Raw genomic sequence first — 72,089 nt, 5'->3', positions numbered from 1 at the left:
TATGATCATAGAACCCACCAAACATCCAAGAACGAGTGATAACGAGATTGGAGAATGATCCAATACCTTATGGTGTGCACCCCTTTTGCAAGTGAAAATATAACAAACTTATTATATATATATATATAAAGTTTTTTTTGTAAATTTCTGGATTTTTAGGGATTTTGGTTCAAAAACTTTATTTTAATTATTATTTGATTACTTCCCTGCTTGGATGCAACTTTGGCTTTTCGATAATTTCTTCTCTACTAAAGTATTTGAGCGTCTTTTCTCTTATAGCACTGATTTAGTTTCCTTGATGTCGATGAGAAAGTATTCGCTCTTCGTGATTAGGAAGGAGAACTAGTATCCTTATCTTCAGTCTGTTGATGAGAATATGATTAGATAGGTAGGCCCTTTCCAACATTCTGTTTAGTCTTCCCTATCTTTTAGTAACTGCCGCTTTTTAATTTTGATTGGATTATTGGGGTCTACTCATTATTTTTTATTTCGAGTCTTCCGTCAATATGGTCACATTCAGGGGGTCCATTGCCCTAAGGACTTTAGTAACTTGACCGAAAATTTTGACTCTTTAGACACCCATTTACGATATTGGCTATGTAAGTTTTAGCAGAATATGGAGATTCTCTATGCTCCTATCTTTGCTTCTCACAATTTTTTCTGGTACCAATCTTGGCTTAGAGACTTGATGATTGGTTTTCCTTCTCTTGTTTCTGGTCACTATCTTGGTCTACGTATTTCTTGCATCCATGACTACCATGATCAGATTTAGGAGCTTCGAGTAGATTATCGTCATATTGAGCATATTTGGGTACAATCTAAGCAGAAGCTACAATGTGATATTGATCGTTTGAGTGTCGCTTTGAGTAACAGCGATACTTTGAGACGTAGTGATGCCAAGAGGTATCAGGTTGAGATTGATGATCTCAGAATGAGGTTGAGCTCTAATACTCGCGTTGACGACATGGCATCATATCTAGTGAGCCGAGATCCTTTTGATGCATATAGAGTGATCATTGATTTGGTGGCTAGAGTCCGTGATTTAGAACTTTGCCTAGATATTTTTTATGCTTCACGTAATTTGACGTAATTTCTCTGTATTTCTTATACCTTTATTTTTTGTACACTTGAAGAAAATGATGTAAAATTATGCAATGAATAGGAAATAATTTTTTTGTAAATATTATTGACTTTAGATATATTGTAAAATCCCGAATTTTTTATTCGTATCTCGAGGAAAATAAATAATGAAAATTTGATAAAATCTTGAAAATGGGACTTAGGGGTAAAATTTTAGGATGTTTCTGATCATTTTTAATGGAATCTGACATGACCATTGGATTCAAAATGATTGAAAAGCATACTTTAACCTGTAAGCATGCTCAAATGTGAATCTGAACAGAAACGTTGCAAATCCTTAATTATCGAGTCAAATCAAGCTAAAAGAATGACTTTTTACTAGAGTAATAATTTTTAAAATTTGATCATACTATTGGATTCGTAATAAAAAATTATACAAATTTGAACTATTTATTTATCATTTTTGGATATCAAAAGGTCGAATTATCGTCAAAAATAAAAATGCTGTCAATTTTAGGGTCCATCGGGCAAAAACGTAAATTTTTGTTAGAGATATAATTTATAGAAATTGACCATTCCAATAGATCTGGAACAAAAAATTAGATGAAATAGAGTATTCATTCGTTACTTTTGGAGTCCGGACGGTCAAGTTATCGTCGATCGAAACAATAGGCGAAATACCGATTTTGTCGCAAGACTTTATATAAATAATTTTTTTAATTTTTTTCACTATTCATCTTCCAAAGTCGCCAAAAACCAACCAACGAGTTTTTTTTTAAAAAAAATTGGTTTTCTTCTGATTTTCCAACTTCGATTCGTCGCTAACGGTCCATCTTCGACCGTCGATGCAGAAAGGAGAAATGTCCGCAGCCTCGTTCTCTACAAAATCCACCCAAGTTTCTTCTATTTTCTCTCATTTTTCATCCCGTATGGTCAAAAATCAGCCGTATGTATATACGGAAATTTCGAAACTTTGACCTCAAATTACATCGGTTTCGAGGTCAAACTGTCATCCGTCGTAGAAGGGAGAAAGGACGACGGCGTCGAGATTTTTGAAACCACCAGGTTAGATTGGAGAATCAGCCGTCTTAAAATTTGAACCACCTCGATTTTTATGCATGTGTTTCAATTTTTTCGCCTAGAGATCGTAAGGAACTCTCAATTTCTATTAGTATCGTAGATTGTGAAAATTACATTTAGGATTGTATTAAAAATTTGTAATGTGTTTCCAAAAATATAGAATTCAATTGATTTTTTCAAATTCACGCCAGAACTTGCATATTTGATATATTTAATTGTAATTTATAACAAATTATACGTGGGTAGGATATTTCACCGGGTTATTTTCACCAATTGGGTCCTATGCACCGCTCAGACCTTATTTTGATATAAGTTTTGTAAATTTTCAATTTAAATGATAAAAATAAATTTCATAGTTGAAAAAAAAGATTTAATATTCAATGAACTTATATTGAGTTGATGAATATCAGAAAGTAGATATTTTGCTTGAGAGATTGAAAACTGTAATAATTGAAAAAATGAAAAAAGGGTATGAAACGGTAAAATGTCAGAGTCACACCCGAAGGGCAATGTCTGCATTTTACATTGTTGTGTTGTGTACAGGTTGGTGAACGGATATACAGGGATAATGTTACTGGTTGCATGTTTATTTACTTTCTGTTAGCGTGATGCGCTGTTTACTTTTCCATTCTGTTATTTATTTTAGGTCTAGTGGCCACAGTTGCATGGTAGGAAACTGGATATCTATTCTCAATGTTGTATTGTTAATTTCTCTTTTGTTTTCAAATGAAAATAATATATATATATATATGTATAGCTATTTTTTGAGCTGTTATAGAGTCTGTGAATGCCTGAAGGGATAGTGCGTCATATCATCTGGAGTGGTGTACTATCCTGGGATGTACGGTAGGGACCACCAAGTTTATACGTGGTATGGGATGCGTATAAGAGTGGAGTCACAAATAGAATCTAGGTTATTCCTCTCTATCTTTACCAGTGAACTTATAATGTAAAGGTGGTCGTATACGAATGGTTTGTATATTTGGGAATCACATACACGCTTGATAGGCATAGACGAATATGATTAGTCAGTGATCACTAAGAATCTATAGTAGTCGAACGTTCTGACACATCGAAAAGAAACCCATTGCTTACGGTCACGTCAAACAACCAGCCTGAGCTGGTGAATGCGCCATCGATCCGCGGGGTGTGCAAATCCGCTTTTGACCCTTGAGGTTTGGGAGTTGCCACCTAGTTATTATGGTCTAAAAACCAAACTGACTCTAAAATGGATAAAAAACTAATCTACTACAGAAAAACCTGAATCCGGGGATCACATTACGGGGTTGGAAGGTGTTAGGCACCAACCCCGCCTGGCCAATGCCGATCTTTACTTATTCCAAATATAACTACATCGTTAATGACAAAACCTAGATAAAAATAATAATAAAAATCTTACCTTCGATCTGCAAAGGTTCTATTCCCTCAGATCTGGTGAAAATACTCCTTGTACCGTACTCCTTACTTCGTTTTGTCTCCGGATTTGATTTCTGATCTCCGAGGCAAAGTATCGCCTTCTTTGATCTGAGTGCTTTGAATTTGTTGTAGATTTTGGATTGTTTTTGAAAGGTTTCTGGGTGTTTTCTAGGCCAAAATCGAAGCAGGGATGTTAGGTAAGGAGTTGGGGTTCCAAAATTAGAATTTTGGAGAGGTTGTGGAGGCTTTTTCACCTACTTTTCCTATGATTTTTTCTTTGATACGAAAATAGGGTGTGGAGGCTCCTATTTATAAAGTTTTTTAGGAGAATTAGGGTTTGATTAAGATTTCTTTTAGGGTTTCAATTAGGGTTTAGACTTTGGTCTCATGAGATGGACTTAGTCTTTAGGGTTTTGACTTTTAGTCTTATGAGATTGACTTGATTAGTGTTTTGATTTAGGGTTTTGACTTTAGTCTTATGAGATTGACTTTAATACTTTGACTTTAGTCTTTCTTGGTTGGCTTTTAATATCTTGACTTTAGCCTTACTTGACTTTAGTCTTACTTGATTGACTTTAATGTTTCACTTTACATTTTTTAATGATTTATTTATTAATTTCGAAATTTTTAATTATTAAAGTTCTAAAATTACTGTTTTGCCCTCGGAGATGATTTTTTACGTTTTAAATCGTTTTTCAATGTTCCAGGATGTTTTGGAATTAGTTTTTCGTAAGAAATTCAATGAGAATGTTGATTTTTGTCATTTATGAAATTTTTGTGTGAAATGGTTGTGAATTTTATAAGGGGTATTTTCGTAATTTTGTCAAATTTTGTGAAAATTGGCGAAGTGATTTATTTGGTTTCGATTTGTTGTTTTATGTGTTTGAATGGGTCTTCCTAAGCGTAACGTTGATTCTAGGGTTGTTTTGATATTAGGGGTATTTTGATAATTTGATCATTTTTAGTGATTTTTATCGTGAAGCTTCTTTTTGGTTTGCAAAATGATGATTTATATGTTTCTGGGGTCGTATTTTCCTGGCGTAGCGTGGTTTCTAAAGTTTTGTCAGTTCGAGATACCTCATCCGGATTTCTGAAACATATCTGGTAACAAAACAAAGTATTGGAATAAACATCCATAATTGGGAATCGTTGCGATCGGGTTGACGAGTTGATTAATCAGGCGAATGCAAAAATGGGATGTCTACAGATGCCCCTCTTTGGCAGAGGGTTGAAGCAAATTAGATAGCAAATCTATTTTGGTAGATAGTGTGATATCCGAATGCCAAAGCTAGTGACAGTTCATTTTGCAACCTGATTTAGCAATTCGTCGGGGTGTTCGGATCCTTGAGGGTAAAACTCTCCTCGAACTAGAAAAATGTCAAGTCCTTAAGCGCGAGCTCTCACTAGCAGTGTCAGATCCTTAAATTTTAGAAAATTCTCCTTCATTGATGTAACAACTGTGCAAGTGTGTGGACTCAAAATTTTAGATAGATTTCAAAGAGTTTGAGTTGGAAATGAGTCAAATCTGAGCACAGAATAAAAATGAATTAAGCATAAACTGAGCATAATTGGAGCGTAAACTGAGCATAATCTGAGCATAGATTGAGAATAAACTGAGCATAATTCCAAGAAAACCCTTGGCGGCATCTGAGCATAGTTTCGAGAAAACCCTCGGTGGCATCTGAGCATAATTCCAAGAAAACCCTTGGCGGCATCTGAGCATAATTCCGAGAAAACCCTCGGCGGTAACTGAGCATAGTTCCGAGAAAATTCTCGATGGCATCTAAGCATAATTCCGAGAAAGCCCTCGGCAACAACTGAGCATAGTTCCAAGAAAACCCTTGGCGGCATCTGAGCATAATTCCAAGAAAACCCTTGGCGACATCTGAGCATAATTTCAAGAAAATCCTCGGCGGTAACTGAGCATAGTTCCGAGAAAATCCTCGGCAGCATCTGAGTATAATTCCAAGAAAATCCTTGGCGGCATCTGAGCATAATTCCAAGAAAACCCTTGGCGGTATCTGAGCATAATTCCAAGAAAAATCCTTGGCAGCATCTGGCTGAGTAAAACTGAGAATGAAGGAATGAATCTGGAAAAGAGGGGTTGAATCTGGGAATGAATAAATCTGGGACAGAATGAATGCCCTATCTCCTATGTGAGATCCAAAATGCAATTGTTTGAACCTCAAGAGTTTATCCAAAAGTTTCATGAATTTAAAACCTGAATTTGAACCTCACGAGTTTTTCAAAAAACTGTTATCAAGATGGTAACCTTAAGTTTGGGGTTCTCATTATCTTTTAGGATTAACATTGCTCAAAAAAAATGTCCCTAGTTTGACAATAAACATGGCATTGAAGATAATTGAATACATCATGCAAAAATAAAAAAATGCCCCTAGTATAAGGGGAAACTACATATTAGAGGAAAAAGAAAAATGCCCCTTGTATGAAGGTTCAAAATATTTGATTACCACAAGCGCAATAAAGATCCAACTTTTAATTTTAATTAATTTTATTGAAGGTTTTGAGTCAGGCTCAAGAGAACAAAATTATTTCCTTTTGAGACTCATCATAGAATTCATTCTTCTCTCCTTTGGTTCACTTGGGGAAGTAAGAATTTTCAGATCAATCGTAGACAAGATACTTGTGGCTTCCGAGTCTATGCCTGGTTTAAGCTAAGTATTGACCCTGATTATTCAGACTTCTGATGTTTCAGCTTGGACCGCTCTCAGTTTAGGATTTTCTTCTATTTTTCTTTGTTGCTCTAACTTTTGCCTAGATCGCCTTTTCAGGTTTTCAATCTATCGAGCTTGCTCTAGCTTTTGCCTAGATCACCTTTTTAGATTTTCGATCTAGCGAGCTTTTTCTTCTTTTCCTCTCGGCTCTGATTGTTGCCAAAGTTATCTTTTCAGATTTTCAACCTTGCGAACTTGCCTTAATTTTTGCCTAAGTCGCCCTTTTTGAGTTTTCAACTTAGCAGGCTTCATCATTTTTTTTTATCTTTTTCTTCTCTTCTGGTCTTCTAGAGTTACTGTCTGATCATGCTTTGCTATTTTCCTTGACTTTTCGCACGGTACTTAGGAGGACTTTCATGGGTAAGCTTAGGACTGGGTATAAAAAGAAAGGGATTTTGAGGCTCAAAAACCCAAATGCCCCTTGTGTGGAATTTTTTTTATTATTTTACTTTGAATTTTCTTCTCCATTTTGAAGATATTTCTTTTTCTTTTCTTTTTAGATTTTTTCTTTATCGAGGAATCTATTTTTTTCATTTTGATGTGGTTGGGCCTGAAGTAACTTCTCAGGTTGCCTACGTACCCCAAATTTTTAGGATCAGACAAAAACGTAGTTCGGATTTTCCCTCCCCTGGGTTAGGTAATCAGGCTAAGAAGTAAAAGGCATATTTTTTTTCTCTTTTTTGAACAGGCTGCAAAGGGGTTGAGAAAGGAGACAATGAACTGGGTAGTAGAAAAATTGATTCGGCCAAAAATGGCATCCTTAAATGAGTACCGTTTGATTTGATCAAAGTTGGTTGGTTCTGGTAACTCGATTCCATCATGATCTTGAACCCTGACAGCTTTTCCTGGTAATATCTCATTGATGATGTACGGACCTCCCCAATTTGGTTTGAACTTCCCTCTAGGGTCAAAGATAGGTGCCCGATTATCTTTGAGTACTAAATCCCCAACTTGTAAGTGACAGGCCTTGATCTTTTTGTCAAATGCACGGGCGACTCTTCTTTGATAAGCTTGCACGTGATACAAAGCTTTCAGTCATTTTTCTTCGATCAAATTCAATTCTTCATACCGCTGGCGAACCCAATCTGTTTCTGACAGCTGACTTTCCAACAAGACCCTAAGAGATGGAATTTCCATTTCAACTGGCAAGACCGCTTCCATGCCATACACTAAGGAGTAGGGAGTAGCTCCAGCAGAGGATTGAATTGAAGTTCGATATGCCCACAGTGCAAATGATAGTTTTTCAGACCAATCTCGATGTGATTGACACATTTTCCTGATGATAGTCTTAAGATTCTTATTAGCTGCTTCGACTGCTCCATTTGTCTGAGGGCGGTAAGGAGATGATTTGTGGTGTGAGATTTTGAACTTTGAACACAGAGTAATAACCTCAGCCTTGAAATGTGATCCGTTATCAGAAATCAGTTCTGAAGGTACCCCGTACCGGTTGATGATGTTCGTTTGGATAAACTTTGCAACTCGAGACGCAGTGAGGACAGCATAAGAGGCAGCTCTGACCCATTTAGTAAAATAATCGATAGCAACTAAAATGTATTCATGCCCGTTTGATGCTTTAAGCGATATTTTACCAATAATGTCAATTCCCCAAACTAAGAACGACCATGGTGAAGTCAGACCAACTAACCGAGAAGGTGGTACATGTATGAGATTTGCATGTATTTGGCATTTGTGGCAGGTCTTGACCATGTGATGACAATCTGTTTCCATCGTAGGCCAGTAGTACCCTTGTCTCATAATTTTCTTAGCTAGCATTTTCCCACTTATGTGAGGGCCGCATTCTCCTGAATGTAGTTCAACCATTATCTGTTCAGCTTGATCTTCATCAATGCATGACAAATGAATACCATCATAAGACCTTTTGTATAAACTTCATGCGCGCAGGATGAATTGAGATGCTAATCTTAGTAAGGCTTGTCGTTCCTTCCTCGATGCTTCTTCTGGGAATTCTTGTTTTTCCAACACCTTTTTAATGTCTCTGTACCACGGCTTTCCATCAGGTAGTCGAGTAGTAATACTGATCTGACAGTAATATGCAGGTTTGTCTTTGACTTCAACAGTGATCGACCTCAATTCCATGCCAAGGGGCAAATGGATCATTGAAGATAGAGTGCCTAACGAGTTATTGAGGCACCGGGAAGACATTGGCAATCCACTCAGGGTATTCTACTACTTCCAAAAATTCAGCGTTAATCTACTTCGTAACTTCTTCTTTAATTTTTAGAGTCCATTCCAGTTTCATACGTCGAAGTTTCTGTTTAATGGGTCGAGCATCGGGATATAACGGAATCCGATGTTGAACAATGTCTCTGCTTATTCCTGGCATATCCTCGTAAGACCACGCGAACACGTCTTTGAACTTTCTGAGCAAGTCTACTATCCCTTTACATTCATCAGGGGATAACGTGATCCCAATCCGAATCTCTTGAGGACTTTCTTTTGTTCCGAGATTGATAAACTCTACTTCCACCATTGGAGGTTGAGCCCGACGTTCATTTTCTTTTTCAAGTAATTTAATTATTTCAGGGGGAGGTTCTTCATCAGAAGATTCTCCCCCCGAAATCAGATTATTAGTTGAATTATTATTGCGCTCGGGGTAATCGAAAATTTCTTTCATTTCATTAAAAGAAGATGGGGTAACAGAACTTATTGCCGACTTGACAGACCCACTAAACTTAGTAGAAATAATGGACTTACTTGACTCAGCAGAAACAAATGACTCATCAGGCATGTCAGACTGAACAGGACTAAGGGGACTGACAGACCCAGTCTTGACATGCAATACAGGACTAATTACATGATAGTGAAAGCACCCTCGATCCGCGGGGTGCGCGGATCCGCTTTTGACCCTTGAGGTTTGAGAGTCGCCACCTAGTTATTGTGGTCTAGGAACCAAACTGACTCTAAAATGGATAAAAACTAATCTACTATAGAAAATCCGAATCCGGGGATCATGTTACGGGGTTGGAAGGTGTTAGGCACCAACCCCGCCCGGCCATTGCCGGTCTCTACTTATCCCAAATAAAGTTACATCGCTAATGACAAACCTATATTAAAAAAATAAAAAAAAAAAACTTACTTTCGATCCGCAAAAGTGCTATTCCCTCAGATCTGGTGAGAATGGCTCCTTGTACCGTATTCCTTACTTCGTTCTATCTCTGGATCTGATTCCTGATCTCCAAGGTAAGGTATCTCCTTCTTGGATCTGGGTGCTTCGAATTTGTTGTGGATTTTTGGGATGTTTTTTAGAGGTTTTTGGGTGTTTTGAGGCTAAAATCGGAGTAGGGGTGTTAGGGAAGGAGTTGGGACTCCAAAATTAGGGTTTTGGGGAGGCTATGGAGGCTTCTTTACCTACTTTTCATAGGATTTTTTCTTTTATACGAAAATAGGGTGTGGAGGCTCCTATTTATAAAGTTTTTAGAAGCATTAGGGTTTGATTAGGGTTTCTTTTAGGGTTTCAATTAGGGTTTTGACTTAGTCTTTAGGGTTTTAGGGTTTTGACTTTAGTCTTATGAGATTGACTTGATTAGTTTAGATTAGGGTTTTGACCTTAGTCTTATGAGATTGACTTGATTAGTTTAGATTAGGATTTTGATTTAGGATTTTGACCTTAGTCTTATGGGATTGACTCGATTAGTTTAGATTAGGGTTTTGATTTAGGATTTTGACTTTAGTCTTATGAGATTGACTTTAATACTTGACTCTAGTCTTACTTAATTGACTTTAATTTTGACTTTAGTCTTATTTGATTGACTTTAATATCTTGACTTTAGTCTTGGTTGATTGACTTTAAATTTTTGGAGAACCCCCCTCTATTATATCTTTGATTCTTTGGACCCCCAAATGGAGGGGTCCTTAAAGAAATATCTTGCGAACCATCAACAATTTTTCTTGAAAGCCTGATTGATCAATTTTTTTGTTTAAATTTTATAATTAATTTTATTAATGTTTCACTTTACATTATTTAATGATTTATTTATTAATTTCGAAAATTTTAATTATTAAAATTGTGAAATTACCATTTTGCCCTCGGAAAGGATTTTTTACGTTTTAAGTTATTTTTCAATGTTCCAGGATGTTTTCGAATCAGTTTTTTGTAAGGAATTCAATGGGAATGTTGGTTTTTGTCATTTATGAAGTTTTTTGTATGAAATAGTCGTGAACTTTATGAGGGGTATTTTCATAATTTTGTTAAATTTTGTAAAAATTGGCGAAGTGGTTTACTTGGTTTCGATATGTTGTTTTATGTGTTTGAGTGGATTTTCCTAAGCGTAATGCAGGCTCTAGGGTTGTTTTGATGTCAGGGGTATTTTGGTAATTTGGTCATTTTTAGTGATTTTTATCGTGAAGCTTCTTTTTGATTTGCAAGATGATGATTTCTATGTTTCTGGGGTCGTATTTACCTAGCGTAGCGTGGTTTCTAAGTTTTGTCACTTCGAGATACCTCATCCGGATTTTTGAAACATTTCTGGTAACAAAATGAAGCATTGGAATAAACATCCATCATTGGGAACCTTTGCGATCGGGTTGACGACTTGATTAATCAGGCGGATGCAAAAATGGGGTGTCTATAGATGCCCCTCTTTGGCAGAGGGTTGAAGCAAATTAGATAGCAAATCTATTTTGGTAGATAGTGCGATATCCGAATGCCAAAGCTAGTGGCAGTTCATTTTGCAGCCTGATTTAACAATACGTCGGGGTATTCGGATAATTGAGCGTAAAACTCTCCCCGAACTAGAAAAATGTCAGGTCCTTGAGCGCGAGCTCTCACTGGCAGTGTCAGATCCTTGAATTTTAAAAAAATTCTCATTGACTGATGTAACAACTGTGCAAGTGTGTGGGCTCAAAATCTGAGATAAATTTCAAAGAGTTTGAATTGGAAATGAGTCAAAAATGAAGTAAATTTAAACTGAGTATAAACTTAGCATAAATCCAAGAAAACCCTTGGCGGCATCTGAGCATAATTTCAAGAAAACCCTCGGCGGTAACTGAGCATAGTTCCGAGAAAACCCTCGGCGGTAACTGAGCATAATTTCAAGAAAACCCTTGGCGGCATCTGAGCATAGTTCCGAGAAAACCCTCGGCGGCATCGGAGCATAATTCCAAGAAAACCCTTCGCGGCATCTGAGCATAGTTCCGAGAAAACCCTCGGCGGCATCTGAGCATAATTCCAAGAAAACCCTTGGCGGCATCTGAGCATAGTTCCGAGAAAACCCTCGGCGGCATCTGAGCATAATTCCAAGAAAACCCTTGGCGGCATCTGAGCATAGTTCCGAGAAAACCCTCGACGGCATCTAAGCATAATTCCAAGAAAACCCTTGGCGGCATCTGAGCATAGTTCCGAGAAAACCCTCGGCAGCATCTGAGCATAATTCCAAGAAAACCCTTGGCGACATCTGAGCATAGTTCCGAGAAAACCCTCGGCGGCATATGAGCATAATTCCAAGAAAACCCTTGGCGGCATTTGAGCATAGTTCCGAGAAAACCCTCGGCAGCATCTAAGCATAATTCCAAGAAAACCCTTAGCGGCATCTGAGCATAATTCCGAGAAAACCCTCGGCGGCATCTGAGCATAATTCCAAGAAGACCCTTGGCGGCATCTGAGCATAATCCAAGATAACCCTTGGCGGCATCTAAGCAAAATTGGCGAAGGAATGAAGGACTTTTGGGAAAGAATGAATGAATTTGGAAAAGACTGATCAGAGTGAATTGAATAAATCTTGATGATACTGAATCTGGAAGAGAAATGATCGAATCCAAGAATGATTGGATCTAGGAATGAAAAAAAATCATATTAGTTGATCTTTGGGCATAGTCAAATGTGAGATCCGAAGTACTTTTGTTTGAACCTCAAGGATTTATCCAAAAGTTTTATGAATTTAAAACCTGAGTTTGAATCTCAAGAGTTTTTTCGAAAAACTGCTATCAAGAGGGTAACCTTAAATTTGAAGTTCTCATTATTTTTTTTTAGGATTAACATTGCTCAAAAATAATTGAACACATCATTAAAAAATTCCCTTTGTATAAGGGGGGAAATTACATATTTAGAGGAAAAAGAAAAAATGCCCCTTGTATGAAGGTTTGAAATATTTGATTACCACAAGCGTAATAAAGATCCAACTTTTAATTTTGATTAATTTTATTAAAGATTTTGAGTCAGGCTCAAGAGAACAAAATATTTCCTGTTGAGACTCATCATAGAATTCACCATTCTCTCCATTGGTTCACTTGGGGAAGTAAGAATTTTCAGATCGATCGTAGACAAGATACTTGTGACTTCTGAATCTATGCCTGGTTTAAGCTGAGTATTGAACTTGATTATTCGGATTTCTGATGTTTCAGCTCGAATTGCTCTCAGCTTGGGATTTTCTTCTATTTTTTTTGTATTGCTCTAACTTTTGCCTAGATCGCCTTTCTAGGTTTTCAATCTATCGAGTTTGCTCTAACTTTTGCCTAGATCGTCTTTTCAGGTTTTCGATCTAGCGAGCTTTTTCTTTTTTCTTAGCTCTGATTGTTGCTAAAGTTTTCCTTTTAGATTTTCAACTTTGTGAGCTTGCCTTAATTTTTGCCTAAGTCGCCCTTTTTGGGTTTTCAACTTAGCAGGCTTCATCATTTTTTTTTTATCTTTTTCTTCTCTTCTGAAGTTCTAGAATTACTGTCTGATCATGCTTCGCTACCTTCCTTGACTTTTTCACATGGTACTTAGGAGGACTTTTATATGTAGGCTTGGGACTATGCATAAAAAGAAAGGAATTTTGAGGCTCAAAAACCCAAATGCTCCTTATGTGGCATTTCATTTAAAATTTTTTTCTTGAACTTTCTTCCCCATTTTGGATGATATTTCTTTTTCTTTTGAATTTTTTTCTTTTTAGATTTTCCTTTGTCGGGGAATCTATATATATTTTTATTTTGATGTGGTCGGGCCTGAAGTAACTTCTCAGGTTGCCTACGTACCCCAAATTTTTGGGATCAGACCAAAACGTAGTTCAGATATTCCCTCCCCTAGGTTAGGTGATCGGGCTAAGAAATAAAAGGCACAATTTTTCTCTTTTTGAATAGGCTGCAAAAGGGGTTGAGAAAGGAGAATAAAGAACTAGGTAATAGGAAAATTGATTCGGCCAAAAATGGCCTCCTTAAATGTAGTACCGTTTGATTTGGTCAAGGTTAGTTGGTTCTGGTAACTCGATTCCATCATGATCTTGAAGTCTGACAGTTTTTCCTGACAGTATTTCCTTAATGAATGAATTTCTCCAATTGGGTTCAGACTTTCTCCTATAGTCGAGGAGGAGTGTTCAATTTTCTTTGAAGTCTGATAGTTAAATCCTTGACTTGTAAATGATGAGCTTTGACCTTTTTGTCAAATGCACGGGTGACTCTTCTTAGATAAGCTTGCACATGGTACAGGGCTTTAACTCATTTTTTTCGATCAAGTTTAATTCTTCATACTGCTGTCGAACCCAATCTGTTTCTAACAAATGATTTTCCAACAAGACCCTGAGAGACGAAATTTACATTTCAACTGGCAAGACTACTTCCATGCCATACACTAAGGAGTAGGGAGTAGCTCCAGTAAAGGATCGAATTGAAGTTCGATATGTCCATAGCGTTAATGATAATTTTTCTAACCAATCTCGATGTGATTGACATATTTTCCTGATGATAGTCTTGAGACTCTTAATAACTGCTTCAACCGTTCCATTGATCTGAGGATGGTAGGGGGATGATTTGTGCTTCCGGATCTTCAACTTTAAACATAGAGTAATGATTTATGCTTTGAAGTACGACCCATTATCAGAGATCAGTTCAAAAGGTACCCCTATATCGACTGATAATATGTGATTTGAAACTCAAGATGTAGTAAGGATAGTGCTGATACATTTTATAACATCTTCTTTGATTCCATCGATATAGACGAGTATCTATTCCGTGTTGAACAACACCCAAGCTTGTACCTAACATACCCTCATATGATCACACGAACAAGTCTTTTGAAATTTCTGAGTAAATTCATTATCCCCTGGTGTTCCTTTAGGGATAAGATGGTTTCTATTTGAATCTCTTTAGGAATTATTTTTTATTTCGAGGTCAAAGACCTTCCTTTCTCGATTAAAGGTTGAGCCCGACTCTTATCTTCTTGTTCAGAAACGAAATCTATTAAATTATTAGTTAATTCGTTAATGCGCTCGAGGTATTCAAAAATTTCCTTTATCCGATCAATTTCAGATGGGGCAACAGACACCTATAGACTCGATGAACTAACCTGACTCAATAGGAAAGAGTAGACTCAATCTAAGAAAGACATGACCTTGCTGGAAAAAAAAAGACTCGAGCTAACCCAAATGACTCATGAAAACTCAAGACAAGTACCCACACGAGTTTGATTAGGACTGAGGACTGAGACTAAACCCTCATAACATGTATAATGGTGCGGCGATATCACAGTGCTAACAAAATAACGTGAGACCCATTCCTCCCTAGAGGCATTCATTGAACTTTTGAGAGGTCCATACAAAACAACTTTGTTTGAATCTTTATGTTTCAATAATTTAGCTCTTTACTTTTTCGTACACAACAAATCAGAAAGGACCTTTTGGCCGCCTGCATGAGTTCCTTCTTGCGGTCCCCTGGCCAATAATCACCACTTGTTTTAATGAATACTGATCAATCAATAGAAAAAAGAACCTCTCAAATAATGGACTCGTACTTACCAAAGCTCCACCTCCTCATGGACTTGTTGTCCAATGCAATTCTGGTCCCATTCTGCTCAAACACATGTACATGATAAGAATCACATATGATTTTATATATAAAAGAAAAAAAAAAAAGATACAACATTTATTCCTAATAAATATGTCTTAAACACATACAACAAATAAATGAAACAGTGCGTCAATGAGAAGAAGAGAAAATTGCCCCTTTACAAGAAGGAAAGCTGGTTAGAGCTATTAAGTGAAGAGCAACCCATTTCGAAACTCTGGACCATCCTTGATTAACTGCCGCATGTGCTGTGTGGGCCAGGTGCATGAGGCCATGGATTAGTCCTGTCGGGTATGACTGGGAAAAACTGAATCAGGCATGTCCAATGGACTGTCTGATGAACCGGGGCCGGTCCGCTACCAATGGGGATACCATGTCAAAAAAAAAACCCATTTCCAAAGGATTGAATTTAGCTTCTGCTATAAGAAAACCAACAAAGCAACAGCTTTCTTAGCCTCACATATGACTTCTTTAGATAGTATGGTTTTGAATCATTTAGATCTCCCTTGTGATCTAAGAAACATTATTTGTAAGGATGCCAGTGGACATGCCTATGATAGGGTATAATTTCTTTTTCTCTAGTTGGGGGTTTGCCTAGCCTCCCCTTAATCTTCAAAAAAGAGAAAGCAAAAAAAAGTGAAACAGTACTATATTCAATTGCCCAACCATCTCAACTTCAAAGAATATTTATACATTTTGGGTAATGTTACCAACAATAAGATCTAAACGATCCAATATTTTGGAGATTCAAGTACAAGAATCCAAGGAAGTGTCCAATGATTTAGAGAGAGGTTGATCTTTCTAGACTTTCGAGTTGCTGAGTTGACTCAATGAATTTGGTTACATAAGTTTCAAAGCCAAGTCAAATAGATTGAATAGTATGAGAGACGTGTTATGGGTTAAGTCCTAATGAGATTGAGTCCCTATTGTATTAGGAGACTGCAATCTCATTACCTATTAATCTTTATAAATAGACAATGATAAGGTACGTAAAATACAATAGAAAAAATTAGATATTCTCTCTATTTCCTCTCCTCTCTAAGTTCGACAGTTTTCTGGGTTTCTATAGAAGACCCTAGGCTTTAAGGTGTGGAAAGAACTGTGACTACTCTAGTAGCATCAACTCAACGTAGGTTTGGACCTTCCAATCTCTTGTGATCAACTCAGCGTGACATAGCTCTAGGTTTGGATCTTCGTTGCATTTAACAGGTACACTCTCTAAAAAACCTTACACTTATATTTAATTTTTTGATAACATGCCAATCTCCTTAAATGATATCAAAAAAAAAAAAGGATATAATGTTGAAGTTACATTAAAATGTACCTGGGCGAAGGTGGATGCGTGTCAGAACCATAGATGCTTTCATCGAGATCTCACTAGTTTCTTGATGAGAAGCATCTATAACACATCTATGTCAGAAATGTCCCTCACGATGTACATTTTAATGTTACTCCAGTATGAATCGAACAAAAAAAATGCTCAAACTATACGTCTAGAAATCATTAATCAACTAATTGGTGGATAAGTATTCCAAAGCGTGAATCACCAAACATTGACAAAGCAGTTAATTAGAAAGAATATGTAGAGTGATATTTTCCTTCCATGGGGATAGCATGGTTAGAAATCTACAACACAAATTTCTTACACAAATCTTATTTATAAAATTTTGAAACACCCATAAGCCTTGATTGAGTATTACCCACATTAAGTCTAGATTTATTAGGATATTTATGTTGTGTTTGGACTGAGGGAAATTGAGAGAAGAGAAAAGAAGAGATAATAAATGAGTTTCTCTCCATTTCTCTTATTTGGATTGTTAAGTGGAGAGAAAAAAAAAAAGAATTGGAGAGAAGAGGAGAGGAAAAAAAGATGAATTTTCTTTTTCTCAAAAAATAGAGAGGAGAGGGGAGAAATGGAGAGAAACCCTTTTAAAATATTTTAATAATTCCATATCTTTTAAGATATTTTAAAATTCCAAAGTAGTTGTAGCTAGTGCAGGTTCATCACATAGAGAACTTCAAAGAGTTATTTTTCATCGAATTTATTATCTTTCTGTAGACACCCCATTTTTGCATCCGCCTGATTTGACGATCCGTCACCCGGTTGCTGTGGATTCCTAATGATGAGCATAAAGAACTCGAAAGCTTGAGAGAAGCATCCTTCTAATTTCCTTTTTTCTTCTAATTTTATGCCTTTCTTTCTCTTTGCCACGCGACATAGAATTACGCACGCTTAGGATCGCTGCACCATACACTCAACTTAGCAAGCACGTACGCTTAGGCTCGCTACACATTTGGACAACTTAGAGACCTCGCTACGCTAGGAAAACATGACCTCGAAACTTAGAAATAATCACGTTGCGATTGAAAGAAACTTTACGATAAAATTCACCCAAATGGACAAAAAATTGAAAAATGGCCAAAATGCCCCTCGACCTCCAAACCCAACTTAGAGATCTCGATCCTTAGGAAAATATAATAAAAATAAAAATTAAACAATTAAAACTTAAATTTTAATTCAAAATTAAACAATTAAAATCTAATTCACAATTTAAACAATTAATTTGAAAACTTTAAACCGAAATTTAATCAACCCATTAACGTTTAAATAAAAATCCAAGCAATCGATAATACTTAAATCAAACTCTAATTGGCCAATCAACATGTAAATTAAAAGCGATCAACCAACCAAAGATAAAATTGACTAATCGACATTCAAATCAACTAATCAACTTGAAATTAAAATCCAAATCAACAATTCAAATTTGAACAATTAAAAAAGTAAAACTCAAATTAAAAATTAAACAATTAAGATTAAATATTTAAAATTAAACAATTAAAATTTAAATCAACATTCAATCCAGAAGTTAATTAACCCATCAAATTAATTAAAATCAAACCAAAATTAAAAATTAACCCAAACCATCAACCAAAATTAAAAATCGAAATTTAATCTACCAATGTGCCACGTGTTGTGAAGCGTGGGATCATGATCCCATTCCTTCTAAACTTTAAAAGAGAGATATTCTCTATTGGTTCGATCAAAGAAAGAAGCAAATAAAATAAAATAAAGAAAAGAAAAGAAAAGAAATTGGATACAAGCATAAAAAAGGAAAGAAAGAGAAAGTTGAAAAAAAAAGAAAAATAGAAAGTTAACTCTATAAAAAGAGAATCCAATGTTCTCTTAAAAAAGAGGAGAGGCTGATATTTTGAAAGGAAGAAGAGGGCTGACGTTTTTTGGACAGCAATCAAGGAAATAATAGAGAGAAAAAAGTAAAGAAAAAGGAGAAATAAAAAAGAGAGGAAAGGGATTCCACTGACTTCATCTTCTCCAATCACCATAGCCCATTGCTACCCTTTCTTCTTCCCAAAAAAATCTGCATACCATAGTCCATTGCTGCCCCCTTCTTCTTCCCAAAAAATCTGCAACACTACAGCCCCCAAAGTCCCTCCAACAGCACCCCCTTTGCTGTCCCATTCACGACCTTCCTTTCTTGGACTGTTGGCAGCCCCATTACAGCCCCCATCTCAAACCTTCTTCCACGTTTTCCATTAACCTTGCTGCCCCAAAAACCAGCAACCTCACCACCATTAAAAACGCCCCATCATCACCTTCTCCAGCAGCCCCATTCACCACTAAAACCGGCCCTTACCATCACATTCTATTCCTTGTTTAGACCTTCTTTACCCCCCATTGTAGCCCTGTTGCTGCCTTATCCTCTTCTCTATTAACAGACCACACCCACCATTGATTATCACCTCTCCAGTGGCAACGCTGCCATCACCATTCACGGTTTCTCTCTCACGTCCAGCACCCTATCACATCCTTCCTCTATCGTCTAGCCACCCTTCATAGACTCCCTTCCACGTTCAGCACACCATCTCGTCATGTTGGTTTCATAAATCCCTTCGTAACGTCCCAACGTAACAGCCCCTATCTCCTTCTCCATTATCGTCTTCTTCAATCTTCTCAAACCACACAGCAGCCTCAACCCATTGCCCGCATCGCCATCGCCTATTTCGTCACTTACATAACAGCATTGACACGCCCTCGACCGGATTGTCTCTCATCGAAATATTCTCTCTCGCTTTTGAAGCTGTGCCTGAAGGAATATTACGTAACTCTACCCTTGCAAGTGGTAAGTTCATTTGTTTTTGTCTCTTCTTACACCCTTTTAATCGTTATTTTATGTGTGGTTTTTTCTTTCTTCATGAGTGTTAATTTGATCATTTGCGTGCACCAACTCACGGATTTGTGCGCATTAGAAGCTTAAAATTGATTTTTTATATATGCACGTGAGTCGACTCACTGTTTTTGTGCACATAGGGATTTAAAATTGATTTTATATATGCACGTGAGTCGACTCACTGTTTTTGTGCACATAGATATTCAAAATTGATTTTTTTTTTAACAGTGGTGTGAGTCAACTCACTGAGTTTTGTGCATATAGGAGGTTTTAAAATCAGATTTTTTTATTCACTCGCCACGTGGGTCGATTCACTGACTTGTATGTGCGAAGGAACTCCAAAATCGTTTTTTAATAAAATTGGAATTGAGTCGACTCACTGTTTTTCTATGTGCCTAAAAGTTTCAAAATTGAATCTTTTATCAAAGTAATATGGGAGCCAACTCACTGGTTTTTGTATGCATAGGAGTGTCAAAATCGGATTTTGATAACATTGGTATATGAGTTAACTCACTGACTTGTGTGTATTAGAAGTTTAGGATTGATTTTTTTTATTATTTTGCCATGCGAGTAAACTCACTGATTTGTGTGCACATATGAGCTTAAAATCAATTTTCTTTTTAAAATGTGCGTGAGTCAACCCACTGATTTGTGTGTATGTTGGGATTTCGAAATTGAGTTTTGGTGAAGCTTCCATGTGAGTCAGCCCATTGATGTGCATGAACATTGGAATTTCAAAATCAATTTTTTTCTAATAAAACGAGTCAAGTTAACTCACTGATTTGAGGTGTACATTGGGTGTTTAAAGCCGAATTTTGTTTATACAAAAGGATTCGAGTTGACTCATTGATCTTGTGGACCATGGCTATGCAAATACGAAAAATTCATGTGGCAAAAATAGATTCTTGGAAATTCACAACTTGCTAATTTTTCGAAGATTTATGGGTTTTTCATTGATTTGGTGATTTTCCTAAAATCATGATTTTCTATTTTTGGAAAATTGATATTTGTAAATTGCTAATTTGAAAAATCTAATTTTGATAATTTTCTAATTTGGAAAACCCCTTTTTCAAATTTCAAATTTTGATATCTTAATTTGGGAAATTTCTAATTTCTAATTTAGAAGTTTCGTGAATTCCCAAATTAGAAGTTTCATATTCTTGGTTTTCCACTTTAGAAAGTTTTCACAAATTCCTAGTTTGGTTGATTTGGAAAATCTTCACATATTTGGATTTGTAATTGAAATGGTGCCACGTGGACTTTGGAACATAAGGAAGTTAAGACTTTCTCAAATATTTTTATTGGTGTGCGTAATTCGAGAAATCGCATGAGATTTGTGACAATATTTGCCTTGAGATTGTTTAGCACATTTGATATGATTTGATGATGATGGTGATGATGATTGGACCATAATCTTGACTTTAGTCTCTACCCGTTGACCGTAGGATAGTTTGGATTGTAGTAGAGACCGATCATCTCGATCGGGCGGGTTCGGTGCCTAACACCTTCCGAAACCCGTAATCTGACCCCTTACCCATTTATCTGATCCGTGGACCGACCCGATCCGTTTTGGAGTTATTTTCGGTTCCTAGACCTAAACTAGGTGGCGACTCCTTATTCCCTAAAAGTCCTCAATTTACCAATCGGACCCCTATCCCCAATTTGGTGGAAAACAGGTCGAGGCGATTTCACTTTCAAATGGCTTGGACACTCTTGTCCCTCTTGAAAAATTCTTTAGAATTTTGTGAGCATTTACTTTTTTATTGTTTGATTATCATCAAAGACACTTTGATTGAGGTTAATCAAAGTCATTTATTGAGGTTTTCTTGAGAATAAGTTGAATTTGAACCTTTATATCCCCAAGGGTCTTCCAAACACTTATAAATAGAGGACCCATCCAGGTAAAATGAGAGAAGAAGTCTATCTTCCCAAAATTATGCTCAATTCACTTCTTTCCTATTTCTACCATCCCGAAATCATGTCCAAGTACCCATTCATACTCTGGAAGGCCTAAAATAAGAAAAAGAAAAAGGAAGAAGACCAAGGTGGGGTAAAACATTTAAATTGTTTTCTTCATTAATTGTATCCCCCAAATTCCACTTTTATCTCTCTCATTTTATCTCTTTTAATTCTTGCTTTAAGTTATAGTTCATTATAGTACAGTTTAGTTTAAATTTCATTTGCAAGGTTAAGTTGAGAGTTAATCCCCTAATGGGAGGATCCTTACCACCTATAAGTCCAATCTTGTTTCAAGAAATCTTTAATGGTTGTAATAATGTAGTTCAATGAAAAGTTTGGTTGAGAGTTAATCCCTGGTGGGAGAATCCTTACCAACTATAAGCCCATTTGGAACTTAATTTCAATAGAAATTGTTCTTCATTTCTTTACTTCCAAGTACTTTTGATTCTAAGTAAGTAATATAGTTTCCTTTAATGGCCTAAGAAGAAAAGAGTAATCCCTCACAATGTGAGGTGATCTTCCATTTTCTAAGTGCATAAATAAGTTTCATGTGGAAAATTGCATGCATACACCCTTGCACATATCGCCATCTTTCTTTAATTATAAAATAGTTATGAATTGAAGAAGATAAATCTCCCAAATTTACACTTAACGTTTTAGGCCAACATAAAAATAGTCCTTTAAGGACATCTCAAACACTATTACACACACTACTCATGCATGTAGACACCCCATTTTCGCATCCGCCTGATTGATCAACTCGTCAACCCGATTGCAATGATTCCCAATGATGGATGTGTATTCCATTGCTTTATTTTGTTACCAGATTTGTTTCAGAAATCTGGATGAGGTATCTCGAACTGACAAAACCTTAGAAACTACGCTACGCTAGGAAAATACGACCCCAGAAACATAGAAATCATCATCTTGCAGACCAGAAAGAAACTTCACGATAAAAATCACTAAAAATTATCAAATTATCAAAATATCCCTAACCTCAAAACAACCCTAGAGCCTACGTTACCTTAGGAAAACTCTCTCGAACACATAAAATAACAAATCGGAACCTAATAAATCATTTCACCAATTTTAACAGAATTTGACAAAATTACGAAAATGCCCCTCGTAAAGTTCACAATCATTTCACACAAAAAACTTCATAAATGACACAAAATAATATTTCCATTGAATTCCTTACGAAAAATCGATTCTAAAACATCCTAGAACATTAAAAACCGACTTAAAACGTGAAAAGTCCTCTCCGGGGGCAAAACGATAATTTCACAATTTTTATAATTAAAAAATTCGAAATTAATAAATAAAACATTAAATAATTAAAGTGAAACATTGATGAAATTAATTTAAAAATTTGAACCTAAAAAATCGATCAATCGGACTTTCGGGTAAAATTGTTGAGGGTTCGTGGGATATTTCTTTAAGGACCCCTCCATTTGGGGGTCCAAAGAATTAAAGAAATAATGGAAGGGGGTTCTCCAAAATTAAAAGTAAATCAAGCAAGACTGAAGTCAAGGTATTAAAGTCAATCAAGTGAGACTGAAGTCAAAATTAAAGTCAATTAAGCAAGACTGAAGTCAAAATATTAAAAGTCAATCAATTAAGACTAAAGTCAAAACATTAAAAGTCAATCAAATAAGACTAAAAGTCATAATAGAATTATAATTGATTAATAACTCTATTTAATAGAGTTCTAACTTAAAAATAATTCTACCTAAAACAATTCTAATTAAAACACAATTCTACCTAAAACAAGTCAAATTAAAACACAACTCTAATTAAAAGATCTCTAATTAAACACTAACTCTATCCAAATCAACCCCTAAAAACATCTATAAATAGAGGTGCTCACACCCTATTTTCGTATCAAATCATAAACCCTAAGAGAAGTAGGTCTAGAAGCTCCCCTAGCCCCCCATAAACCCTAGTTTTGGAGTCCCAACTCCTTACCTAACATCCCTCATTCGATTTTAGCATAAGAAACGCCTAAAAGCCTTCCAAAAACACCCCCAAATCCGCAACAAACTTGAAGAGTTCAGATCCAAAAGCAAGGAGATACCTCGGTCTAGGAGATTCGAAGTCAAATCCGGAGACAGAACGAAGCAAGGGAGCACGGTACAAGGAGCTCTTTTTGTCAGATCTGAGGGAACAAAGTCCTTGCTATCGGAAAGGTAAATTTTTTTTTTTTTTTAATTTTTTTTTATCTAGGTTTTAGCAATGTAATTTACTTGGGAATTTAGTAGAGACCGATTTTAGCCGGGCGGGGTTGGTGCCTAACACCTTCCAATCCCGTAACATGATCCCCGAATTCAGTTTTTTTGGTTTTAGATTAGTTTTTATCCGTTTAGAGTCATTGATCGGTTCCTAGACCGTAATAACTAGGTGGCGACTCCCAAACCTCAAGGGTCAAAAGCGGATCCGCGCACCCCGCGGATCGAGGGCGCTTTCAATGCATAAGGTTGAAGTTCCAAAAGATTCATCGAACCCATAGATGCATTCTTAGATCTTCACCAACAAAAATAAACTCTTATGTGAGTATAATTCCATTTTACAAAATGCTTGAGTCTTCTAGATGAAATCTACTTAGATTCACACTCAAACTCAAAGCAAACAAAAAAACAAAAAAAATCCAACAAGTAGAACATTTCATTTTCACTTTGCTCATTACACCCATCTACCTGTTAGGAGCCATGCATATACATCCATGCATACCTATTAATCTCCCCACTAAAAAAATCCCCAAAATAAAAGTTTTTTAATTTCACTTTTGCCTAAATATGTTAACCACCAACTTGGTGGGTGAGACAAGTTGTCTAATACCTTCCCTTAACTTTTAGGTTAAGTCTAAATTTGAGTCACCAACTCCTTGAAAAATAAGTTTTCAAAATTTATTTTATGGTGGTCATTCATACTTTAAACTCATTGAATGATGGCAACTCCCAAACCAAAGTTTTGCTAAAAGAGGAAGAATTGTACAAATTCGTTATCTATTAACTAGTTTCACCTTTCATAGGCTTAGTGTTTTTGTGTTGCTACTCAAACAAACATGTGTATGAACTAGGGCTTAAAATGGGTCGGATTTTACCCAAAATCCAAGTGAGCTAAATCCGAATTTAATGTATTCGATTCCTTCAAGTATATCCAAATTAAAAAATTGGTCAAATATGGATTGATGTCTCTTGACCCCGAGTCAGATCCAGATCGAATATGGATAAATCCTTGTATCCACTTAGATCCAAATGATATATTACTTTGTAAGTTATATTTTATATTTTTCATGATATTTTTTCACAACCAGCAAGTGTTGGGCACAGTGGCTAAGGCCTCTATCTATAAAAGAAGATGTCTTGAGTTCAAGTCACACTTCAGGTTGGATCTAAATATAGGTTTGATAGAAATAAAATGGTTTGGATATGATTTTATTTAGTACTATTTGAATCGAATTCTAATCCAAATATGGATCCTAATAAAATATCTAGATATGAATATGAATATACTCATATCCGGCCCGAACCCAACCCGTTTTAAGCCTTTGTATGAATTTGAAAGGCCCAAGTTTCAAAGTGAGTTTTCTTAAGCTATGAAAAAGTAGTACTTAATTTTTATATTTCATTTGGTTAAGTTTAATTGTTAAAAATTAGGTTCTAAAGATTATGATCAAAAGTGGGCCACTTAACTAAATAAAAGATAATTCTAAGAGATAGGATATGTATGGGTCATCCCCTTTCTACTTTATTGATATTTTGTATTTAGTTTAAGGAACCTATCAATAGTAAAAGAAATTGATTAAATCATAAACTTACATTATTTATTTAATTTCTTAAAAATATTTCTAGTAATGCATAAATATTAATTTTTGTAATACATGTGCATTTGCACATGCCACTGTAGACACCCCATTTTTGTACTCGCCTGATTAATCAACTCGTCAACCTGATCGTAACGATTCCCAATGATGGATGATTATTCTAATGTTATATCTGTTACTAGATAAGTTCGGAAATTCAGATGAGGTATTTCAAGTAAACAAAATTCTAGAAACCACGCTACACTAGGAAAATACGATCCAAAACATAGAAATCATTATTTTTCAAATAAAAAGAAGCTTTACGATAAAAATTACTAAACATGAACAAATTACCAAAATACCCCTAACATAAAAACATCCCTAGAGCCTATATTACGCTTAGAAAAACCCATTTGAATACATAAAACAACAAAATGAAATCAAATAAATCATTCCGCCAATTTTTACCAAATTTGACAAAATTACGGAAATGCCCCTCATAAGGGTTCACAATCATTTCACACCAAAATTTCATAAGTGACACAAACCAATAATCCCATCGAATTCTTTAGGAAAAATCGATTCCAAAACATGCTGGAACATCGAAAAACAACTTGAAACTCAAAAGTTCTCTTCGGAGCAAAACGATAAATTTTCAATTTTAAAAGTTTTAAATTTTGAAATTAATAAATAAAAAATTAATTAACGTAAATTGAAATCTTAATAAAATTGATTTAAAAATCTGAACCAAGAAAATTAATCAATCAAGACCTCACGCAAAATTGTTGTTGATTGCCCACTTATTTAAGTGGAACCTCCTGATATTTATTAAAAGACCCTTCCATCTAGAGGTCCAAATAATTAGAGATATAATTAGGGGGTTCTCCACAAGACGTAAAAATATATTATTTCATTGTACGCAAAATTAAAAAATCTAATTTCAAAAAAATAAGTTAATCACATAAGACTTAAGTCAAAACCCTAATCTAAAGAAACCTAATCAATCAAATAAGACTTAAGTCAATATCCTAATTCACCTTATCTAAAAGGAGACCTAGTCAAACCCTAATTCTTCCAAAAAAATCTATAAATATAAAGCCTCCACAACCTAATTTCACAGGTCAAAATAAATCTTAGAAAAAGTAGGTCAAAAATTCTCTCTACCCTTCTCCAAACCTTGATTTTGAAGTCCCTACTCCCTACCTAATATCCAAGCCCCAACTTTTGCTCAAAAAACCCTTCAAAAATACCTAGAAATCCATCAAAAAATTAGGAAATACTCAGATCTAAGAAGAAGACACCTCAACTTGGAGATCTAAAGCAGATCCAGTAACGGAGGAAAAGCAAGGAATCTTATATGAAGAGTCTCTCCGCCAACTCTGAGGGAACAAATCGTTGCGATGATCTAGGTATACTTTTTTTATTTATTTTTTCTAAGCCTTTTTTGCAATGTAATCTTTTTTTGGGAAATAGTAAAGACCGGCGTTTACTGGACGGGATTGGTGCCTAACACCTTCCAACCCCGTAAAATGATCCCTGGACCATAGTTTCTTTTTATTCGTAGATTAATTGTTTTATCTGTTAAAGTCAATATTTGATTTTTAAACCGTAATAACTAAGTGGCGACTCTCAAACTTCAAAAATCAAAAGCGAATCCGCACACCCCGCGGATTAAGGGCGTTTTCAACCACGTACTAGAAATAATAATAATCCTTCACCTTCATCCTTCTTAATCTTAATAGAATGATAGAAATGTGAGTTTGATGGACTAGTTGTTTTCTTCAAACGTGAGTTATTCAAGAGTAGAGATACGAGAATATGTCTCTCTAAAATTATGTGCAATTGTGGTCTCTCCAAATTAGAGGAAAGTAATGTATTTTTAGTGTTTTTAGTTGAGATGGTTCTACAGGGTTTAATGGATGTATTGTAATGACAAAAATGCTAAGAAAATAAAAAAAAATTCTAAGTAAGATCCTTTTTAACTTAATTGAATGTGTTGAAAATGGATGACTAACGAACTCCAAAATTTAAAACTAAAATTCAACATTGAAAATTAAATTATTATTATTATTTTTTTATTGTTCTTTTGAAAGTTTTTAGAATTTTGTCCCTTATAACCTTGACCCTCTCTCTCTCTCTCTCTCTATATATATATATATATATATATATATATATATATATATATATATATTCATTTTCTTTTGAGTTTTGTAATAGGTTGAATTAATGGAGATTAGATTTTAAGAATTTTTATATTTTTCAAGTTATCTTATTTCTTTAAATTTTTTTATTTTTTATTTTTTTTACATTTAATCACGAAGGAAGATGAAAAAATCACTAGTAAAACCTTTAAAACGATAATTTTAGATCGAAGAACTAGGAGATTTTTGATAAGTTTGTTCGATATGATCAAACCGAACTTGCTTTAGAAATTTTGGTGAGATTTTTGAACTCTCCTTACCAACAATCACCATTTTTTTATGAATACTGATTAGTTTAATTTACGTATTAATATTACATTTTAGATGTTCCCATATGTGCATGATCCACAATGAAACAAATCTTAAAAAAAAAACACTAAAACATTGAACATCATCAGAATTTTCTAATCTGATCTTTCCTCATCCAGGATTCCTATTGATCCAATTTCAATTGTTAATAAGACTCTCTTAAAATCATTCTTTGGAGGGAAGCAAATAATCGTTTTGAAGCCTATGAAAATTATTTTCTTGTAAATGAGGACGTATCCCACATTTCTCATAAATTAATAAGAATTTTTTTATAGACAACATGACCCTAGAATATCAATCAATTATTAAGAAAGGGAAGGGTCAGCCCCAGCTTATGAATCAATGATAATTAAATAATAATAAAAAAGCCTCTTAAATAATGGACTGATACAACCGTACTTACTCTATACTCAAATCGGTAATTTTCTGATCCCATTCTGCTCAAACACATGATAAGATTCTTCGCATATGATTTTATATTTTTTTTTAAATGGATAGAACATTTATTCCTAATAAATATATGTCTTAAACACTTACAACATTTTAATTAAGTGACCAGTACTCGCTAGTCATGCTAAGGTGACACAAAAGGAGACATAAAGATAACAAAATGATGTGGTGGCACGCACATTACTGTAGATGTTTTTCCATGAGATTCGAGTAAAAAGCATCTACAATTATGTGCGCGCCACCACATCATTTGTGTCACCTTTGTGTTTCCATTTGTGTCACTCCAGCATTTTCCTTTCAATAATGAAAAAACATTATGATTCTTATTCACTTTCACACTAAAAAATGTGATATGATATGAGGTCACTCCAGCATCATTCAGTCAAATTTCCCAATTACCTCGACTTCAAAGAATCCTTTTGGATAGAGTCATGCTGGGGTCACACAAAGGGAGACACAAGAGTGGCAAAAACTCGTGATGTCGTGCATATTACTGTAGATACTTTTCCACGAGATATGAGTAAAAAGCATTTACGGTTATGTGCGCGCCACACATCATTTTTATCACCTTTGTGGGTCCATTTGTGTCATTCCAACATTTTTCTTTTGGATATTGTTGCTGACAGTAAGTTCTAAGGAAGAGGGAGAGGGAGAGGGAGAGAGAGAGACAGAGGTTGATCTTTCTAGACTTTCAAGTTGCAGAGTTGATTCAATGAATTTGGTTACATGAGTTTCGAAGTCAAGTCACTTCAAACTCCCAACTGGTCGAATTATCTCAGCTGTGTTTTGAATTGACTCGACTCGGCAAGTTTACAAATTTTGTTGTCACCATTAGAGTGAGATGTGGTCATGTGTGGTATACTAAGATACATGCATTTAAGTGTGGCATACTAAGATACATGCATGTAAGACCAATAAGAAAACTATATAAAAATATCTTTGACGTAATAGATGAGAAGAATTTTTTTGTCGTAAATATATTATTTATTTGTCTTTTATTAAAAAGTCAAGAACACGGTGTTCTATTAATTTATACAAAGACGTAATAGATGGGAAGAATTTTGTTTGTCCTAAAATATTATTTATTTATTTATTTGTTTTCTTTCTCAGATTCTAAAAACAAACACAAACGAATAGATCGAACAGTAAGACAGACGTGTTATTGGTTAAGGTCATGTGCATACTGTACTGCACATGAACAATGTGATGTGCTATTGAAAAGATTACAATGGGCCTGATATAATTATATTATGGGTTGGGATATGGTGACAATCCTTATTTGATCATTTGATTAGAAACTTTCTAACCCCTATCAAAAGTGATTTATAAGTTGAAGAATTATCTATTGTTAATTTTTATCATTAAATTGTAAATAACTTTTGATGGGATTAGAAATTTCAAAATAAGTTGATATTTTGTGAAGATGATCTCCTTACCATACTAGCAAAGTTGTATGTGTTGTATTCGATGGTTATTTCATGAAAACAACAAATAAATAATATGTTTCTAAATTATAAAATCTTTTAGGTATTAATACTGCTTGATTTTGAGTTTGATGTGCAATTCAAGGATAGTATATATATATATCTGCATCATCCTCAAATCAAGTCGGTCACTTTGTCAAGTTAACTCCAAAATATGTAGGATCAGATAGATACCCAACCTAATTATGTGGCTATCATTAAATGGATTCCTGAAAGCCAATTTGGGTGAGTCAAATAAATGTTTTTTAGTAAGACTTATATTTAATTTGTTCGATAACAGGCCAATCCCTTGAATGATATCAACAAAAAAAAAAACAAAAAACAAAAAAAAAACAGAGAGGATAATACTGAAATTGCATTGAAATGTACATCGTGGGTGGACGTGAATGTGGGTCAGAACCAAAGATGCTTTCATTGAGATCTCATTTTTTCTCGATGAAAAGCATCTATAACAGATCCACATCAGAAATGTCCCCCACAATGTATTTTTCAATGTTACTCTAGCACGACTCAAACAAAATTAAAAAAATGCTCAAACTATACGTCTAGATCCTCCAAAGCTTGGACCACCAAACATTGACAAATCAATTCATTAGAAAGAATATGTCGGGTGATATTTTCCTTCCATGGGGATGACATGGTTAGAAATCTACGACACACATTTCACATACGAATCCTATTTATAAAATTTTGAAACACCCATGAGTCTTAATTGAGTATTACTCACATTAAGTCCAGATTTATTAGGACATATATGTTGTGTTTAGATTGAGAGAAATTGAGATAAAAGAAGAGAAAATAAATGAGTTTCTCTCTATTTCTTTAAGTGGAGAGAGAAGAGAAAAGAATTGAAAAAAAAAAAGATGAGTTTTCTTTCTCTTCAAAAATGAAGAAAAGAAGGGAGGAACCCTTTTAAAATATTTTAATAATTAACTCTACCCTTAAATCTCTTTTAAGATATTTCAAAGTTTCAAAGTAGTCGTACTTAGTGTAGGTTCATCACTCAGAGAACTTCAAAGAGTTAATTAATTTACGCAGAAATAATAATTATTTAGTCACAAAGTAAATTGGTGGGGTTGAGTATTCCTTAGTGTGCCCCTCCTCTCATATCCACAACTTTCCCAATGACATATTCTTCAATTCCACTTGGTGTCAACTCAGCTAAATGAGTCAACTCGGGATCTAGACACCGAGTTGATTCTAAAAAACATGACATTATAAGCTAATTAAAACCATGTGTAAAGGGTAGTTATGTACTTGCATCATGCAAATCCTATCGCACACATGCAAACAAAGGTCCCATCGTCTTCACAACCAGAAGAAAGGCAAATGTCGAAGTCTTTATTATAGTGCTTGTGCTGCTCACAAGTGAGAACCAAATTATTGGACAGAAGTATTGCAAAGATGACTTTCTTGGAGAGATCCCAAGGTACCCATTTCTTAATTTTCCATATAATTCATTTTTGTTCATCTATCTTCATTTTCATTTTTGTTTTTATTTTTAATACGACCACCATTAGTCGCAGTTGTACTATGATGGTTTTGGTTATGTTTTCTTTGATTTTGTGAGGAGTTTCATTAGCTCTTGTTCTTTTCCTGCTATTATAGATACTTCTGTATTAGTTTTCTTTTATTTTTTGTTCTTAGATCTTTTGTGTGAAGTTATTGTAGTTTCAGTCCATTATTTTTTTTGTTTTAGAGAGAGAGAATCACACAAACAGATATCAACTTTTCAAAAATTATGGAAACAGTGGTGGACAGATTACAAAATGGGTATATTACCATTTTCGTAAATAACTTTTTATTTTTATTTTTTTATGAAAATATGTATAGTGGCAAATTCAATGCATAAAAAAGTGGTTAATTTGTTTTATATATATATATAATAAAAATGCAATGAATTCGTTTTTTTTTTTAAAAAGCAGTGAAATTCAAACCTTATTTTAAATCAAGACATAACGTTTGATCTAGGTATATATATATTATTAATAGTTTTTTTTTCACCATTTTCTATTTTAATTTCAAGTCCAAAAACACTTTTGCCACTTTACTCTTTTACATAAAAAAAAAAAGAATTATTTCCAAAAAGGGGTATATACCGTTTGAGTAATTATTTTTTTTCACATAAGTACAGTGTTTTTTTTTCTTAAAACCCTTCCTATTGATGATGTCGCATAGATTTAGTTCCTCATGAAATAGTTGAAGCTCTCTTTTTTAATGGTATTTGTGATGGACTATGGTGGTTCTAATTCTTATTCATTTTCTCTTATCTTTTGCATGTATATGTAGGGATATCTGGGATTTGTGAAGGAGTTTTCGATTTGCAATCTTCATGCACTCAAAGAATTATAATTGATGGTTTAAATCTTCTGTTCGTCGTCGTTTTCTTTCTATTTTTGCTCGTAGGTTCTGTTAGAAAACATTGTATTGGTGATAACAGAGGAAAGGATTGGGTTTTTATAGTTGTTTCAGTCTGTTGTGCTGCTACTGGCATTGCACATTTTATTATTTGTTTACTAGATTTATTCACGAAGAATGGATCGAGACAGTTGAGTTGGGTAGTTTACTTTGTTCGAGGATTGATTTGGATTTCTTTATCGGTTTCTCTGATTTTTCAAAGGACCAAATGGGTGAGAATTTTGATATTGGTCTGGTGGGTCTTCTTCTCTTTAGTGGCTTCTGCACTAAATGTGGAAACCTTAGTGAAACAACATACAATTGGAATTCTTGATGTGGTTTCATGGTTTTTAAACTTGTTGCTTCTCTTTTGTGCTTTCAAACTCTTCAGACACCTAAATTCTCAGAACCCCCGAGACCCAAATTTGTCTGAACCTCTGCTGACCGCGAAAGGTGCAAAAGGTCGATCAGAATTGGGCAAGTCCAATTTCATTAGCCGATTAATATTTTCTTGGCTGAATCCCTTACTATGTTTAGGTTACTCGAAGCCCTTAGACCTTGATGACATCCCTTCTCTAGTTCCCGAGGATGAAGCACTAAGTGCTTATCAGGCCTTTAATCATGCATGGGATCTTCTCAAGACTAAGAAGAGCTCAGATAATACTGAAAACTTAGTTATATGGGCATTAGCTAAAATTTACATGAAAGATATGATAGTAGTAGGAATCAATGCGTTTCTTAGGACTATCTCGGTTGTAGTTGCTCCATTGTTACTCTATGCATTCGTTCGATATTCAACTAGCGAGGAGAAAAAATTGTACGAGGGACTATTACTAGTTGGATTATTGGTTGTTGTAAAGGTCGTGGAGTCATTTTCTCAGAGGCATTGTTTTTTCAATGCACGAAGGTCGGGCATGAAAATGAGATCAGCTCTGATGGTGGCCGTCTATCAAAAACAGCTCAAGCTTTCTAGTCTTGGTAGAATAAGACACTCGACGGGGGAGATCGTGAATTACATTGCAGTTGATGCATATCGTATGGGAGAATTCCCATTTTGGTTTCATTTAGCGTGGAATTACGTAGTTCAGTTGTTCCTTGCCATTGCTGTACTCGTTGGGACTGTTGGTGTGGGGGCTCTTCCGGGTTTAGTCCCTCTGTTCATATGTGGGCTTTTAAATGTTCCTTTTGCAAAGATGCTTCAAAATTGTCAATCTGAATTCATGGGTGCCCAAGACAAAAGATTAAGAGCCACATCTGAGGTCTTAAACAACATGAAGATCATCAAATTACAGTCATGGGAAGAGAAATTTAAGAACTTGATTGATACGTTGCGGGATAACGAATTCAAATGGTTGGCCAAATCACAAATTATGAAGTCATATGGCACTGCATTATACTGGATGTCTCCTACATTGATCTCTTCAGTGGTCTTCTTAGGGTGCGTCCTTATGGGAAGTGCCCCTTTGGATGCTAGCACCATTTTTACGATCCTTGCAACCCTGCGGAGCATGGCAGAACCTGTGAGGATGATTCCCGAGGCTCTTTCAATCATGATTCAGGTTAAGGTCTCCTTGGACCGTCTCAATGGTTTTCTGTTGGACGATGAACTCAAGGATGAGAATGTGGGGAAGAGCCCATCACAGGATTCAGGAATCAGTATTAGAATAAATGCCGGTGCTTTCGGTTGGGGCGAGGTTGCAGCCGCCCCAACATTGAGAGAAATTGATTTGGAAGTAAAATGGGGACAAAAAATTGCAGTTTGCGGGCCTGTTGGTGCTGGGAAATCATCGCTCTTGTACTCAATACTTGGAGAAATTCCCAAAATCTTAGGATCTGTGAGTCACAAAAGCTATCTACATTATAAAGCTTATATGGTGTATTTGTAATCTAAGTGCACTTACATCTATTTCTTGTTGATTCAATCCAGGTTGATGTGTTTGGGTCCATTGCTTATGTTTCCCAAACATCTTGGATTCAAAGTGGGACAATTCGTGATAACATACTCTTTGGAAAGCCAATGGACAAGACAAAATACGAGAAGGCAATAAAAGCATGCGCACTCGATAAGGATATTGATAGCTTCAACCATGGTGACCTCACAGAAATCGGACAGAGAGGGCTCAACATGAGTGGAGGACAGAAACAAAGGCTTCAACTAGCTCGAGCCGTCTACAATGATGCGGACATCTACCTCCTTGATGATCCTTTTAGTGCAGTTGATGCACATACAGCTGCTACCCTTTTCAATGTGAGTAAAGAAGATTAAATCTCATTAGAATGTTGTTGCATGCATATGTGTACACCTGTTAGTAGGTATCGGATCAAAACTGGAAAGAACTATTTGTAAGAAACATGAACATCATTTATCAAGTAATCACTTCAAGGCACAATGAGAATCAGTGTCTATAAGACAATGAAGCCTGGTTGAACACTGCATATTCTCTGAATTAACATTTCTATAGAAGATTCGAAAAATGGACAAACAAATTGTCCCTAACTTGACACATCAAAATCTGGGTTCAATACATTAGTGCAATGTTGGAAAGCTTAGAAATTTTGTACTACTTAAGATTTCTTTTGTTTTTTATATCCATCCCAAAGCCCATAATTTATAAACTTCAATGCTTCATTTTTTGGGTTTAAGCAACCCAATCATCAGTTATCAAGGTACAATGGTTGTAATTTCCCTTTGACAACCCAATCATCATTATTCTTTTTTGTAGTTATTGAATATTGCATGAAATAATTGCAGGATTGTGTCATGGCTGCTCTAGAAAAGAAGACTGTCATTCTGGTGACTCATCAAGTCGAGTTTCTTGCTGCAGCTGATAGAATTCTGGTGATGAGTCTTACAAGGAAACATTTCAGATTTTTGTACTAGTGTGTTCTAATGTGGATTCTTGATGACACATATGAAGATCATAGGTTCTTGCTTTTCCAGGTTATGGAAGGTGGACAAGTTACACAATCAGGAAGTTATGAAGAACTCCTGACGTCCGGGATGGCATTTGAACAGCTAGTGAATGCTCATAAAAATGCAATGACAGTATTGGATCGCAAAAATAATGGACATTGGGGTGAGTCTCATGGAGTAGATGAAGATCGATCAAAGTCTAGGCATTCCTTCTCCACAAAACAGAACAGTGAGGGGGAGATTTCAATTAAGGATACTTCAGGGATCCAACTAACAGAAGACGAAGAGAAGGAGATTGGAGATGTCGGCTGGAAGCCATTCTACGATTATATCCTCGTCTCAAAGGGATCATTTTTTCTTGGATTGACTGCATTAACTCATTCTGCTTTTGTCGCTCTGCAGATTGCTTCAACCTATTGGTTAGCAATAGCTATACAATTTCCTCACATCAGCAGTGGCGTCTTAATTGGAGTTTATGCAGGAATTTCAACTGCTAGTGCAATTTTTGTATATCTAAGGTCCTATTTTGCAGCCCTTCTAGGTTTGAAGGCTTCAAAAGCCTTCTTTTCTGGTTTCACCAATTCAGTATTCAAAGCTTCCATGCTCTTCTTCGATTCAACCCCCATCGGAAGGATTTTAACTCGGGTAAGATTATCGTTCCTTTCTTCATGTTTATTTGTTTAGTTGCATCTTATACAATTCTCTATGGATGATAGATGGTGCATCGATGTTCCTCATCTCAATCTAGAACGTTTAGAAAATTCAGTCATACTTACCTTAAAAACTTGTACCCAATGTGTCCATATCTTTGAGATTTCTATGTTGTAGGCGTCGTCGGATTTGAGTGTGTTGGACTTCGATATACCTTACTCCATCGCCTTTGTAATAGCTGCTTCAATCGAGGTACTATCAACCATAGTTATCATGGCCTCAGTGACATGGGAGGTTCTCATTGTGGGCATTCTCGCTATCTTAGCTACAAAATATGTTCAGGTAAATCTCAACATTGAGCTTCCTTCCTAAACTCCGTTTTTCTTCTCTAAATCAATAGACGTATGACCTCATTATCTTATCGTCTTTTTTTATTGAAAAGGGCTACTATCTAGCTTCTGCAAGGGAGTTAATAAGGATTAACGGAACGACCAAAGCTCCTGTTATGAACTATGCAGCTGAGACATCACTTGGGGTTGTAACTATAAGAGCTTTTTCCATGATGGACCGGTTTTTCCATAACTACCTAAAACTTGTCGACACAGATGCTAAGCTTTTCTATCATTCTAATGCTGCCATCGAGTGGTTAGTTATAAGAGTAGAAGCACTTCAGAATTTGACATTATTCACAGCAGCCCTTCTCCTTGTTTTGCTTCCTCAGGGTACCATTGCTCCAGGTACTCAGGATCATATCAACCATTCATTTTTCTAAGACCTCAAATTTTCTAAAATCTTGAAGAGATGTTAATTGGGTTGCAGGATTTGTGGGGCTTTCCCTATCTTATGCTCTTTCACTGACTGCTAGCCAAGTTTTTTTTACTCGTTGGTTCTGCAACTTGGCCAACTACGTTATTTCTGTTGAACGTATAAAACAATTCATGCATATCCCGTCGGAGCCTCCAGCAATTATTGATGAGAAGAGGCCACCACCTTCATGGCCCTCCAAAGGGAGGATATATTTGCAGGATCTTAAGGTGAGGACACTATGACAATTCATCTTTCAAGTATACTTCGAGGCACCCATATCGATACTACATGATACAAGAAGGGTTCATGTCTATGAACATGTCTTGAGTCAATAATAAATCTTGAAGTTTCATTCTTTCTTAATCTCTGATGTTTTCAGATCAAATATCGCCCAAATGCTCCTCTAGTTCTTAAAGGAATCACTTGCACTTTCAAAGAAGGGACTAGAGTTGGAGTTGTCGGAAGAACGGGAAGTGGAAAGACTACACTGATAAGTGCTTTGTTCCGTCTTGTAGACCCCATGAGCGGGAGAATTCTTATCGATGAAATAGATATTTGCTCAATGGGTCTAAGAGATTTGAGATTGAAGCTTAGCATCATTCCTCAAGAACCAACTCTTTTCAAGGGTACGGTTCGAACTAATTTGGATCCTTTAGGCCTCTATTCTGACCAACAAATATGGGAGGTAAGACAAAACTGATTCTAATCTTCTAGTAATCATCACATCTTGTTCTTTAGAAATATTGAAGAGCCATTCAATTCAGATTAATTAAATAGAAAATTAGAAATCCAAATACTGAGAGCCAATCGATTGTTCATTGCAGGCTATAGAGAAATGCCAGCTAAAGACTACCATTAGTAAACTTCCAAACCTTCTTGACTCCTCAGGTGAATTGAATTTTATTAAGCTAGAAAGACAAGTATTTGATCAATCTAAGTATTGTAGGCAGTGTAGACCTCTCATTCTCATTTTGGTTTGTCCAACAGTAAGTGATGAAGGGGACAATTGGAGTGCTGGGCAGCGCCAATTATTTTGCCTTGGAAGAGTACTACTTAAAAGAAATAGAATTCTTGTTCTAGATGAAGCAACGGCATCAATTGACTCGGCAACAGATGCAATTCTACAGAGAGTTATCAGGCAGGAATTCTCAAACTGCACTGTGATAACTGTAGCTCACAGAGTTCCAACTGTTATAGATAGCGATATGGTCATGGTCCTCTCATATGGTATGATACCTCTCATGATTAATTTTCATTTAAGAATTAATGCAATATTATTACATAAGTATTGGTGTATCAATATACCTCTGTTAATCATAATTATGTCAGAAATGGATTCAGATTTTGTGAGGATGGTCTCCAAAGTATGAACAATTCATAAGAAAATCTAAGAGGATATTCGTGTGGACGTTATAAGCGGGAGTAGAATAAGCATATAGAGTAACCCACCGTGAGTTGGTCTAGATGTATTCCTCATCCTTACACTGTGCTAGTACACCTACCACAGCCACCTGTTCCAGAACAACATGCTGACAAAACAACCAATTTTAGCTATACAGACGGATTTCAGAACATATCCAATGGAGGTCACCATAAACAAAAATGTTTCATTTTAAACTTGTGCAGATAGAAAGGTTTTCAAATTAAGAACACTTTTGAAGGGTATTCTCAAAAGAAAAATAATTGTGGAGGATACTAACCTCCCAATGAAAGCATGGATCCTAGCATTCCCCTATTTATAGTGGATTTACATAGACTTCTATAATAATAATAAATAAATAAAAAAAGAACAAAAACAAAAAGAGAAACTCAAACATTGTTGTTAATGTCACGTTGACTCATGCAAGTTGGATAATGCTTTCTAGGGCAATCTGGAATACTCACTTATGAACAATTGTGTTTTGTATCCTATCATAGCATCCACCAAGCCATCTATAATCCAAGCAATCTTACAGGTTTACACCAACATTAAACCTATAAATTTTATAGTTTTGGGCTCAAACAGTGACGGTCCAGAGTCAGATCAGGCAACCCCTAAACCATGATTTTTTATATGCTGTATGTATTGCTGACTATTTATATGGGTGGTGATTTTGCAGGGAAGCTGGTGGAATATGATGAGCCTTCAAAACTTATGGAAACAAATTCCTTCTTCTCTAAACTTGTGGCTGAGTACTGGTCAAGCTGCAAGAAAAATTCCCTGCAAAATCTCAAAAGCTACCAATGAAAGAATAAGTGGAAGAATTAATATTTCCTACTTGTATATTTGCTTTGAGTATCGAAGACATGATTTTGGAGGTCAAATTAAAAAACCATGAATAATGAATAATAAGACATTTATTAGCGAATAAATTCACAGGAAAAAAGCTTAAAGAACTACTCGTCAATGAATTTACATCAGCACGGAAACCTTGAAGTGCATGACATTGAGGATTAGGAATACATATTATAATATTGTTAAGCTATGTTAGTGCAGTCAGTCTTGGATGAAGAATGAAAGCCTTCAAAACATAGTTATGAGTTTTAAAATATGGGTTGGGTTTACGATTAAGTGTTGAGATCCAAGGTTTCCATAGAATCAAGATAAAGAGTTGATATGCACATGGATGAGTGTGCATCTTAATATTGGGTGTTCTTCTGTTGTGCAACCTGGCGGCTTATGTGCTCAAAATGATCTTCAAGTTACAAGGATGTTGCACTTATACAGTTAGGATCGTGTATATTTCTTGAATCAACAGTAAACAACACTAAAACCATTACAGAAATATAGGATGCATTCGAATAAGATGTATTATGATATACTAAATTAATCAACTTCTATCAGAATAGAGTACAACTAGATTAGGTTTCCTTATATTCGATTTTGTTACCATTTAGAGTTGCACTCAATGTTCTATATAAACCCTATTAGGGTTCAGTGTAATTCAATCTAGAGAATCAATCCGATTCAATTCTATTTTTATGTAAATCTATTTAGGATTTCATGCACTCAATCTTCTATATAAACCCTATCAAGGTTTAGTGTAATTCCATCTAGCGAATCAATCCAATTCTATTTTTTTACATAAATATATGTATATATGTACATTTAAATATTATTATTTTTATGTTATAAACAGAATTAATAGATTCTCAATCACAAAACCACATTTGATATAGATAATAAAGATTTAAATTCTTAAAATGAATTATATATAGATGAAGAAAACACCAAAACCAAATGATTAAGCCATGTTTTTGAAAATCCAGCCAAGATGACTTATAATTTGGATGAATTAATAAGACCGACGATTCATAGTGCAAATTTTGCTTGGATGCCTCCATGATGGGAATGACTCGCCGTGTCATCTCGCTGTTGGCCTAGTTTTAAAATAGTGTTCTTCTCGACATATGTAGACTACATGATCATGAAAACATAGGATTATCATCTAGAGTCCAAAGCCGGGGAATGATGAGAATTCAATGATAATGGCTTTCTTACCTATTTCAAAGCTTGGAAAACAGTCTGGTTAACCAATCATATCCCATTTAGAGTTCTTCAAACCAAATCTCCTTTTGCGAAATTATTTAATAAACCACCTGACTATAGATCACTAAGGAGTACTTGCTTATAAGTGCTTCCTGTATCTACTGTGTAGATATGTGGTTTTCACTAATGAAAACCTCAACACTACGTGGTTTGGAGTTGCCACCATTCTTATTTAGAAATGGGCGTGAATGGTCACCCGATATGGTTTTGTGAAAAATCAGTTTTTATGGCACTTGTAGTAACTCTTGTTCATGGAAAAAGGGGCATGGTCTACCTAGATCTAGGTAAAGGGATTCAGTTAGAGAATGGGGAAGGTGTTGGGTACCCCATTCTCTCCACCCTAAGGTGGTTACCTTTTCACTTGGTCATTTTTTAAAGATAATGAAGAGAAAGAACAATAACGAATGAGATGCATGAGGGGGTAGATGTGTGCAATAAGTGAACAATGTACCTCTCTAGGATTAATATTGGTGAGAGACATAAAGGGTTGTCCTATGGATGAGGACACCGCTATTCAAGTCTTCCCTTCAAGAACTTGATGAAGTTGGAATGTTGTCTTTGGTGTTTTGGGAATGTTTCATGATTGAAACTCCCCTCATTCCTTGGCCTTAGATGCATGCTTGCCATGGTTAGAAACTTTGTATTTCAATCCCAGGATAGGGAGTTACATGTCTTCATCATTGCCATGCATGTGTGAGTGTGTGAGTTGTGTATATTATGATGCATGATAGTAGAGTTTATAGGGCTTTAACCCTCATCATTTTGATCAAACCACCTAAAGCATTTCATGTTCAAGGTTGAGGTTCAATCTACTCAGGATGAAGGAGAGTTCTCCAATACATCCTAAGATTTCCTAAAAGAAAAGCAAAGAGAGGGAGTAGAGGAAGAGGGATCATAGAAGAAATTAAAGATCTTCACTAGAATGACACATGGGATTTGATCCCTAGAACACCCAACATGAACGGTGTACGGGTGCAAGTTGGTATTTAAAACTAAGCTTGACTAAAAAGTATTTCTTGAAATACCTAAGGCCCGACTAGTTGCAAAAAGGTTTACTCAAGTCCTTGGAGTTGACTTCTATTAAACATTTTCTCTTGTAATAAAACCGGCCATCATACAGAATTTTCTTATGGTGGCTCTAGTGAAAAACTGAGACATTCGTCAATTAGATGTTAAAAACAATTTTCTGCATGGACATATTAATGAACTTGTATATATGGATCAACCACCCAACTTTAGGGATACAAACTGACCAATCATTTATGTAAGCTTAAGCGAGCCTCATATGGACTTAGAAAAAGCTCCACATGCTTGATTTGATAGATTAAGCTCATTCCTTCTTACTATGGATTTTTTGCAGTTTGGCTGATTCATCTTTTTTATCTGTCATCATTTTTAGGGAACCATTTTATTATTACTTTATGTTAATGTTGTTATGTTGATTGGTGATAATTGCTCATTTCTTCAATGATTCATTTATCATCACCATCAAGAATTCACTATTGGGTTCTTGCATTACTTTTTGTATATAGAAATTCATCAATTTTTTGAAGGTTTATTCTTAAGCCAAAGTAAATATGCTTTTATGATCTCTTTCAATTTTATAGAAGAATTGTTGAAGGTCTGTGTTGTTTAACATACACTCAACCCAATGTCTCACAGTGTGAATTATGTTTCCCTTTATGCAAAATCTAACCTATGGCTATTTTCAAATGGTCAAAAGAATCCTATGTTACATTCATGATATTATCCATCATGTTATTTGTCACTTACCACCTAATCTTTTGTTCAATATGGGTTTTCTTATGTAGACTTGGCTGGCTGCCCAATCACAAGGTGTTTCACCACGGGAATTTTTACATATCATGGTGGGAATATCTTGTGGAGTACCAAAAACAACAAACATTAGCCCAATCCACTATAGAGACCCAATATCACACTTTAGCCTCAACAATTGCTGAAATTATTTGAATGTCTTTCATATTGTGAAACATCGATATTTGCCCATCACAACCTCCCACCTTGTTTTGTGATAACATCTCAGCATTGCATATAGAGATTGGTAATCATTTTGAATGGGAAACACTAGCACTTGGTTCTTTTGTTACATATTATGTTTCTTCCACCAATCAACTTGTTGGCATACTTACAAATGATTGTCAGTAAGAACTTTTGAGGACTTATGAATAAAATTGGGTGCTTGGTAGAATTCCAACCCAACTTGAGGGATTGTGCAGAAGATTCAACTCAAGATCCCACCCATGATCTAAAAGATTCACAAGAGAGCCCACATGCAAGACAATTAAAAGTTGAGAGAGAGATTATCATTATAATTAGCCCTAATTAGACTTTAAAGTGTTTACATTATCTAAGTAGGTAAAAAGACCAAAAAGGACATCTAGACTTATTTTAACACTCCCCCTCAAGTTGGTATGTGGATATCAATACGCCCAACTTGGACAGGATGCCTTCAAAGGTGGTTTTGCTTACACCTTTAGTAAGAACATCAGCGAGTTGTTGAGATGTAGGAATAAAAGGAGTACAAATCTGTCCAGAAACAATTTTTTCTCTGATGAAATGACGATCAACTTCGATATGCTTCGTTCTGTCATGCTGAACCGGATTTGCTGCTATGTTAATAGCTGATTTATTATCACAATATAGTAAGAATGGGACTGGCACCAGAAGACACAAGTCAGCTAGTAAGATCTTGAGCCACAACAACTCACATACTCCAAGTGCCATAACTCTGTATTCTGACTCAGCCCTCGACCGAGAAACCACATCCTGCTTCTTACTGCGTCATGTTACTAAGTTGCCACCAACTTTAGTACACTACGCAGAAGTAGACCGTCTATCAGTCACTAAACCAGCATAATCTGCATCTGTCCATGCCTCAACACGAAGATGACCATGATTACTGAACAAAATACCTCAACCAGGACATCCCCTAAGATATCTAAGAATACTATAAACTACAGTAAGATGAGATGTTCGAGGCGAGTGCATAAACTGACTTATAACACTAACAGCATAGGCAATGTCAGGACGAGTCATAGACAAATTGATCAATTTTCCCACAAGACGTTGATACTGACCAATATCCGACACACACTCCCCCTCAGAATCAGCCAACCTATGATTCTGCTCAATAGGAGTATCAGCGGGATGAGAACCAAGCTGACCGGAGTCATTTAGTAAATCCAAAACATACTTGCGTTGAGAAATAAATATATCAAACCGGGATTGGGACAACCTCAATACCAAAAAAATAGCAAAGATTGCTAAGGTCCTTAATCTCAAATTGACGGCTTAAGTAAGTTTTTACCTCGATAATGCCATCATCATCATCTTCAGTAAGAACAATATCATCCACATAAACAATCAGAGCAACAGTTTTACCCTGGGAGTGACACAGAAATAGAGTGTGATCAGCAGAGCTCTGATGGAATCCAAACTGATGCATGACCATATTAAAGCGCTCAAACCATGCGCGAGAGAACTACTTTAGTCCATAAAGCGAATGACGAAGACGACAGACACGGGTAGGAGAAGCTGATAAAAGAAAACCAGGAGGTTGGACCATATACACTTCTTCCTGTAGATCACCATTTAGAAATGCATTATTGACATCTAACTGATAGAGAGGCCAGCCTTGAATAGCGACAAGAGAAAGGAGAACACGACTGGTGGTCATCCTGGCAACCGGAGCAAATGTCTCCTGATAATCAAAATCCCATAAGTCTGAGCATAACCCTTGGCCACCAGACGAGCCTTATAACGAGCAATAGAACCATCCAGATTATGCTTAAGAGTAAAAACCCAGCGATATCCCACAGCTTTCCTTTCAGGTGGGAGAGGAACAATTTTCCAAGTCTGAGTCTTGTCAAGAACAGTCAACTCATCAATCATAGCTGCTTGCCACTCAAGATGGATAAGAGCATCTGCAATAATAGTAGGAAGAGAAATAGCGAAAACAAAAGCAAGAAAACTCCGTTAGGAGGGTGAGAGTGCAGAATCAGAAACATAATTATAAATAAGATAAGTACAAGTGCGCTTACCCTTACGAGTGGCAATGTGACGATCATCACAGGGAACAGAAGGAGACGGAGTTGGAAGCGAGCTGATCTGGCATAGAAGTAATGGTAGTATCACGTAGACACCGAGAGTAAACCTGTAGGGGAGAATTGATAAACTAACAGAGGGTGGAGAGGGAAGAACAGGTAATGGAAGAGGAAAGGGAACAAGCATAGGATCATCAGGAGAGTCTAGGGGAAACCACTCAGATTGAATGCCAACGGACCCATTGTAGTATGGGGTATACTCAAAAAATGAAACATCCCGAGAAATGAAACGTCGTCGAAAAGGAGGATGGTAACAACGATAACCTTTCTGGGTAGAGGAATAACCCAAAAAAATACATTTTACAGCCTTAGGATCAAGTTTAGTACAAGTTTCGTCAAGAATTTGAATAAAACATACGCACCCAAACACACGCGGAGATAGGGAAAACATGGGACAATCCGGATAGGACTGAGAGAGAGGCGTGGCAAATTGAAGAGCTCGGCAGGGGGTTCGATTAATAAGATATACAACAGTAAGAACTGCATCGGCCCAATAGGATTGTGACACGTTCATACCAATAGAGATGGCACAGGCTAACTCTAGAATATGATGATTTTTTCGTTTTGAATGACCATTTTGTTGAGGTGTCTTAACATTAGACATTTGATGCTCAATGCCAGACTCTAAACAAAGTTTGAAGACCTCACTATAGGTGTACTCAGTTCCATGATCAAAACGGAAGGTTTTGACTGTACGACCGAACTGGATTTGGAACAAGCATAGGATCATCAGAAGAGTCTAGGGGAAACCACTCAGATTGAATGCCAACGGACCCATTGTAGTATGGGGTATACTCAAAAAATGAAACATCCCGAGAAATGAAACGTCGTCGAGAAGGAGGATGGTAACAACGACAACCTTTCTGGGTAGAGGAATAACCCAAAAAAATACATTTTACAGCCTTAGGGTCAAGTTTAGTACAAGTTTGGTCAAGAATTTAAACAAAACATACGCACCCAAACACACGCGGAGATAGGGAAAACATGGGACAATCCGGATAGGACTGAGAGAGAGGCGTGGCAAATTGAAGAGCTCGGCAGGGGGTTCGATTAATAAGATATACAACAGTAAGAACTGCATCGGCCCAATAGGATTGTGGCACGTTCATACCAATAGAGATGGCACAAGCTAACTCTAGAATATGATGATTTTTTCGTTTTGAACGACCATTTTGTTGAGGTGTCTTTACATTAGACATTTGATGCTCAATGCCAGACTCTAAACAAAGTTTGAATACCTCACTATAGGTGTACTCAGTTCCATGATCAAAACGGAAGGTTTTGACTGTACGACCGAACTGGATTTTGACCATAGCAAGAAATTACTTGAAGATCCCACAAACTTCACTCTTGTGTTTCATAAGATAAACCCAAGTAGTACGAATATGGTCATCGATAAATAAAATAAAATAGCGAAAACCAAGAGTGGATATGACTGGGGAAGGACCCCACACATCTGAATGAATTAAGTCAAACAAAGCAGGTGCAGTAGTATTCATACTAACGAGATAAGACGAACGTACATGTTTAGCTAATTGACAAGTTTCACAAGAAAAATCAAGCAACTTATTATTATTAAATAAAGTCGGGAAGATGTGTTTCAAATAACCAAAAGAAATATGGTCTAAGCGTAAGTGCCAACATATTACAAGAGCCTTATTAGACTGACTACTACTACTAAGTTGAAAAACAGAATGGGTATTAGGTGAACCGGGTACGTCTAAGAGATACAATCCATTCACTTCACGTCCAGTTCCAATCGTCCTCTTCGACCCTAGATCCTGAAAGACACAATGAGAGGGATAAAAGGTTACACTGCAGTTTAAATTTTTAGTAAGACTACTGACAGATATAATGTTAGTAGTAAGTTGAGGAACATGAAGTGTGTTATGTAGGGATAACGAAGATATAACAGGAAAATGACCTTGACCAGCTATAAAAGACAAAGAACCATCGGCCACGCGAACCTTGCGATGACCAGAACAAACACTATAAGTTTGAAAAAAATAAGACGTATTGGTCATGTTATCTGAAGCACCAGAATCAATGATCCATGGTGAAAAAATGGTGGAAACACTGTGAGCAGATACAAAGGTACCTGAGTGAGCAAAGGTAGAAACTGACTAAAATGAGGTCTCCATTTGATTGAAGAATTTTCTAAACTTGTCAAGCTCGACTTGGGATAGAGATACCGACTCCAATGAGGAAGTAGTAGTTAAAGGATGTGTTAAATCAATTGTCTGTTGAAAGATTACTTGAGCTGAAGATCGTTGAGACTGTTGACGGTTCTGATTAGGACGACCATGAAGTGCATAACACCCAGCCTTCACATGACCCAACTTTCCACAATGATCACACTTATGTCACTGATGAGTAAGCAAAGAGCCAATGGAGGGCTGTGGAAAAGGTAGGTGAGCAAGTATAGCGGAGTGATCTCCTGAAAAAAGATGAAAGACAGCGCCACGACGACTCTCATCAGCCAAGACATAAGAATATGCAGTTTGGAAGGACGGAAAAGGATCCATACCTAATAGATGAACTCTCGCATATTCAAACTCATCCCGGAGACCCGCTAGAAACTGAAAAACCCGATTATTGTTTAGAATTGACGCATACAATGTCTCATCAAAAGGGTCTTTCCAAGCGTAGTACGAAGAATAAAATGTTAACTCTTCAAATCGAGCACATAGTTGTAATATATAGGTAGTAACAAAAGAGTCACCCTACAAGAGACGAGAAATCTCACACTCTAGGTTAAAAATCTGGACATTGTTTTGTCGCTGCGAGTAAATACTCTTTGCGGAATCTCATATCTGTTTTGCTGTCGAGGAAAACATAAAACCAGCTGCAATGTGTGGTTGCATAGATGAAACCAGCCAAGAACGGACCATAGAATCATTAGCAAACCACTGAGAGTAAGAAATGTCGGTCTGTGTAGGTTGTTTGTCCGCCCTTGTGAGGTAACCGATCTTTCCTTTTCCACTAATGAACATTTCAACCGATCGTGCCCAAAGAAAATAGTTAGGACCATCTAATCTCACGGTAGTGATTTGAATGCCGGGAAAGTCGGTTGAATGAGACGAAAAACCACTCGATCCATTATTGATACCAGTGATCGAGGAAGAGGATGACTCAGAGGCCATCAAATAATCCGAGTACTTTGGTTTGAAGAGAGTTCAAGAAAATGAGGGCACAAATTAAGCACTGTTGTGGGTGATCCAAGTAATCATTACTGCAAGTATAGGTAATCAATGAGCAAGATAAGTAGGAGAACAGCCTCAAACAGCACCCTGATATGATCGAAAAACTTCGTAGGTGTTTAAAAACACTGCCGACACCCTCATATAACCACTACAAAAATCAAAAAATTAAAACACAGCCACCTACTGTGTCGCACAGGTCAGAACAACAACTTACTAGTGTCATTTACTGAAGATGCAACTACCTGCTACGGTTGTAGGGCTCAGACAGCCACCAACTGTGTCGCACGAAGCAGAACAACCACCTGTTGTGTTGAAAACACTTAAACAAATCACCTGCGGTGATTGTAAATGTCGCACTACTTCACTACAGCCACTAGGGGTGTCGCACGACTTCACTACAGCCACCAGGGGTGTTGCACGACTTCACTACAACCACCGTAGGTGTTGCACGACCTCACTACAGCCACTAGGGGTGTTGCACGACTTCACTACAGCCACCAGGGGTGTTGCACGACTTCACTACAGCCACCAGGGGCGTTGCACGACTTCACTACAGCCACCAGGGGCGTTGCACGACTTCACTACAGCCACCAGGGGTGTCACAAGGCTGAGATACAGCCACCATAGGTGTCGTAGTCCCTAAACAGCATTGTTGCTGTGGGTATCCCAAGTTAACTCCCTATCGCATGGGGTTTGCAACAAGAAAGAACCCCCGTAGGGGTGATATGGGTTGAAGACGAGTGATGTAGAGAAGAATGAGCCTATTGAGTTTGTAGTGGAAGAAGAAGGATTTCGATAGAGATTCAGATCGCACGCTCTGAAACCAAGTTAAAAGTTGAGAGAAAGAAATTATCATTATAATTAGCCCTAATTAGGTTTTAAAGTGTTTACATTATCTAAGTAGGTAAAAAGACCAAAAAGGACATCTAGACTTATTTTAACAAAGACATATATGGAAGGTCCCCATAACTAAATAAGAAACTACTCTCAATGAGTTTAATATAATAACACATTTATTTTTAATAAATAGAAAAGTCTGGACCTCTATTACCTTACCTTGGGAGAAAGAGACCTCAACATTCCTCACAAACTCTCAACAATTCTAAAAGTCGATAAAATCCAACAATCGTTTAACCTCAAGATGATGCATTTCCTCTTCTTTGATCTATATGATATTTGAGCCCTAATAATAAATTCTTACTATGATATATAAAAATATCAAATCAATCCAACATTCAGATCTTGAGTTATAAGTTTCTTATTGAACCCCAATCTCTTAATTGTGCTTGATTGAGAATTTAGTGAAGCCATCCTTTTCTTCTTGTTATCCCTCTTTTCAGATTGAAGACTATCCTTTTGCAATGTATTTGTATGAATCCTTTCTCCTTGGAAAGATCTTCCCATTGAGTTTATCCTGTTATACACCTCCAACGACTTTGGATACTTCATTGGCAACTCCTCATAATCAAACCATATCCTATCTTTTCCTCATCGTCATTACCAACAAATCAAGTATTCCAATGTAAAATGATTTCTAACATCAATCATCTGCTTGGTGAGAACTGAGAATTTTCATACTCATCAACACCTCAATGATAGTGATAAAGATTTGAAATGATTAAGGTAAATCAATCTCCATATGGTCTGGCAAGTCAATTTGTTGGCGTTATCATTAATCTTCTTTAAAATCTTGTGAAGTCCAACTTTCCTCTTGTTGAGCTTTGAGTAGGTACTACTTTAAAAAAATTGATGCAAATAAGCCATGATCATATCCCCTTCACTAAAAGATTGGAATCGTTTACTCATACCTCCATGACTGTATCCACGTGAACATTAGGTTTAATTGATTTAATCTTTCTCCACAATGTCTGGTCATCTATACTACTAGAAGCATTAAGTTCTACAATCTTTTCAATCTGGAACGCAAGTTTAAGATCTAGTACTTCGAGAGTAAACTAGATTTATTCATTCCAAAGCTGAAAAGTTTGCTCGATTGAAAATGAAACGCAAAATCAGTCACATATCCTAGATAAGGATATATACATATATAATTGTTGAAGTAAAAAATGGCTTTAGAGATCAAGTAATTTAGATAGTTGTCAAGCGTAAAATAAAAGTGAATATATAAATTTTTGAAATATAAAATCAGAAATCACATTAAGTACTTTTACAAGTACACCAATATCACCCAAGTTGGTAAGCCTCCGATACTCAAATGGTCATGTCTTGCTTGTCGTATTTAGGACAAGGTACAGATATAAAGGTATATGAGCTGCAACAATATAATGGAAAATTCTCAGTTACCAATTTCCTTACAATGATCAACCACATAAATAATACCAAATGCATTTTCATGGAAGAGATACTTACTCATAGAATTACTCGATGATCAATGTGCTTATAACAAGCTAAGAAAACAGATGAGGTTTTGGAAATAGAAGTCCATTATTTGTTGAACATCTCACAATCATACATGTGAAAAGAAGAAACACATTTCTACAGTAATTTCATAAATATACAACTATTTAGAATTTATAAATTCGGAAAGGTACAAATTATAAATTTGATCAACTAAAAACATCTAAAGACAACTCTTATCGATGGAAATAGAAGCAACACGTGATGAGTAAAAAATCATTTGAACTCATTGTAGGAGAATCAGGAAATCTGATCTCATAGAATCAGGAAAGTATGATATTCTTCTTGATTATTCTTGATCAATCTTGACCTTCTAGAATATTCCTGTAATCTTCTACAATAGGATAGTTGGTTGATTATTATAGATTATTCTTGATTTTCTAGATTATTCTTGTAATAGGATAGTTGGTCTATAAATACCACTATTAGGGTCTTTGTAATGACCATCCAAGAATTCTCAATAAATTCAGTTTTTCTACATGGTATCAGAACACTAGGTTCTGAACTAGGGATTACCTATGGCGGGCCAAAATCCGTAGAAGACAGCTTTAACTAGTGCGATCAGAAAGGACTCAGCGGCGTCAGGGGAAAACACCATAAGTTCGAACCTGAACTCCTCCATTTCATTCAGTGGTTTGGAAGAGTCTACAAATTCGTTCCAATTGAATATCCACCATCTAAATGAAAAAAACTACACGGAATGGTCGCAAATCGTTCGTTTGATTTTAGAAGGCAAGGGGAAGCTTGGATATCTGACAGGAGAAGTGAGAAAACCTGTAGATGTAGATTTGACTCTCAAGACCTGGATATCAGAAAATTCTTTGATTATTACATAGTTGGTGAACTCAATGGAACCCGCAATTGGCAAGCCATTCATGTTCCTGTCGATGGCCAAAAATGTTTGGGAAGCAGTCAGGGATACGTATTCCGATTTAAAAAATTCTTCGCAGAGTTTTGGTTTAAAATCCAAACGTTGGCACGCGAAACAGGGTGACCGAGATTTAACCTCCTACTACAACGAGTTGATGATATCGTGGCAGGAGTTAGACCTCTATTATGATGATGTCTGGGAGTGCGCGAATGATAGTATCTGATTCATGAAACGACAGGAGAATAATCGTGTATTTATGTTCTTGGCATGACTTAACAAAAAGTTAGACGAGGTGCGAGACCGAATTTTAGGGAAAACTCCTCTGCCAACAATTTGTGAGGACTTCTCAGATGTTCGGAGAGAAGAAACACGGCAGAGTGTGATGCTTAACAAATCTGTTCCTAGTACTACTAACTCGGAAGTAGAAAGTTCTGCCCTTATAACTCGGGATTTTCAGGAGGAAGTGAAGAAGGATGGTAAGCATTCTAAATGGTTGTGGTGCGATTACTGCAAACGTCCGTGGCACACATGAAAAACTTGCTGGAAAATTCATGGCAAGCCTCAAAACTAGAAAAAGAAGTCTGGTAGAGAGGGGCGTGCACTTCAGGCTAGTGTCCTAGATCAAGAGCAGCAGTCTTCTTCAAGTTCGTTTCCTTTCACCATGGAGCAGATAGACCAATTGTACAAATTTCTCGAGTCTCAGCAAAATCTTTCTTGTTCTTTGACTCAAAAAGGTAATTACCTGAAAGTAGCTCTCATTGGTGTCAACCCTGATCGTACCTGGATCATCGATTCAGGTGCAACCGATTATATGATAAGGTTGTCAAATCTTTTTTCTTCGTATAATCCTTGTGCAGGTAATCAGAAAATTAAGATTGTAGATAGCTTTCTTTCAGTCATTGCAGGAAAAGGTTCTATTATAGTATTTCCATCACTCACTCTTTATGATGTTCTTCACGTTCCCAAACTTTCCTGTAATCTTTTGTCTGTCAGTAAGCTAGCCCGTGATCAAAACTGTCAAACTAATTTTTTCCCAACTCATTGTATGTTCCAGGATTTGACCTCGGGGAGGATGATTGGCAGTGCTAAACAAAGTAAAGGATTCTACTTCCTTGATGATGGATCTGAATCAAGGCAACAATCTCAACAAATATGTTCCTGTTTTGAATCTATTTCTAATTCCAATAATAATATTATGTTATGGCATTTAAGATTAAATCATCCAAGTTTCAAATATTTAAAACATTTGTTTACTAATTTGTTTGGCAATAAAGATCCATCTATGTTTCATTGTGAAATATGTGAATTTGCAAAACACCACCGTACATCTTTTCCTTCACAACCATATAAACCATCAAAACCTTTCACTATTATTCACAGTGATGTTTGGGGTCCTAATAAGATAAGTACACCTTCTAACAAGAGATGGCTCGTCACATTGACGGATGATCATACTCGACTCTGCTGGGTGTATTTATTGAAAGAAAAATCAGAGGCCGAATGCGTTTTTAAAAAATTTTACAATATGGTGCAGACTCAATTTCAAACTAACATACAAGTTTTCAAGAGTGATAATGGGAAATAGTATTTTAACATAACCTTTGAAAAAAATTTCTTGAAAAAGGAATTATTCATCACAGTTCTTGCATCGATACACCCCAACAGAATGGTGTTACAGAAAGAAAAAATAAATATCTAGTGGAGGTGATTCATGCGTTACTTTTTGCAACTAAAGTTCCCAAGTATCTGTGAAGAGAGGCTGTTTTAACTGCTGCATACTTAATAAACAGAATGCCCTCCAAAGTTTTACAATTTCGAACTCCTTTCCAAGTTTTCACAAATTATTTTCCAACTGCTAGACTTTCTGCTGATCTACCTCTAAAAATATTTGGTTGTATGGTTTTTGTTCATGAACATCAAAAATTGGAAAACTTGATCCCAGAGCTATAAAATGTGTCTTCATTGGTTACTCCCCAATTCAGAAAGGCTATAAATGTTTTGACCCGATATCGAAAAAATGTTTTGTCACAATGGATGTTACATTTTTTGAAAAATAAATATATTTTAAGGATATTCATCTTCAGGGGGAGATTTTTAAGGAAGATTCATTTAACTCGGGCAATGTTTTTCTCTTAGATGATGTGTTTCTCTCGCAAGAGTCTGAGTCTAGTATCTCTGCACCTACAGTAAATGGCCAAAATTTGTTCCTTGAAACTCATCCTACTATGAATGACGTTTCCCCTGAGTCTAGGCTTACATTTGAAAAACAATCTAAAAATCAGAATTTTGAACAATAATTTTTGAAAATTGAAAATAAGGAACAGCCTACTATAATATCACAACATGATAATAGATTCAAGGAAGGTGACCGAACTTGGAAAGGGATTGTTTACTTGAAAAAGAATCATAAGAAAAGGAAAGACAAATTGACTCTACAGCACAGTCATGATACTGAACCAAGGAGGAATCAACAATCTGAGTCTGTTACAGGTAATTCTCTTTCTCTTCCCAACAGTCAGTCTAAGTCTTCTGATTTAGACATTCCTATAGCTCTTCGTAAAGGGGTTAGATCCTATACTAGTCATCCACTGTCTAAATTTGTGTCATACTCAAAATTGTATTCATCTTTTACTGCTTTTACCTCTCAATTGTCCAATGTAGAAATTCCTAATAGTGTATAGGAGGCTTTAAAGGTTCCAAAGTGGAAGGAAGTAAAACTTGAAGAGATGAGAGCTCTTGAGAAGAACAATACTTGGAGTGTTGAGGCATTGCTAGCTGGGAAGACCACTGTGGGTTGTAAATGGGTCTTCACTGTGAAGTACAACTCTGATGGTTCAGTGGAAAGATGCAAGACTAAGTTGGGAGCAAAGGGATTCACCCAGACATATGGCATTGATTATTTTAAGACTTTTACTCCTGTTGCAAAATTAAACACAGTGAGAGTACTTTTATCTATGATTTTGCAACAACTAGATGTAAAAAATACCTTCCTCAATGGTGACTTGGAGGAAGAAGTGTACATGGATAGGCCGTCGGGCTTTGAGAATAAGTTTGGCTCAAGAGTATGCAAAATAAAAAAGTCGCTGTATGGTCTCAAACAGTCTCCAAGGGCTTGGTTTGAGAAGTTCACACATTCTGTCAAAAAATAAGGATATTCTCAAGGACAAGCTGATCATACCTTATTTCTCAAATTCTCTCATGAAGAAAAGGTTGTTGTGCTAATAGTTTATGTTGATGATATTATTCTTACAGGTGATGATGTGATCAAAATAGAGAGACTAAAGAAGAGCCTTGCATTGAAATTTGAGATCAAGGATTTGGGAACGCTAAGATATTTCCTTGGCATGGAAGTTGCTCGTTCAAAGAAAGGAATCGTTGTTACTCAACGAAAGTATATTCTTGATCTTTTGAAGGAAATCGAGTTGAGTTGTTGCAGATCAGCTAAGACTCCCATGGATCCTAATGAAAAGCTTTGGGAAAAGGGAAGTGTTCCTGTTGATACTAGTAGATACCAGAGATTGGTTGGAAAACTAATCTATTTATCTCATACTCGACCATATATTGCCTTCTCTGTCAGTGTTGTTAGTCAATTTATGCACGCACCTTATGAGGAACACCTCTAGGCAGTCTACCGAATTTTGAGATATTTAAAGTCTACTCCTGGAAAAGGTCTATTTTTCAAAAAGACAAATCAAAGGAGTGTTGAGGTATTTACTGATGCAGATTTGGCAGGTTCGGTGAATGACAGGAGATCTACTTTAGGATATTGCACCTTTGTGTGGGCAAACTTGATTACCTGGCGAAGCAAAAAGCAAAACGTTGTTGCCAGAAGTAGCACAAAGGCTTAGTTTAGAGCAATGGCTCAAAGGATCTGTGAGGTATTGTGGATATACAAAATCCTCGAAAAACTCAAGATGACTGTGGAACTTCCTCTGAAGCTGTACTGCTACAGTAAGGCTGCAATAAGTATTGCTCACAATCCTGTCCAGCATGATAGGACGAAGCACATTGAGATTGATCGACATTTTATTAAGGAAAAAATTGAAGCTGGAACTATTTGCTTGCCGTTTGTGCCTTCTAGTCAGCAAACAGCCGACATCTTGACTAAGGGCCTTGCTAGACCTAACTTTGAACATCTGATAAGCAAGTTGGGCATGATTGACATCTATGCACCAACTTGAGGGGGAGTGTAGGAGAATTAGAAAATCTGATTTCATAGAATCAGGAAAATAGGATATTCTTCTTGATTATTCTTGATCATTCTTGACTTTCTAGAATATTCATGTAATCTTCTACAATAGGATAATTGGTTGACTATTCTAGATTATTCTTGAATTTCTAGATTATTCTTATAATAGGATAGTTGGTCTATAAATACCACTATTGGGGCATTTGTAATAATCATTCAAGAATTCTCAATAAATTCAATTTTTCTACACTTATATTTATTGGTCAAACTACATTTAGATTAAATTGAACACTTGGAAAAAAGTATGATCCTCCTACAACATGCCTTGTCAAAAATTGGAATCTTGTATCAATCAGAGTTATAAATATATTATGTCAACACTATACAATAACTCTTGCAAATATAATTTTATTTTAATTTTTTTTCTAACCAAAATTTTATTAGAGGAGGACAAGAAGTCCTCAAAAGAGAATAAAACAAAGAAAGGAGAATACAAACAAGAGCAAGAGAAGAAGAAGAAAAAAACACCACCCCATTCCAAACCGGAGTCACCCGCTAGTAACAAGCTCCCACCTTAACTTGAAATCCTCAAAATGATATCCTCAAACTCATGAAACTGCTTACACCAGTAAAACAGTAAACCCACAATGCTAAGGATAATCTCCTACAGAGAATGCTCCTTCCCTACAAAGATTCACTCATTCTTTTCATTCCACAAACCCCAACAGATAGTCAGAGGTATAAAATGCCAAAGAAGCCTCCACCTACCAACAAAGTCTGTGGACTTCCAACAATCAAGAAAAAAAGGGACCGAAAAAGGGGCACACCAAAAGTTATTGAATAAAGAAAGAAAATAAAACCAGACTTGATGAGCGACTCTATAGTGAGGGAAAAGATGGTTGATAGACTCATCATTCGACTTGCAAAGAAAGCAAAATTCCGCAAGGACCACACTCCCCTTAATGTATATGCAAGTAAATATAGAGTACACCCATTAATATTTCTTAAATATAAGGACTTCAGCAAGTAAAAAAGATGCACTATTCATAGGAAGGCCTTTCACACAGCCTACATAAATGTGAAAGAGTAAACTCTTTAAAAGAACCATGACAGATGAAACTAATAGATTGCAAATAAACAGCAACATACAAGAAGCAAATAATGGACTGATGAGCAGGGTCATAATTCTATAGTTCATTTTACTTAGAATAGTAAGAGCATCAAGAATTGACATATTGAGTGTACCGATGGATTTCCACATCCAACACCATAGCCTTCTATATTTCATGGAATTGATCAGATATCAAAAAAAAAAAATGAGGCTTTATATAATACCTTTTATCTGTAATTTAAGCCCTGCTTGGTATGTTGCAAATCATTTGCAAAATGCAAATAATTTTCTAGAATCAATTTTATGGTGCTTGGTTACAGAGTGTAAATGATTTGTGTTTCAGAAAATTTGCATAGATCACCCAAACTCTTAAAGAAATTTCAACAAATGATTTGCAACACAAAAAGTACCTCAAATCATTTGCAAAAGTGTAATGATTTTCTAACACCTCCCTCTGACACACGCCCCCCTACGCCCTCATCACAGAAACACAGATCATTTGCATTGGGATACGCACAACCATAAATCTTCTTCTTGTGTATCACAAGGCAAATGATCTACGGTTATGTGATGGGGCCGTGTGTCCAAGGGGGCATCATATTATCACGACTCTTTGCAAAATGATTCGACTCCAACCTATGCAACTCAAAATTACTAAAATACCCCTTTCAATGAAATTACAAGCATACCCTCAATACTTGTTACAGTGATATGCACTCAAATTTACAAAATTCATGATCAAAGTTACATTAAATTGCATTTTAAAATTACAAAATAATCATAATAATCAAAAGAAAAATTAAATTATAAAAGTAGCCCTCTAGTACCTATTACAATATAAAAATACATCTCATCAAAGATATATTTACTTGCATATGAAATTACAAAAATACCTCTCATCAATGCTATTACAAACTATCCTTCATCATGATGGTATTTTTATAAATTTATATGCATGTTATTATAACAAGTATTGAAGGTATTTTTATAATTTGAATAGTTTGTTTGATGATGGGTATTTATATAATTTTAATATGTAGGTTATTTTGATAAGGACATTTTTTTTTAAAAAATCCATGTATATGGTAAGTATTAGGGCATTTTTGTAATTTGAATAAATTTTTGATGAGGTCAAATAAGTTAAAACTGTTTAACGTTTTATTTTAAATAAGAAATCACTGCAAAAAATAAAATAAAATTGCAAATATGAACCAAAAACAAAAATGATCTTGCAAGAGATTTTCCGATGGCCACCAAGCAATAGTAAATAGTAAAAGTTTCACTGCAAATGTAAATGATTTGTAGTGTACTAAGCAGAGCCTTAGTCTCAGTTTGTTGACAATCGAACTCTCATCCCTCTCATCTCTATAGAATGCAAAAAACATACAAAGGTGAAAACCCTATGTCCCACAATCATCTGTGTTGAATATTATTATGGCAATATGTAGCATTCTGTTTTACTCTCTCCACCAAGTTAATCTCTTTAAAAAAATATAAATAAAGAAAACAGTACAAGCTTAGTAAAGACCTTTGAGTTTGGGATGAAAACCCTTGATTCAAAAATGAGGCAGAGCTGGACTTGTTTCTCCATTTTGGCAATGGTTGAAGCTGCATCAATAAAAAAAAAGAAATCTTTCAAGAAAGAGAGATGTATCAGAACACAAACCCTAATGAATCGATATAATGCATACGAAATTCGATCAAACAGCACAAATGATCAAAAAACAAAAACAAAAAAAATCTCCGGGAACGATCAAACAACAGAATTGATTAATAAACCCTGACAAAACTTACCTTCGACCTCTAACGCTTTCCTTTCAAGTACTTTCTCCTTCTCAGAAATCAAGAACAGAAAGTAGAGATTAATGAAAATGTAGAGAGAGGGAGACGAATTGCAATCGAAATACGTTCTGTCTTGGACTCTTGGTTAAGAAAAATAAAATCTAGACCAAGGAATACGCATGGAAGTCGATCCAGGAATTTGGTAAAATTACTTAAAAAGACCCTCGCAGAGATATGTTGTCTAAATAGTCCCTAGATTTTCACGCTTAGTTAAAGAGGACATTTAATAAACTTTTTCTTTCTAAATAGTCCTTGAAGACCATTTTTACCATTTTGGCCTGGGAAATGTCATTTTCCTATCTTCTTCACATATTTAGGTTTCCAATGATGATTGCTATCATTTTCTATGATTTTTGATCATGAATGACGAATGGGAAATGATATTATCTTAATTTTGAACATGTATATGTATTTTTTTTTATTCAATGATTTATAAAGATAATTGAAAAATGAAGTTGATTTTTTTTATGATTACATCGTAACTTTTGATTTACAATTATAATTGATATATTTTTTAGTATTTCAAGGAGATTAATCAAGTATAGAAGTTAAAAAATCGAAAAAAAATATTAAAAAATCTGATTGCATTATAGCGTCGAGTTCAATAATTTTTAAATTACTCTCGAGTTCACCACCTTTTATCGAAGAACGAATTGAGATTCGAATTATTTTTATGATTACAATCAAAACATATGCATTTTGGGTATTTAAAGGAAATTAAACAAGTATCGAAATTAGAAAGAAAAAAAAATGAAAAATCCGATTGCATTATAGCATTGAGTTCACTACTTTTTATTTAAATACCATCGAACTTGACGGTAATTAAATAAAAAGTCGTGAGCTCGACAGTAAGTGGTGAGTTCATCAATTTTTAATTTAGTGTCGAATTCACTACTTTTTAACTTACTGTCGAATTCACGTTGTATAAGTTATGGTTGCAAATTAAAATTTTGCGATGTAATCATAAAATAAAAAAATTAGAATCTCAAATTCGTTCTTCAATAAAAAGTAGTGAACTCGATAGTAAGTTAAAAACTAATGAGCTCACTACTTAGTGTCAAGTTCACCACTTTTTATTTAATTACCGTCGAGGTCGACGGTATTGAAATAAAAAGTGGTGAACTCGACACTATAATGCAATCGGATTTTATGTTTTTCCTTTTTCTAATTTTGATACTTGTTTAATCTCCTTTAAATACTCAAAAATGTATAAATTATGGTTGCAAATCAAAATTTATAATGTAATCCTAAAAAGATTTTGAATCTCAAATTCATTCTTTAATAAAAAGTGATGAACTCGACAATAAGTTTAAAACTAGTGAACTCGACAGTGAGTTAAAAATTGATGAATTTGACGTTGTAATTTAATCAAGTTTTCTTTTTTTTTTTCAACTTTGATACTTAGTTAATCTCTTCAAAATACCCAAAAATATATCAATTATGGTTGCAAATCAAAAGTTACGATGAAATCATAAATAAAAAAATTGAATCTCAACTTCGTTATTCAATTTTCTTTTTATAAATCATCGAAATAAATATATATAAAAAATACATCTAGATGTTCAAAATTAAGAGAATATCACTCTCTATTCGTCATTTATGATCAAAGATCATAAAAAATGATGGCAATCGTCATTGAAAAACCTAACTATAAGAAGAAGATGAGAAAAGGATAATTTCGACATTTCACATGCCAAAAATAGTGAAAATGGTCATCAAGGACCATTTAGAAAGAAAAAGTTTACCAAATGTCTTGTTTAGCTAACTGTGAAAACTGAAGGACTATTTAGAAAGAAGTCCCTCTGTGAGCTTCCTTTAGGTAATTTTCACTAGGATTTTTGGCTCTAAGCTAAGGTGCTGATTGATTCAGCTTCTTAAATCTGCTGTCAGTTTCTATTGTCTGAATCTATTGTTAGAAGTTGAAACATTGAAAAGCTTGTTTAATAGAGCTTTGTAAAAGTATTGTGCTGTTGACCAGAATCTGATAATTACTGTTTGATACAACTTCAAGAATCTGTTATATTAGGGTAAAATGATTAGAATACCCTCAAGGTTGAAAAGCCTGTTTGATAGAGCTTTGTAAAAGTGATGTGTTGTTGACTAGAATCTAATAATTACTGTTTGATACAGCTTCAAGAATTTGTTATATTAGGGTAAAATGATCAGAATACCCTTAAGGTTGCTAGTGCACCCAGAATGCATTAAAAATTACCATAATACCCCTATAAATTATCATAATACCCCTATAAATATATAATTACAGTAAATATATATAAATATAATAAAATTATATAAAAAATTAAAAAATAATTGTATTAATTTTAAAATATTTATAATTCTAAAAAAATATAGAAAAATTTATAATTCTATAGAAATTTCGATAGTATCTCCTCTTAAAAATAGATATATAAATTTTTCTTGATAAACAAAATACCTGCATAATACACAATCCAACATAATGTACACATAATGCATAAAAAATTACTAAAAAAACCCTATAAATATATAATTACAATAAATATAGATAAATATAGATAAATATAATAAAATTCTATAAAATTTTTGGCATAGTATGCAATTGAACATATGAAATTTTCCTGATAAAAAACTACCTGCATAGTATGCAATCCAAATTGTACATTTTACATAACACATCCACATTACATCGTATGTACACAATACATTCACAACCACCACATTTAGATTCTGACATCATTTAAACATAATAATCATAGTTAATATAATAAGTAAAACTGAAATGTAAAAAAAACATGAAAAATATACATCCAACAAATGCATACAAAAGATATTTTTCATTCTTCTTATTTGATTATGTTACTTTATCTTGAGGAACATTATCATTGATAATGTCAACTTCATCTACCCACAAAAAAGACCATCTATGTCTCTATAAAGTAAAATAATACATGAATTAATATCAATATCACCAAATATAAATACGCACCCAACATTAATATCAATACCATATTACCTGTCAAGATGGACACCTATAAAACATCCTCCCATAATTTTCTTTTGTTTTAGTTGTAACTAATGTCATTACTCGACACATGAACAACATGGTGGGTACGATAGTTTGCCATCAATACTATTCATCATACACAAAGATAATAAATAAATAAGCATAGAATCTTCAAAATATACTTAAAAACAGTATAATCTTTATTCCAACATTGTTTAACAGTATTTATAATTACAATATAAAATAAAAAAACACAGAATATGAAAATGTATCAATGATTGCTAGTAAAAATGGTATCAAATATTAAATCCCTATGTATTTTCATTGTTTGTTGACTCTGACGACATACTAATGGGAAAATTGGATACTCTTGATTAGTGATGCCCTCTTCTTCTACTTCCATTGATCCTTCTCTTTGAATCGAGTAAATTTTTCATCGATGATAGCATGTTTTCTAATAAAATTGTGCAATGCCATGCAAACAACAACAATGTTTCGTTGTTTGTCCAAATTATATGAACGCATCAACTTCAAGATTATTCATTTTACTTTCAAAATCCTAAAGGTTCGTTCAATCACGTTCCGAAGTGAAGAATGTAAATGATTGAATAGTTCATTTTGACTATTTGCTCGTGATCTCTTATAGTCTTATAGATGGTATCGAACACCTCGATAAAGTGTGAGATAACCATCCATGAGTGGGTACCTAGCATTTACCAAATAGTATTTACCTATTATCCAAAAAAAATATATAAATTTCTAAGATTGAATATAAACAGATATAATTGAAAAACTTTTAAATACAGACTTGGTGGAGGATATGAAAAATTTAAACAGAAAGTATTCAATATCTCAAGGAAGACACGTGAATCATTAGCCGACCTTTCCCAACCGACCACCACATGAGTGAACAATATTTCAAACGAACATGTTGCCATTACATTTTTGTATAAGTCCTTTATGTCCTCGATATCGTATTTGTTCCGCTATTGGTACGAATGCACTAACATGCATTCCGTCTATTGCTCCAATACAATCTTACATATTTTTAAGGTATATTAATATATAAACATTAATGAAACAAGTCTTTTTCAAATATATATATATATATATTACCTTAAAATATGGCCAAAAACGAGAATTATTACGGATGTGCGAAGAAACTTCATTGAGGTTGGGAGGTACAATTAAGGACATTGATAAGTTTACTATAGCCAAAAAAACTATGTTGAAATACTTACTAATCGATTGAACTGAGTGATCAAAACTATTTGTAACTAATTTTTGTCATTGATTATGTCATATTATCAATAAAAACATCGCTAATTGTTCTTGAATAGTAATATAACGTTTCATCTTCAGTAAACCTCGAACTTCCAAAATACTATACAAATTCAGAAATACGTGTCGTTCCATTCTAAATAATGAATGACACGTTGCACGATTATCATCCAATGTTTCACGTACAAAATCAATTCCTTTTAATTGTCTATTACTATGTGACTCCCTATATAAGGAATTCTCGCAATATAATAAGGAACCTAGGACGCCTCCTATAGTGACCATACTTAAAACACTTAAGTCGACAGTATTGGTGGAATCATCATTTGAATCGATGGTATCAACCATATCAACTGAATCGATAGTATTCGTGGTATCAACATCTGAATCCATGACGTGCTTATGAATTTATATTAGTGGTATATATCTATCTAATAGCAAATAAAATATTCATCTAATAGAAAATATTAATCAAAATATCCATCTAATAGAAAATAAAGAACCATGTAACAGAAAATATAATATGCATAATATCCATCCAACAGCCAAAAATAACCAATGTATATTGCACTCTATAGGTGCATCATAAAACCCACAAAAATATTGTAGTAACATATAAAACATGTCTAAAATTTTTTTTCAGCCATAAAATTAAACATCTCGCCCTCCAACTACTCAAGATGAACATCTACTGATCGTAATGGACAAAAAATCTATTTGAATTGTTTGTTCTTCATAAATATCTTTATCGCATAATGATAGAGAGCACTGTTGGTGGGTACATCTAGTAGCTGGTCTAATAGCTCGATCGACTCTTGAATACTGCCTTTCTTAAGTAGAGTGGGATTGGTAGAAGCAGATATCTAACTGTGAATTGCATCTGCGAGCTTCTCCAATGACTGGCCAATTTGCATAGCAGTAGTCATCTTTTGCCTACGACCTTGAGGTGGTAGAGTATCTCCATTTCTGCGTCGAACGTGGTCTATGGGTGGGGGTACAATAGGAGTAGTATCATCCTCAAACTTATCACCATCATCAGGAGTAAAGTCTAGAGGTGTCTGAGACTCTGGATGCTAGGTCGGCATGACATCATCTAGATCATCCTCATCAAGATTCTCATCCTGGGGTATTGATGTAGATGGCATTGTACCAGATGCAGGTGACCACATCCGACTACCAGTGACATATGTGCCTCCAAAGATGTAATCTAATTGTTTCACAAATTTCAGAGGATACTTTCGAAATATTGCATCTTTTAGATGATGCCATAAAAAATATAAAAAAAATCTTATTTTAGATAAAGAGACAAAAATCTTAAAATAAATAAAATGACAAATTAACAAGAAATGTACCTCTAACCACCCCTCCCACTACTCATCACTTGCATCTAATATGCCATTATCAACATCATAAGAGACGTCGATATTCGTGCAAATCTTATTCCAACGTCCCCAAATGCCTTTTGTCTATCCCACTTGTTCTTCATTTGCCATCTATTGTAATAAACATTAGTTTTTTTTATTAAACTCCTTAACCAAGAAATCATAATCGGTCTTGTCAAGCACTTTATGCGGTCTCCTTTGCTTCTTAATTAATTCATAGCAGATCTCGACCCAAACTTCATGTTGTTTGGGTGTCTAATCTACTTTTGCATCTTTGAATTGTTATCTTCCATCTGCCAATGGTAATAATATGAGACACCAATAGAACGAAACATGTCATATTCTATTTCAATTAATCATGTAAATTATTTGATTACTTACACCATCTCAACCTACAATTTTTGCATAGTGTATAATCAAAGAGAGAAACCAGGAGGCAATGTCAGGTTATTATATAGATAGTCGGAATAACGTACAGTTCTCAGTCCTACGGTGAGGGAATCCTGTGTTCTCAATCTTTGACTGTACAAAATACAGTAATTGTTGTGTGTGTGTTTTGTATGTGTGTGTGTGTGTGTATGTGTGTTCTCAGTCCCACGGTAGTCATTGCCTTATTGTGAAGTTCTTCACCATCTCATCTTTTTCATTTTAGAGTCTTTTTTGAACCAATGACTTAATAGGTTTTTGATCTCTTTTGTGTGTATATGATTTGGAAAATAATCAAAATACAGGTTACAACTGCTAATTTTGGCACAATCTTGCAACCAAACAACTCAAATACAACTTGCACTGTATTTTACACTTGAAAAAATAAATGTAAATGGAAGAAAACCTAGGACTGCTCATTTCAATTACTATTGAACTAGAACCAACTCTCATGTTTTGAACTAACAATCAACAGATGAGACTGAAAAGTCACCAGTTATTTGCACGTAACTAACTAAAATATAAATTTTATCGAGGCCAATTCATAAAGCGATACAAGTTACTTTCATGCATTTAAACAAAGTAATTGCCTACTCAACTGAATATCGTTTTTAAAAATGACTTACGCTAGAGGGCCATACTTTTATTCAAATATAAATCAAAAGGTTTACATAACAAAAAAAAAGTTTTCGTATTCACCTACAAGTACATAATCACAGTGATAATTTCATTACTATTGAAATCATGTTGAAAGAAGTATTAAAATAGTTGTGCAAGGCATAGATGTTACAAAGCTTAATATTTGAGATAGGGCATATATGATGATGACGACAAACAGGGGATGCAAACTACTCATGTGAAAGAAGGGATAACATTCCTCATACTCAAATATAACTATTTACTTATTTATTATTATTATTATTATTTGATACATGAGTATTCAAACTTAATCCGACTAATCCCATGGACAAGTCAAGAGTGCACTCTCTTATATAAAAAAGATGATAATATTAAGAATGGACTAGATATGGTGGTAGGAAAAGATTTAATAGATTGAGTTGTGAGTATCAAGTAATGTGCAAAAATAAAAAATAAAACCAAAATTGTATCCATCTTGGTAGTTGGAGCAAAAGAAACATCCATCTTAATTGTGATCTAATAGATTTCAATCCAACATATATTGAAAATGAAGAAAGGTGAGCAAAATAAATTTCCTTACAGTGGCATGGGAAAGATTTCTTAGAAGAGGAGATCGAAATAGATTATATAAGAAAAGAGGTTGTGCTACCACTAAAGGCAAAAGAAGCAATGGATAAATCTTTGAAGTCAAAACCATAACTAAAACAACCTCTTGACTAGCTCTAAATCAGGAATTCAAATCTAATTAAGAGCATTGCTAAAATTGAAGATAAGGCATATATGATGATGATGACAAACAGGGGATGCAAACTACTCATGTGAAAGAAGGGATAGCATTCCTCACACTCAATTATAACTATTTATTTATTTATTATTATTATTTTTTGATACATGAGTATTCAAACTTAATCCGACTAATCCCATAGACAAGTCAAGAGTGCACTCTCTTATATAAAAAATATGATAATATTAGAAATGGACTAGATATGGTGGTAGGAAAAGATTTAATAAATTGAGTTGTGAGTATCAAGTAATGTGCAAAAATAAAAAATAAAAACAAAATTGTATGTTGGGATGGATAAGTTGTAATAGTAAAAGGCAAAATATTTTAAAAGAATATATGAAGTAAAATTAATAAATAGTAAAGTAATGAAAACGCATTTGAGATGGTTTGAATTTAGAATTTCTTTCAACAACTCCAGAAAAATGATTCATGTAAAAAAAAAAAATTCGATCTCAACTATGTAAACACAAGCTAACAATTGAAATTTTAATTCTAACGTTCGTCTTTAACACTTAAAGAATTGGTTATATATTTATTTATGAATAAAATATAAAATTATGTTCTCTTTTGTTTCGATTTTTGGAAAAAAAACTATATAACTCAATGATAGTCATGGTTGCACCCAATCAATAAGCTCTCACCATCCTAGATTGGCTTCACATGGCCTTGACTTGTTGAGTTCGAGATCGATATTGTGATGGGCATACAGGTAAAACCCATTCTCTAAACCAAAAACCCCAAACTAAAAACGTATTCGATCTATAAATATACTAAAATGAGAAGGATACCTATAAGAGTTGATGAGTGATGATGTAGAGGTCGAACTCCTTCAAGATCTGTGCGAGAGCTTTGAGAAGGAGATAGATTTGTGCGAGTTGGAGATTGAACAGCTATGCACAGCTGTGTTAGACGTTTGAAGACAAAGATGAAACAAAGAGAGAGGTGTCCAAGAGTAAGAGAGAGGTTCCAGAGAGAGAGCCGTTGTGTGTGCGAAGAGAGGTTCAAGAGAGCTTCTGTCGATTTATTCGAAGGAGAAAATAGGCAAGGGCAAAAATGTCATTTACATGAACCATTTATTCGGTATCTCAATCTCCCGCAAACGCAGTTTTAAAAAGCTCCTCTTTACCGCTTCTCTTATTTGCATTTCAAAACGCAATATTTCAACGTAGTTGCTGGGTTGCATTTGATTAAGCTTCAAAATGCAGCTTTTGATTGCAAATGCTGGAAAATCTGCGTTTTGAAGTTGTATTAAACAACACCTAAGTTGTTGAGGACTGAGGTCCAAAGTTATAGTTTTTGAGATGGTTTTAAGAAAATAAGGAAAATTAATTAGAGGACACTAGTAGAGAAATTTATTTTTAAATAGTACCTAAGTTTTGGACTGTAACTTGATAGTCAATTTAGTAAATTTTTTATTTCTTAATGGCCCTCAACCCATCTCACCTTATAATTTTCTTGAAATATCCAAACTACCCTTCTTCTCATCTTCTTCACAAACTTAGATTTTTGAATAGTGATTGCAATCATTTTCGACAATTTTCTATCGTGAATGACGAATGGAAATGATATATTTCTAATTTTGAACATTTAGCTATATTTTTATTTATTTTGACAATTTATGACGAAAATGAAGAAAGAAGTGGAGATTCTAAATTTTTTGTAAAGTGTCGAGTTCATCACTTTTTATTTATTGTCGAACTCACCACTTTTATTGTCCAGTTCGACATTTTTTTTTAAATGTCAAAAACTCGACAATAAAAAGTGGTGACCTCAACAATGTTGGTAAAACCCGCCCATTTTTATTTTTTGACTAACATACATGGAACGATCAACTAAAATTTTAACATAACAACTTATATAGATGATTTCAAACTAAAAGAATCATCCTTGATTTATTTTCATCCAAAAATGAAGGGAAAAAACTAGCTTTTTTACATTCGTCCTCGAAATGCTTGAAAAATCCCATGAAAATGGCTTCTCCTTCCTTCTCAAACACTTTCCGTCGGAATGGAATCTCTGAAACTCTCTATTAGAATATTAGAAATTCAAATTTGTTAGATGAAAATGGTGAGTTCGAACGGTTAGGGGAGTTTCGGCATTTCAATTGTGAGAAATGTGGGGAATGGGGTGCAAGGACTATTGAAAAGAAAAATTTTACTTAATGGACTATGTAGGGAAGTCCTAAAACTTAGGGACTACTGTAGACACCTCAATTTGAACGGGCCACTTCTCGAAAGGGCCCAAAAATATCGATTTTCTAAATAAATGGGCCAACGGGCCTTAAAGGCCCAAGTCATTGAAAAGTGACATTTTTACCAACCCGAGGCCCCTAAGACCTCTCAATGGTTTAGGAGACCTACCAAAAGGACTCGGCCTACCTTACGTCTTCCCAATATTCACCACTCCGCTTCCAAAATAAAAAACGCCAAATTTTCGATAAATTTCACCAACGGGCCTAAAAAGCCCGATTCGTCAACATGTGGCATTTTTGATCAAACTAATGATTGCAAAAATCTAAAAAAATTAAAAAATTAAAAATGTGAGACTTGGGATGCCTACCCCTCCTCCACTACCACCGCTCCGCCTCCGAATCCGCAAAAAATCATAGGCCCACCTAAGGCCCATGAGCCCTCAATACTTTCCTAAATCGATTTCTCATCTTACCCTTAGCCTAAAATCAATCCCACATCACCTAAAATCTAAAACCAACCTATACCCTCAAAACCCATTCCAAAATAACCCTCAACCAAACCCTAAAACCCAAAACCATTTCTAAAACCCAAGCCCAACACTACAAAGCCCACAAATCATTAACCATATCCAATTCATTATCCAACCCACAACCCTAACCCATAAACCACAACCCACATCAACCAATCACTCTTTTATCATCAAAAGATGACACATGTCATCACCCCATCTCACCTCCCTCACCCAACTACCTACCCCAATTAATTTGCTTTAAATCCCATCTACCCACACATCAACCCATCACCTTTTCTCTCAAATCAAACACATCTACCCACACCCCTAACCTATACCTCCCCTAATCTACCCTCATCATTCCCTACAAAACCTACATCTACAACCTAAACCTACACCATCCTCTCAAGTCAAACACTCAACCTCTCCCATCAACTTATCTCAACCCTTCATTTCCAACCACTTTGACACATGGCATCATCTCCCTCACCCTCCCAAAATATCATCAACCACCTCTTTAAATCCTCCATTCTCTTAAACCAAATACCATTTAATCTCAACCACCATCTTAAACTCACCTCACCAAACACTCCACCCAAATGGGTTGGGTAGGATCCAAACCATTTGGGTCAAAACTCACCCATTTAACCCCCTTCCTTAAATACCCTCCAATCTCCTCTAAATTACACCTATTTCTCTCTCAAACTCATAACCATTCTACCCTTTTTCTTCACTTCACCCCATTATATCCCTAAAATAACTCCTCAACATCTATAAATACCCTCCTCCTCTTCCCAAAAATGGCCCCCAACTTTCACTACAAAATTCTCTCCAACTCTCACTACTAACAACCATCACCAATCCTCCTCAAGTCTCATATAAAAAAAAAATATTATACTCCACTCATCTCTCTCATCATCTCTTCTCTACTCCTTCAACCATACAAGAATTGTATTTTCATAAAATACTAAGGACTCAAGAGGAAGAAAAGAAGAAGGAAGATACAAGGTGGGTTCAATCCCCCCCTCTCTCTTCTACACCCCCTCCTCCTCCCTCTTCTATCACCCTCTCCCCTTCATTTTATTTTTTAGGATGAATGGACCCCAAGGCTAAAGGTCTATAAGGGTCATTTCCATCAATGGAATGACCCTATGATCAAGCCGAAAATGAATCCCTATCTAGGGTACAAATGCACAACACGTGGCACATCATTTTTTATATTTTTTTTAATCAAAATGACCGAGTTGAATTGAGGTTACCACTATCTAATGGAGAGAAAAGGGTGCCTAACACCTTCCCTTTTCTCCAACTGAGCCACTTACTCGAATCTCAAGGGTTGATTCATCTTTATCCATCGAGAGTCACTAAATACCAAAAATGTCACATTTTCTAAAAAAAATGCACATCGGGTGACCATTCACACCCACTTACAAAAATGAATGGTGGCGACTCCAAACCATTGTAGATGTGGTCATCATAATGGCGAAATCCCGTGTCTACAGCTTGGCGACTCCACTGGGGAGTAAAAGCTCCACCCTCGTGTCAACTCGGTTATTTTGGTAAAAAAGGAAAGGTTTCAATTTTTATTTTTTTTATCTTTGCAAGCTAACAATACTTGTTGTGTTTGTTGTATTTATTTTTTAGGTAGGTTTCCTTTATTTATTTACTCGTTTGAAAAAAAACAAAAAACAAAAAATCCGATTTTCACTTTATTTCTCCGATTATGTCATTTTAAGCATGCGTATCATCAAACAAATGAAAAAAAAAAAATTTCTTTTTTGGCCAAAGCCAAAAACCAGCGGCAATGTGCCTCAAAATGTGTATAAAAAATAAAAAAATAAAAAAACAAATAAAAAAATAAAAAAATAAAAAAATAAATAAAAAATGTCGTTTTTCTTCTTTTTTGGCCGAATGGACAGTCGAACTTAAAATGATCATAACTTTCTCGTCCGATCTCCGATTAGCTATTAGTGCATATCAATTTGGGGTAGAACAAAATTTTCTATCAAATGTGACAAAGTCAGAATCGGTTTTTGAGCTCATTTACTATCGTTTACGCTATCATTTCCGTTTGACGTCTCGTCGCGATACAAAATGAATAGGAAAGAAAAGCATAAAAAAGGGGAAAAAAATTTGGCCCAAGCCAAAAACCAGAGGCAATGTGCCTCAAAATGGGCACAAAAAAATTTTATTAAAAAAAAAATTAATTAAATTAAATTTTTTTTTTTTTTTGCTCAACTTGTTCCTTACATCAGTTTTGGAAACTTTCCTTTTGGAACTTATTTTTATTTTAAGTTTTAAAGCTTCAAAAGATCAAACGGATCATCTTTTTCAAACTCAGGGCGTACCACTCGCCACTTTTTGATTGATCAAAATGAAAATTCAAAGTGATCGTTGGTTGGACTATAAAAAAAAAAAAAAAAAAAATGAGAAGTCCTTTTATGATTAGTTCATTCGTAAAATTGAAAAAAAAAAAATTGATTGGTTGATGATGAATGTGCGACTCTTACGGACAAATTATCTAAAAGGCTGTGATCTGGCCAACGGGCCTACTCATTTGGAAAATGCCCCGGGCACACCCTATCTTATTTGCACACACCACTAGCACGTTTACTTTACTGTATTGCACGCTTGCATGTCCCTAATAGCCAACGTGGCACTAGTGCGTGGCCCGGTCTCCTCGGAGATGCGACGTCATTCATGAAAACCACAACTCCAATCACGTACCGTAAGGCATATAAAACTAGAGAATCAATATCGTTTTATCAGTGTGATTCTGAAAGGTATTCGATACACCCATGTTGGAGCGACCTGAGCCTTTGTCCTATTGTAAGCCGCACGGTCACATGTCCCGATTGCCAACGTAGTACTAGTACGTGGTCGGTCCCCTCGCGGGATGCGAAAACCATTTATGAAAGCTACAACTCTTGACTCGTACCCATAGGTATATAAAAGATAATCCAAGTACATCAATTGCACTTCTTGGTCAAAACCAGTGCCTAAGCAAGATCCTGCCCCGCTGTACCCTACTGTACGAAGAGGATAGATTACGTCTATTCTAGACGAGAGGTACTTAAGCGGGCCTTTGCTCAGCATCGTGTGCCACCTCTCAACTGGAGATCAAACTGGCTGTTTTTGGCTTCAGAGAAGTGAATTGAAGTTTTAGATTGTCACCTATACGGTATATCAAACCAAGTCACCACGTACCGTCTGATTGAGTACGCTTGAGAGGTATATAGGTGTACTTGGGCAAGAGTGGCCAGATAAAAATGCATTGCAGTAGTAAGCTTAGAGTCTAAAAACCTTCCCTGTAAGTCACGACTCGAACTTATCGCGGGTGTTCCCGGGTTGTTGAAAGAAACTTGATGATTGATGTATGTGGATGTATGTGAATAAAGAGATCAAAGTGTATGACTGTCCTCAAGGGTCAAAATTTTATTTTCAAAAATTAAAATGGGTACACCGACCCAATAAAGAATCCATTTCTTGCAAAAATGACTCAGTCCATCTCGATCCAATGATCATGATAGGCCGGGCCATTTAAATCAAAATGAAAATCAAATTTTCAAAAAAGAAAAGTGTTTTCCATAAGAACAAAGATTTTCAAAAGAAAAGTAACTTTACATTGACCTTGGAAATGTACTGAACATTCTCTTGTGTCAACTCAGGATGCTGGCTGCAGGCAATAACCCAATCGACCAATTGGTCAAAACAACCATCACGGGGATGCACACCGTAGAGAAATTCAACTTTGCAAAATTCATGTTGAGATGCGCTCTGTACTTCCACGAGTTTGAGATAGATTGGAACCTTTTGCACGCTATGGCTAAGCGTTGGAATCCTTATCTTCACATCTTCCACATTGGGCATATGCACTTATGTCCTACTCATGAAGACTATTGTGGTATCATGGGGATATCTACTTCAGGTCCTCTAGTCAGGCCTTCATTGAAGACAGGATATTCTGGTGATCTCGTCACAGGCCTAAACATTTCAAAGGAAGAAGCCAAGGCCTTAGTCCGTAACGGGAGATTGGATTTAGTACCCTTATTGAGTCTATACCACTCTTGTAGTCATCCCATCAATGTAAAACCAGAAGCTTGGAGAGCCACTAGAGACTATCGATTATGTTTAGGGATCCTAGCCCAATACATACTGACCTCCAAAAGCGAGGGTCAAACTGTTCCTGAGTCTTTCATAGACATAGCTTCCCAGTTCTCTAGAAAAATCAATCCCGTACCTCTTATTCTAGCTGAAACCTTCTCAGGTTTGGATGTCATAAAAAATAGTGAGGGAAGGGATTTCAAAGGAAGCCCTCACCTACTTTATATGTGGCTCTGCGACCGTCTCAAAATTG

General features: G+C 35.4%; 1 protein-coding gene and 1 long non-coding RNA gene across 3 annotated transcripts; one reads left to right on the top strand and one right to left on the bottom strand.

The window, feature by feature from the left end:
* Positions 1-30,751: 30,751 nt before the first annotated feature.
* Positions 30,752-38,626, top strand: LOC147410678 (ABC transporter C family member 8-like). Of its 2 annotated transcripts, XM_086438404.1 has the most exons (12): positions 30,752-30,907; positions 31,768-33,710; positions 33,803-34,123; positions 34,628-34,714; positions 34,817-35,434; positions 35,618-35,782; positions 35,883-36,177; positions 36,260-36,474; positions 36,627-36,932; positions 37,072-37,135; positions 37,235-37,474; positions 38,347-38,626. In XM_086438404.1, the coding sequence occupies exons 1-12, from the start codon at positions 30,883-30,885 to the stop codon at positions 38,472-38,474; spliced, it is 4,407 nt and encodes a 1,468-aa protein (XP_086294530.1). In that variant the 5' UTR covers positions 30,752-30,882; the 3' UTR covers positions 38,475-38,626. The 2 variants fall into 2 exon arrangements, with proteins under 2 accessions (XP_086294530.1, XP_086294538.1); XM_086438412.1 differs by lacking the exon at positions 34,628-34,714.
* LOC147410677 (uncharacterized) lies at positions 37,525-57,630 on the bottom strand. The gene is made up of 3 exons (XR_015177377.1): positions 57,487-57,630; positions 57,221-57,300; positions 37,525-37,776 (listed from the first exon to the last, which is right to left on the bottom strand). It is a non-coding gene; the product is annotated as an uncharacterized LOC147410677 (long non-coding RNA).
* Positions 57,631-72,089: the final 14,459 nt, after the last annotated feature.

This window comes from Akebia trifoliata, chromosome 1 (genome assembly GCF_017979445.1).
Source record: "Akebia trifoliata isolate Shusen 1 chromosome 1, ASM1797944v1, whole genome shotgun sequence".
Classification (NCBI taxonomy): domain Eukaryota; kingdom Viridiplantae; phylum Streptophyta; class Magnoliopsida; order Ranunculales; family Lardizabalaceae; genus Akebia; species Akebia trifoliata.
Note: the sequence above shows the minus strand (reverse complement) of the source record. Positions and strands in the feature narration are given on the sequence as shown.

Coding starts and splice junctions, on each gene's coding strand:
- LOC147410678 (XM_086438404.1), top strand. CDS start 30,883: ATGACTTTCTTGGAGAGATCCCAAG. Junction 36,178..36,259: donor TCAGGGTACCATTGCTCCAG/GTACTCAGGATC, acceptor ATTGGGTTGCAG/GATTTGTGGGGCTTTCCCTA. Junction 36,475..36,626: donor TATATTTGCAGGATCTTAAG/GTGAGGACACTA, acceptor TGATGTTTTCAG/ATCAAATATCGCCCAAATGC.